Raw genomic sequence first — 71,280 nt, forward strand, 5'->3', positions numbered from 1 at the left:
CTGTAATCAGATGAAAGGTGTATCGCTGATTGAGAAAGGGGCTTTAATTATGAATAATTGATGTGAGAAAAAGATTCAAATGCCTGCCCTCGGGCTAAAGACATTCCCGTAAGTGAAACCAAGCAAGGGGTCCAATCGTTCATAGGCTGCTATTTCCAGGAATGAAATAGCCGTGTTTTTACAGCCCCGAGATATGAATTGTGGTCAGTATTATGGCGGGACGCTGTGATATGCCTTTTAATTGAATTTTGCATTTTAACATCTGAGCGCACGTAGCCCAAATATTGGCATGCAGCGGGTTTTGCGGTGAATAGGGAAATAATGGCAGCGATAGCGCGTTACACATCGCCGTCGTCTATATGGCAATCAAGAGCAATTTTTCAGACATTCATTTGTGATTGCAATGTGTAATTATGTTAAAGATATCTCAGCGAGTTGACACATCAACGCTGCACTATTGGAGGGGTTCCCAGACCCCTGCACATCTTTCAGGACCAATACACCGGCGGCTCCTGCCAGTTTGTGGGACAACTGTCATAATAGCATCCCCATCTCTCTGCGGCCATGCAGACTGGTGTCTGTGTGCAGTCATATTGGGCTGTACAATTCTTCTCCAAACTTAACTTCCACAATGCACGGGACTGACAGGCTTTGCATCAATTTCCATACAATTCCCACAGTATTTTCTTGCCTAGACTAAGTCATAGCAAGTAAAATAATGCCATATAGGAGAGCTTGACTGAATTTCAAGACTTTTTTTATGGTCCTGCATTGAAATTGATGGCCTATTCCATGTACTAGGTCTAAATTCGATCGGAGTCCAATAAAGCCAACAAAGTAATTGTTGTGTTGGCTTTTGTTAAAAGCTTGTTCTGCATTTACTTAAATATACACCCTTATGTATAGTGTTGTATACAGTATCTTGAATTTCTATGTTTGGATGGGACGATGGTCCAGGAGTGAGCGCATGTGTTATGGACCCAGCACCTGAGATTGATTCCGGGCCACGGCTAACATTAGTGGTGAGAATGGAACCAGTCCTGCCACCAAAACCATTCCCACCTTACTTCACCAACCAGCTCTGATCAGCAATGTGAAGTATGGTCAGTCAAACAAATCCTCAAGACCGGAATATGGTAGGGAGGCTTTCATCAACTCGCGGATTGACAAGGAGGCCGCAATGATGATTTGATTCATTTCTAAAAGTTGGCCGTGTGGCTCGGTTGGTGGAGGTGAACTGGAGGTGGGAGCGTTTGGGGTGGTGAGTGGATTCGGGGGGGGGGGGGGGGGCACGTTCTCCCCACCCGTGTCTCGTGTCTGCGCCGAGGCTGCCCAGCGCACGCGTTCTCACTTATCTCCCGTGCCCGCCCATCTCCGCTGCTGGCTGTCTGCAAAGTTGCGATGCAAATTGAGTGTAAGAGGGGAGAAAATCTGCATTACAAAAAGCCACGATTTAAATGACATTTCCGGACATGTTATCGGCACTCTCTTTTCTGTACATCTCTCCACTAATGAATGCACCCGTCCTCGGCACGGTGATATATATTTAATATTCTTTAAAAAAATATTCATATTATTTCCACATTTGGGATTTACATGGGAATTAAAAAAAATACAATCTGTAAAAGGTCATGCTTCTGCGTGACCTATGTTATGCCAGACAGGTCTAAAAACGTTCGCAAGGTGGCTCATAGTTTTTATTTTACAACATATACTTAATGTGAGTATACATAATTTACTGTAATTGCATAATACGGCCTTGTGTAAAGCTTCGTTTAATTTAGGTGCATAGTGCATGCTACAATCGATGCAATTTGAGATGCCGTTTCTTCACTTGCAATATGGCTCATCCCACTAAATTGACCGTGGACCCTGCAGCAGTGGTAAAGTAGCCCCATGCTAAGTCTATATATGCATATAAAACAAGCGATACGGTATATACACTACAGTATACACGTAATTTATTATGATTACTCCGTAAACGGACAGTGCTTTTGTCTATGCAACTCGACGTTGAACTAAACAATGTAACGTCATTCCTTAATTTCAATTTAAACAACAAATGAACACTCAGAAACATGGAAATGGTCAAACGTAAAAAGCAGGGCTCTCCGGAATTAAGTCTTGAGGCTCAGTGAGCCTTTTCTGTATACATCGATGACATTATTACAATCAGCATATAGTGCATACCCAATCGAGTGGAGCGGTGAAGCAGCGGTTCGTGATCAGCGCTATGAACCCGGCGACCTGGTGGTCGATTCCCGGCCACGAATACCACCAGTGGTGAGCGATGTCTGATCTGCTCCTTCACAAACCTCCACTGTACTGACCCGCGTGGTGAGGTACATTCGCAAAACCCTCGCGACTCACAACAGCCGTGGGGGATCCTTTTATCCAGCGGTTGGGTTAACAAAGGGCTGTAAATGACCATTATTGCACACCACGTTGATTCATAGCGTCTATTCCAGTCTCGTGCCTATTGCAGACAATGCATTGATGCAACAGACCCAGGTTAAATCTGTGAGGCATTACACTTTCAAGAAATTGTGGTCTCGTAGAGCCTATCTGGGTACCTCGATATGATGAAACTTCTTTGCGTTCAGTTCGCAACGTTCGAGAGACACCGCCCAATTAGTTACGCGCGGCGTAAACGCATGGCTTCACACGTGAATGACCGTGGCCACCGTTTAAGTTTGACACCTGTTTGATGGCAGTCCGCGAGGCTGCAATTTAAACAATATCAGCCCGTGAAATGTACCGCCGGAATGGATTATGCGCCAAATGCGCACGTGCGTTTGTCGGACCATCGTGTCGCATCCTGCTTCAATCTCAACTTTTATTTCTTCCAATATAAACAACTTACAAACATGTGCGGATGATCCAGGTCTGCTGTTTAGCAGACGGTGCCAAAAAGAGAACAAAGGATAAGATATATATGTACATGTAAAGACTATCACACACTAGTGGTCGTAGACTGTAAGGGTGCTATGTTATGTTATTTGTATGTAATCTGAATATTGCAAAGTTACTGCTTTGGAATTAGCAGAGTCTACGGTGAATTTCCGAAACTGCCTAATATCGGAAAAAAGCGATAGTTTATGATCGCTTAAACTGAATGCTGCCCATGTACCTAGCGACATATGCTCGAATGCTTTACGGAAGGTATCGTCAATAAAGTTGATATACTTATCAACATATAGCATATTCTTTGGGTTTTTCGGTCGTGGTTTTTGTTTATTTTATTTTTATCGAAACGTCGTGGTGTTTGTTTATTTTACTTTTATTAATTTGAACCTATCCACGTGACTTTACCGAAAGACCCGAGGAATATGAATTCCTGCAGTCACGAAAGCTTTAAGTCAACGTATGGCATCGCTATACTGCGAGGGGTGGTGAATGCTTGTATCCAGCAGTGGATAACTACGGCTGCTGATGACGATGACATTGTATTTCCACTCCTGCTATGAAAGCCTCCCCCAAGCCGGCGCCGTATCTCAGGGTAACAATCCACCTAGCATGTAAACACGAGCTGTTTTCATCGTTCCATCTCCGTAGCAGATGTCTTCTCGTGAGGCGCCCACTCCGTGATTATTCACGACCGCCATTGCAATCATTCTCTCTAGCAAAGTGCCCTACACAACTAGTCCAGTGGCTTTTCTTAAGAGTAAAAACAGGGTATATATCCTGCGTATATTTTCTAATCCACGTGTTCCTCTTTCTGTCTATCAGTGTAAATTCAAGCATGCACCTCTCCATGTATTATATTATTATTAAAACGTAAAAAAAGTGTATTCATCCAAGACTTCGTCTTTCTCACTGGGCACTAAATGTGAGTAGGTTTCCAAAAACACAGCCAATATTGTTTAAATCAGATTGATTAAACCTTTTTTAATACGATAAGTACATTATTATTAATCTATTAGTCAGCATGTACACATCCATCGCTGCCAACACATTCCAGAAAAAAAAATCCGACGTCTGTTGACCTCCGAGCAGCAGCTTGAGATTTAGCTTGGCAACTCAAATTGTGAACTTTCACACCTTGCATTCTACCCCCTCCCTCCCTTCCTCCCTTCCTCCCCCTCCTCGCCCGCGTGCATTCTCCTTCGGGAACTCTCTTGGAGAGGCGTGTTCACCTTCCAGGTATGTGACGGTTCAGCAAACCCGTTGATTTTCGAGATGAAAAGGTTGCAAGCGCGGGATTGTGGAGAGAGAGACAGAGCCCCTAGAGTTGTGGCCGGCCAGGGTCTGGCGCGTGAATTCATCTCGGCTTGTGGGATAGCCCCCTCCCTCCCCCGCTTTAAAGCGCGCTCTGCACGATTATGTTATATGCCGGCTGTTAATGTCACCATTATCAATGGAACTATTTATAAGGCGCATAATTTATCGTCTCAAAATGCTGCACGGGGAGGCGCAGATAAAACAGTTAATGAATAAAATATAAGATCGACTGTAAATCGTTCCCGGATCACATTATTTCATTCACGGGCAGCACATTTAATTTTTATCCGATATGCACATCATTCAAATTTTTTATGACTTAATTTTTTTTGGTGTGTGTGTGTGTGCGGGCGCGCGCACGCCGGGCTCGCCGTTTCGGAAGAAAGGCGGCGGAGCTCCGAGCGGCCAGAAATTGAACATTCATGAGACGCTCCAAATCAGGAGCAGCGGCGCTCCGGGGGAATGGGTGCCGGCATAATAATGGCTCTTTAATCAATAATAAAGGCTTCCAGTTGTAAATTACATAATAGGGCTCTGGAGCTAACTGTCTCTCCAAGACAGATAGTTAAATGGCACGCGCAGCCGTCATAATTTCCACATCCAGAATCTTCCTTCTACATCTTACTCTTGTGCATTCAACAGTTAATTCTTTTTTGAAAGCCATTGTTTGGGGTTTTTTCTTTCAAATTACTCAAATTGACGTGGCAATTTCGTGAGAATGTTTCTTTTTTTTTGTTTCATGTCGATAACTTTTTTTTTACATTGTGCGTTTTCATATTTTGATTGCTTCACAATGCAGTATAATTTATCGTCTAAATGAAAAGGAAATTGCTCAGGTTATTGTAAAAAAATAAATGATGTGATATCCGCTGTCAACAAAACGTGGGTCGGTCGGATTTAGCCTATAAAATGTATTCAATGCGGGGGAGGGGGGGGGTAACACATTTTAATTGTCGCTATAACTCACAGATGCATGAATGCTACGATGCTTAAACACTGCGCGATGAATAGACAGCTGTTGCAACCCCGCCAATGCTGGGCTTCGATGAACGGATCGCTACCAAACAATTACTGTTTCACCCCAATATTGGTGCTGTAAACAAGCAGTGTTTTTTGTTAACATCATCAGCCATGGTCGACCCAATGCTGGATGAAGGCCTCCCTCTGCAAGCCGATGTAATAATGCGCGTAGCACCTGTACACAGGCTGATTTCATCGCTCCGTCTCCTCGGTAAACAACCCTCTTACTCGCGTTCCAGTCTGTGGCTGCTACCGCTCCATCTTGCAATCATCTTGGACGCATCTATACTACAATACTTTGTACCCGTCGTAACTGATACAGCCCGCAGCCGAAGACCACACATTCCCATGCACACGTACATCTGCATTTGAATAGAAATCAAGGTTATTTGCAAGAGTGCGAAATAAATAAAAACAATGTAATCGGTACTGTGTGGTGGAGCGGTGGTGTAGTGATTAGAACGGTTGGCTACGTACGGTGCAAAATAAGTTAAACATACATTATAGCACTCTAGTATGAACAGCGTAACCCGAGTTTGATTCCTGTTCACGGCTAATATCAGTGGCGAGTGATATCTGAAACAGTCCTTGGGCCTTCCCCCAACCTTTATCAACCTCTCATTGACCAACGTGGTGAAGTATGGTCAAACAGGCCCCCAAGAACGACACGGCGTGGGTGGAAGACCATCATCCAGCAGTGGATTGACAAAAGGCGATACATTATTGTTGTTAATATAGTCGAGTACTATGAATAAAACAAACTCGGACCCCATTATTTTACTTTCCAATGCAAGGAGCGAGATACTCGTCCCCGCCAATGTAACGTTCCCACTTTAATGCTAAACAGGCACCCAACCAATGTCTTAATCTCTGTTCCAGGAGAGGACCCCTGTTGCAGGAATACAGAAATTGAGCGGAGAGTGAGCATCTACTGCCACCCCGCGGTGATAATTTTAAATCACACGAAACGAGTCCAATGGTCCATAATACAGTTTTTTTGGGGTTAGATCGCGTATATGTGTCGTTAAACCCGCCACCACCCGACACAGACAACTAGTAAGGGTTGTCACGTAAACAGAATATGCCAATTCGTCACTAGTACAGCACACCGGTGTGTTGGAGAGCCAAGCCACACCATTTACAATCTGAGTACGACGTTTCGCCACTAATTACAACTAGCTTCATCAGGAGACAGCCATATTTGTTGAGAAGTCCATCTGTTTCGTTCCTTATATCGAGGCGTAGATGTGTTGATAACACTTGTGCGTGTTTCTTGCGCTAAGTGGGTGGGGGGGGGGGATTAATGAATCAACGTACATAATGCATGCACATTATGTGAGCCCATTGATCTCGTACTTCCTGTGCATTGTGTGTTTTAAAATAGCCGTACCAACGGTAATCCCTATTGCAGTGTACGGTAGCCTGTATAGGCATGCATTTAAACAATGTATTATTCGATTATTCGCTTCCAAGCAGCACTAAGTCTAGCTATACGAACGGTTAACATTGTTTCGTATCATCATTAGACCTCCTCTGCCAGTACCAAAATATAAGAATAGGGGTTTTCCCCTTTTTTCTGGCAACAAAACTGAAACCTTTTTACAAGGATTCTTATATTTTGGTACTGGCAAAGGAGGTCTAATGATGTAGATGCTCACCCCGAGCCCTCATTACTTTGATAGTGCATTGTCTTTGAGCTGTACGCCTTTTGGCGTCATCTGGTCGAGCACCAATTGGGTCGAGGCTCAAAAGAAAGCCGTCCCTTGGTGTGGACCAATCAGTTTCAAGGACAATGCATATATTATCATAGTATGTTTTTTGTTTGCATTTTGACTGCAGGTATTGTGGTTAATGCAGACATGAATCCTTGTAAAAAGGTTTCAGTTTTGTTGCCAGAAAAAAGGGGAAAAAACCTATTCTTATTATTTTTATCATCAAATAATAATATGTTGGGCAAACAGGACGAATGATCAGCACGAGACTAAAAGAACACCAAAGAAATATTAAATACTCCCAAATACAACTGTCAGCAGTAGCAGAACACTCGTTCCAACAAGGACACTCAATAAATTTTGATAATGTTGAAGTTCTGTGCAAAACTAGTTACTACATACCAAGACTAATTGGAGAATCTATCGAAATTGAGAGAAATTAAAATAATTGTAACCGTTGGGATAGCTACAGACTTAGTGCTGATTGGAAGCGAATAATCTAATAATACATTGTTTAAATGAATGCCTATACAAGCCACCATACCTCAATAGGGAGTACCGTTGGTACGGCTATTTTAGTACACACAATGGACAGGGAGTACAAGATCAATGGGCTCACATAACGCGCATGCATAATGTACGTTGATTCATTAATCTCTTTCCCCCACTTCGCGTAAGAAGAGCGAACAAGTGTTGTCATCACATTTACGCCTCTATATAAGGAACGAAACAGGAGGACTTCTCAACAAATCTGGCTGTCGCCCGATGAAGCTAGTTGTAATTACTGGCGAAACGTCGTACTCAGATTGTAAATGTTGTTGCTTGGCTCTCCAACACACCGGTGTGCTGTACTAGTGACAAATTGGCATGTTCTGTTTACGTGACAACCCTTACTAATTGGCTGTGTCGGGTGGTGGCGGGTTTAACGGCACATTTATATATTTATTACGCGATCTAACCCCCCCAAAAAACCTGTATTATGGATGAGTTTGGTCGCGAAAGCCTACGTGTCAAAGGGAGTCCAATGGTGTTTTCTTTTCAACGGGCTAAGGTAAAAATGTACAGGCGCAGCCCTGCAATTACTTTCTCAAGAGGTTCATGGGCCTTCATTTTCACGCTTTAACCAATGTAAAGCGTTTTGACGTATGGGGGGGGGGGGGGGTCAAAAATTGGAGGCTCCAGGCTACAGCCACTAACCCCCCCCCTCCCCTGCGTTAATCCGGCCCTGCCTATGTATTGTACCGCAGTGGCACTTAGTAGCCCAAAGGGTGCAAGCTGAGGAGGCAATAAAGTCGTTCTCGGGGGTTTCTACTCCCAGGTGATAACGCGTGCAGGTGGAATCATTGATAGTTGCAAAACAAGGAAGGCAACGTGTGGTGGGGGATAATGGCGATGATCCACCAGTGCTGGGCTCTCAGGTGACCAGTTCTCCTGGGACGCTGCTTGGGCTGTGTGCGTCCATCTGGTGCTAATAATGAAGTCACCGCCAGTGCATTCCAGTCTCTCAGTGGGTCTATGTGAGCTCATTGGTCTTTGTGTTGAGCTTATTATATGTACTGTATGTTGAACTTCTTTCGCAAAGTCGGCAGCCACCCGTGCTAATCGGAGGTGCGGGGGAAGGATAACAGTTCTGACATCACCTCGGTTAATTTATCGCGTAGGTGTTTGTAGCTATGGTAAGATCCATAGTATGGATACAAAGATAAAGCCTTGATGATTAAGTCATTGCCAGCACATTTATCTTTCTCGGCGAGTCCACCTGTAATTGGAAAACTAGAGGCCGATTGTTTGCCTACTCACCCTGGAGCCACGGAATGCCACTGCTGCACTGTGTATGGTCGGCTGCTGTGTTTTGACAGCTGCACGTTAAGTGATCCAGAAAGGTGGCACAATTGGCAACTTTCCCGAATCGCAATCTGAAGGTTGTGAGGTTCAAATCCCAGTCAGTCGACTCAGTCCATCGTACCTCCAGGATGGATAGAAATGCAATGTCACTTTGTGAGAACTCACTCGTGTTTAACAGAGAGCCGTGTTGCCTGCCGTGTGGGTGTGCAATTTGTACCATTGGTCAGAACAGCCATAACGGATATGTACCCTTCCTTCGGGCTTGGATACTCGTTGACTTTTTACGCCACCAAATAACATTTCCCCAGTGCCGTCTTTTGTGCGTGTGAGTACTGTATAGCATACTTGTTGACTGTCCCTAGCCCTGTTCAAGTCCAGGCTCAAGACCTTCCTCGTTTCCTCTGCCCGTCAACGACTCTTTTCCCCACTTGTTTCTTCACATTGGGGAAATGTTTCTTCGCAGTTTTTGAGATGCAGTCGCACGCAGATGCTATGTTAATCCACATTGAATTTTTATGACAGATGTGGAAGTGTGTGGATATTGCGTACTGTGTAGATTGTGAGGAATGCAGTAAGTAACTGCCGCTGTATGGTCTGTTCGTGTGTCACAAGGATTCCGAATCAGAATATGCATTTATACTGGAGGAATCCGATGAGCTATGAAGCTCTTTTTCACGTCGAAGGAAATTCAAACCTCTGAGGAAAGTATGGACTTGGGTAGGACATGCCACGATAGGGGATGGATGGCCGATGGTTAAAATTAGTGACAGGCTGGCAGCAAAATAAAAATAGAACGCCGTTCCTGCAGGACATTAGCTGAGAAGGGGGAGTGATGTACTCAGCTCGTGTGCAGTTGCCTGGTAGATTCTAGCATTGCAGGATCGCCGAAGATGCCGGAAGCTTGGGGAGGGCCATAATACAGCGGTGGATTGATCATGAATCACGATAATGGTATGCAGTATGGTGCATGTTATTAAATCCCACAATGGGAAGCAACGTCGCTGTTTTTATTTTTAAAGTACATTTTTATTTTGTTCATTTTAAACACATCACAGAAAAACAACACAACAATTGTGTTATTAAAATAACACAAACTAACATATTTGAAACACCAAATATTGTCTTCTATGTAAATCGCTATCTTGTAGTAGGCCTACCATCCAGATGTAATCATCATCTCATCAATGCTTTTGTTTGTAGATTATTAAAATATGATAATCTAAATGAAGCACTATAGAAATGTAAAACAGATTAATGTTCTTTACATCAATATATCAGTTGATAGAAGCATATGTATCCACAAACATCTTGGAATATATCAATTTAATAACACATCCATTCTACTAAATACTCTGGTGCCTTGTTGCAAATGCATTATATATCTCATTCTTCCACTTTCCATTGCAAAGTACAGTTAGCGGCGGTCACTAATCAGCTCAAATTCCTGTGAAATTGGCATAATCTTCAAATTTTCACACTTCTTAAAAAAATTCCAATCTTGGCAACAATTTTTTTTTTTCAAAAAAAACATCTTTGCGCTAATTCACCAGAGCTTCGTTCACGAGCTACACAGTTGGAAACACAACTTAACGCTACTGCAGCGTGCTCACGACGCTAGTTGGTGTACATCATGGACTCAAACTCATCGATGCGCTGACGGGTATTGCCCTTGCGGATGTTCCGGTAGGAGACGGTGTTGTACATGTTGTACGAGCACTTGGCCACGTCTCTCCGTCGAGCCTCGACTGGAAACCCAATGGATGGGCTGCGGGGCTTTGCTGTAGGCGACACCGCATCTGGCGCAGAGTCGGCGCCGTTGGCATCGCTGGGAGAATCGCACTGCGGTTGCATCTCCTCCTCCTCTGCTTGCGCGGAGTCTGATTGATCTGAACTGGGGCTCTCTTCTGCCTCAGTGGTCTCCCCTTCACCTGTTTCCACAGCAACCGCCTGATCTGCTAGGTGACCACAGTAAATGTTATGACTTGCATTATTGAACACAATCACTCACCTCTGCTAAACTATACCAAAAACCCATACATGTCAATCCCATGCTGCGAGAGGGCCTCCCCACACCATGCAGGCCATGGGGGGTCACTTGCCTTCAACTTCACTTCCCTCGCCAGTGCGGGTTGATGAAGGTGGGGAGCACGCAATCACAGTACAAACGATGGATTTGTATGCACTCCCCCCCTCTGCTGTCCACCACTATCACAACCTCGCAGCTGCCTATGAGAGCCTGGCATCCATATCCAAATAACTAGCCAGGCTGAACCCTGCATAGCTGGCCATTTTATAAGATCCGGTGCATTTTGGGGATGTTTTCATAGCTTGTGACCGAGTTGCTGATGCAAATTCTAATAATGATCTGTAATGGCAGGAAAATTTATATTTGGCATAAATATAGTTGAGTCAATGTTTAAATTTGGGCCCCCACAAATTACAGCCCAAGAGGTTGGTTTCACTTGTGGGGCAGTGTCAGCCAAAGTTTATTAGTTTCCAATGCAAAACACTATAAATATGATCAAATCAGTGAACCAAGTAATTTGCCTCGCGTGCAGAGCATTGCTAAAGCTAATAGTGGATGATGTTCGAATATTATAGAGCAATGCTGTGACAATGTGAAGGGTCTTGGAATAACATATATGTCCTGTATGAACTGGTTGGGGATTGTCACTGTCAGTGACTGTGCATTATCAGAGGTTGCAATTCGGATCACAGACATAAAGCCAAGGACAAAAGGGTCAACATCACAAATGGAAGATGGATTTTGAGTTGTTCTGTTCGAAAACGGATTACCTTCCTCTGAAAGAGAGTGTACACGCGAGGTTGTTTAATGAAAAACATGATAATGAACACCCCTTTGTAAATCCACTGCTGGATGAAGGCCCCCTCTCTTTCGTGGGAATTGTTTGATTGTGCATCACCATGCTGGTCAGGGCGTGTTAGTGAAGTGGGTGCCCCGGACCAAGTCAGATATTAGTCAGCGTTGATATTAGCCGTGGCCGGGAATTGAACTCATGTAACCGGGTTCATTGTGTGACACGTTAAGTACTGCATCATCACTCCACCATGGATTAATATTTACGTTTATGCATTAATTATAAACAAAATTTAGTGATACCATATCGATGAAAAAATATGTATATGGGGTTATTGAGCCTTTGCTCACGCTGACACTTTTCATTTGGAAATATTATCCAAAAATGTATTTCGAACTCGATATTCATGTAATTTTCATCAGAATGTTTTAAAACCAGACAATATTTTCTGATGATAATTGTATGCCATCGTTCACATGGAGTCGCAGGTGATGGTAATTGATCTAAACTCAGATAAAGATTCTAGCTCTTTTAATTACATGATATATCAAGGAACGGCAACTAAAACAAACAGAAATCTGACACAGTATGCGTCAAAGCATATGTGTGTGTGAAGCATGGAGCATAACATGTCATTTTCAGTAAAATCATTAAGTTGCCCCCTGGATATATGACAGGAATTTGCGGTATGTTGGGAATTGAGTCTTATATACATAGACAAATATAATATAACCAGTCCTCCAGCATACATCAGTTGAATGCTGTACAAATCTTATCGGACAAGTGTCATTTATGGTGTGTGTATTGTGACAAATCAACAAAATTGTAAATCTAATAAGTTTCAGATACTGCATGACTTTAATCAAAACATTGTTTGTTTCTTTTGAAAAAAAAACGATCTGTTTATTTATTAAAGTTTTGGGTAATTGGGTCACATTGCTTACGCATAGAGAAAGTTAAACGCCTTACCTGCTTGTTCGGACAGAGGCGGAATGCTTGCCGTCTCGTCTGCATGCGTTTTCTCGCCGTCAGGTTCACGTTTGTCTCCCTGCCGAGCTTCCTCCGTCTGACTGACACCATTCTCCGGAGTGTAGCTGTCGAGCTGCGATGACTCCTCACATACATCCTCTCGCGTCTCTTCTCTCGCCTCCATCAGTGATCCTTTGTCGTCCTTTGAGCTGCCATTGGTGGAGGTGATTACCGCGTCTGCATCTTGCTTCTCTGCTGCATTCTCGGCCATGTCCCTGTGATTAACATACAGACGTAGACATACGACTCAGAGTAACAAGTAACCTACCTTGCCACAGTAGTAAAAACAGAGCAGGAATATTCACTTTGTTTTGCTCTTATTGACTTACTCTTTCGATGCACTTCGTCCTGGGCGCTGAGATGGTCCCTTATCAAGGAGTATGACCCAGGGGGGTTGGTGGGGAGGGGGTTTGCTTTTTGAACAATTTTTTTTTAAAATTTATCTAGCGTTGAACTTGATCGGCTATTGAAGCATTGCAGCAGTAATTGTCCGGCTGTTTGGCATTCGGAGTGTCCACTCAAGGGGCCTCGTGTGCCTAAATCAGATGCAAAGATTAGAGCTCAGAGTAATGCGGAAAGCACTTTTTTCTCTCCTGATCACTCTGGCATGGCGCTCTTGAAAATTCATTGAAACGAATCAACGAAATCTCTGGCACTTCAACCCGCGGCTTAGTAATTGAATGCCGTGCTTTGTGGTTGGTGCTTACCGGGGGACACTGGAAAAAAAACTGCCTCATATGACTCCTAAGCCTTCTTAAAGGGGTTTGCTACTGTGTAGCTAAGGAACTTGTACCTCATGCACTGCATTGCAATCATTTATACACACACACACATTCCTCTTGTTAAATACATCAAAAACAAAGCCATAGACACATTCATAAATAATGTATTAATTTCATCTACCACACTCATGTAAGACTGTCACGGTCAATAATAGTATTAATAATAATGACAACAATGCAAACCTTTTTATTAACAGTTGAGATTGCACATCGTTTTGACAGAATATTGAAATGTGCTGTAAAAATATATTACGTGGAAAATGTCACTTGCACTTATTGTGGTTACGGTTATGTTTTGGGAAATCAGCAAAAAGCATGCCTACACTTTGTTAAAAACCCGTATCACCATGGTAATATAATAGGCTTAGTTCATTAAACCTGTCTCTATGGATTGAGCTGCAAGCCTCCATTTTATTAAAGTGTGTAACACTTAACTTATGATTGAATCTGCACTACCCTTGTTTTTATGATTACCTGTTTAAGAAAACCTATTGTTTTTAAAATACATTTTTTTTTGGAAGTCATCAGTTGCGCATTATAAATCGCGCTCCTCTTTTGAACAAGGGCGTTCTCCAGTTCCAATGGCGTAAAAGATTACTTAATAAATTTTCCCTGTTGCTGTGCAAAGCACTCAGTGCTGAATAGGATTTCCGTGTTCAGTTCCAATGATTTAACTCGCAATTACAGCAACAGGGGCATTACAAGGGCACAGTCACCCCTGTGCAGTCAATAGCTACGCTTTTTGCGATAGGAGTAATTTTTGTGTATTGTGTTTCACTCTACATATATATGATACGTATTTTCTATAAATTTAAGGTGTGTATGTAAGTCAGGTGAGTAGCTTCGTGTTTGCATATTTGGCTTAATAGTGTAATCGTAAGCTCAGTTTCCACTGAGCTAGTTTATGCCCGTGTTTGATGGTTTGAATCCAGGCAGTGCCTAGCAATGCCATAACGCATTTATCTCGAGGGAAGATCAGTGACTCCGTGGTACCACGAGCAAGTTCATGGTCATCGTGTTAAATGCCTATTCCTTGTATAGTATATGCAACCACACTTATGATTGTTAAAATAATATAAACGTTTACATTGTGTTAAATTTGCTTGATAAAATAAAGATAACAAAAACATATGGCCAAAATGTCAATTAAATTAACCCTCAATCCAACACTCAATTTCCCTGGAAGGAAAGGAAAATCCTTCAAGATGATAATACAATGTAAACTTATGGCAGTCGAACCTAAGCAGCTGCTATGTAAAGCTAATTATTTTTAGGTCTTACGCTGGTCATGGTGCACAAGCACAAATAACAAAAAAAACCCTCAACATTTGCATTATTAACACTGTCTAAAAAGGAAAATGTATATGATAGGCGACATATTAGCCAATAACACTTATCCAAAGCACATGAAGAAGGACCATTACCCAAAAATTCACCTGCATTTTATACAATTTTACCCATTTTAAAGCAGTGTCATTGTCGAACATGTTGAGTTTCATCTATTATATAATCTAGAAATATTCCTTGAGATAAAATAATGCTACCACAAGAGGGCAGTATTTGCTCAGTGGGCAGTGCCGATCATTGCTATATAAAAGTTCAGCATTTTTTCTGCGCATGCAGTCCTCGACTTACGAACATACCGACTTACGAACATACCGACTTACGAACACCCGCACTTACGAACCCGTTTCCTTGTTTTTTTTTACATCGACTTAAAATGCGAAATCACACTAGAAAACTGAATTGCGGAACTATTTTGTCCAGCGGAGCGATCCTCTGCGAAATGTATTGAGTCAACCTCGTGCAGGGAGTGAGTGTTTGTGTGTGCACACACGTGTATGCCTTGTGTGTGTGTGTGCACGTGCTCCGTGTGTGTTACCGCAATTGTGGGTGACTCTTTTGCACCCCTTCCAACAAGCAAGCCAGCCAGCATCAGGGCTCAAGGTAAGTGAAAAAAACCAACAGATTTTCTTCTATTCATGTTATTTGATTTCATGTTTGATTTACTATGTAGTATTTATAACAGTTTTTACATGCAAATGTACATTATTATTATTATTATTTTATCGCTAGGGATTGTTCGAGGGCGCCTGCGGCACCCCTCACACGAACGACGCGTTCACGCAAGCACCCGATGCTCCGTTTTGAAGTTTTTTTTTTAAATTAAACATCTTTGAATTGTATTATCTTTTGAATTAGATAATTATATTTCTTCATTAAAAGCTGATATCATTTTACATCCGGAAGACTTCATTGAGAAGGACGCTTCGTGTGAATGTTCTCTCGTCGTTAATTAGATGACCTTGCTTGGGGAGGAGGGGAGGGTTCGGTTCGATGCGGACTTTCACCTGTTTGTGATTGCGGGATCGAGATCAGGCGACACGGAGCTGCTGGCCGTGCGAGAAGACCGCCGTCTGCAGATCGATACCAACGTGATCGAACGTCTGTCCGTGCGCCTCCGTCGTTCATGCAGGGGGCACGTGGAGGTCTGCAGCGCCCCCTGCATGAAAACGACTGAAAGTGCAGCGTTCGTCACAGATAGATAAAGTTGTGCGCTTATATAATAGTATTTATTATTATTCATAAGTTTAACAATGCTTCCCTTTTCTGTTCAACCCGAACATATTTCATAGCACTGGCCGTTATGGGCATTTAAATACAGTATATTTTTGTGTTCTAACTTACGAACCGTTCGACTTACGAACGGGTCTCAGGAACAAAACATGTTCGTAAGTAGCGGACGTCTCTTAATTCTATAACGTCAAGAGAACAGGGGGTGGGGGGGGGGGGTTAATTTAATTCGACTGTATTACAATTAGGGTTGGGGTACAAGCCTAACACGTAGGGTTCCGGCATAGGCTCGAACAAATAATTGAACAAATAAGTAATCCATGTGTGAACAGTTTTAACACGCGATCACATAAATGTTATCAGGAGAAAACAAACGTTGCTTTATTTGTATTTTTGCCGAACCAGCAAAACACTGCCACAAATTTCACGGTTCGGTTCATTCGCCCATGAAGGAAAACGCTCCATTTTAAAGAACTGCATTAATGCGCATATATATATCTCTCCAGCCACGCTCTATCCACTGCTGAATGAAGGTCTTGCCCAAGTCAGTCATAGCCATCCATTATGGTCCCGTGATTTCTCATGAAAACGAGTTGATATCATTGGTGGGCATTCCTTATACATTATTACAATATATGTTTCATTACGACTTCCAGTCAAGGGGTTCCTAACGACTCTAATGAGCAGTGGGGTGGGGTGGGTCCCTCAACAGCCATTAGGCAGTGGTGGAAATTCCAGACCCCCTTGACCAATGTATCCGTGAGGTGACGACTGTGGAAGCTTCCCACAGAGTGGTACTTAATCATCTCTGGAGGTATGATGGTCGAGGTGACCCTCCATCGATGATTGATGACTCAAATGTCCGATTCTCGAATACGAAGGAGGCATCACAGCCATAAACTCCCGCTACCACTGACGCGATTATCTGCTCAACAACCTCAACGTGAAATTATAGTTGTTGCTCAACATCAACATGAGCCATACGAAAACTGGATTGTTGACCTGCGAGTGCATACCTCTACCAACAGCGCCATCTAGCCAACATGAGTTATAACTGATCTTAACGTTTTTACTCTCCCCTCACGATTTTGTTCATATATATAAAAAAGGGCGCAGCTGGGTTATCTTGCTGCGTAAATGTTAGCATTGGAGTGTCCATAAAATGTAAACAACGTTGGCTGTGGAGCTCTGGGCTGATAACAGATGGTAGGATCAGAGTCGGGACCCGAGTCAGCTGTGCCAAAATACAAACCTTGTTGTGGACAAGCATGGCTGCACTGACAGCAGGAGAGGACAAACGCCTTCTCGGTCGTGTACAGCTGCCATAGCTCGCCACATCGGCCGGCATTGTAAAAGACGAGCAACGAGCCATGCTCTGAATGCGCACGGTCACCTTATTGGTGTCACACTGGCGTGTGCGTGTGTCAAGTTGATCACTCGTGCTGCTCGACTGCAGTGGAAAAATGTGTCGACACAGATCTCGATCTGAAATGAGGACATAACGGCGGGAATCGTCTTTCCGGTGGTGTGTGGTGGATGCGCCTTCGTCTGCTCCCAAATGTGTTTTTTGTTGTTGTTAAAACTCAGTTTTGCGTTGTTGTCGTGGAGCATTATGGGTGATACTATACCAGTAGACCTCCGTTCTGTCTCCCAGTACAAATACTGTACCATGTTTGAGTTATTTTACATATTGGATTTCCAGACCAATATTATCCAGCAGCATTTGTTTACGCAACTAAACTGGACCAGTTTTGACACTGTGGGTCTCATCACCAAAGTTGATCAGTTAAGAAGGCAGGGTTGGTTTTAGGTGAAGAATATTAAATTAACATTAGTAATTTATAGACCTTTGAAGTATATGTCTAGATGAAGGCCTCTCTGCTGTGTGAGTTTGACCATACTTCACCATGCTAGTCAGTGCAGGTTTGTGAAGGGCGGTAGAACCGTTGAGATATTACTCTCTACCGATGTTAGCCGTAGCTAGGAATTGACCTCGGCTTGCCAGACTCATAGTGAAGTGTGATAACCACTGTGCTACTGCTCACCAAAATCATATTTAATGACCATCATTTTGTTAATTAAATTAGATAAACATATCGAATGAAAAAGCTAAATTGGTAGAGAATGCAGTTGGCTGGCACAATGGATGAGCTGTTAGTACAATGGACTCTGAACTTTGTGACCTATTGAGCTCGAATTCTGGCCACAGCTAACATCAGTAGCGAGTGATATCTGAATCAGTCTGAACCCATTCACAAACCTGTACTGACCAGCATCATAAATGCGCATTGACCAGCGTAGTGAAGTATGGTCAAATAAACCCTCTGGCCGAGATGGCATGGGGAGGCTTTCATCCAGTAGTAGGAATAACAAAGGGCTGTACTTTATTATGAGAGTTCTAAAAAACAATTATTTAATTAATGAAGTACACAGTGAACATGAGAGGGCATTATTCTGGTGGCTTATAAGTGAAATACAATAAAAAAAAACCTGACATTAAAAACACGCAATTTGAGATGACACACTTCCAACGAGTAGAGATGAGCATATATGTTAAAAAAGAATGACTTTGGTAATTATAAATAATTTGTGGTGTTTTATGGTAAAATAATAATTTTCTGTGCTAAACGGAGGTGCTGAGGTCACAGCCTGGCACTGTAAAACTTGTTCACACGTTCCACGTGCTCAATCAAGCAGGAAGTAGGAACTATTGCGGCTCAAAATGTACTACTTCAGTACAGTACTTCGGAGTCATCAAATACATCTCAGGAAATACTTGGTAAATAAATAAGTAAATAAGGGAGGTTCGTGCGCAACCAAACGTGAGCCAGATGCCACAGTCCCACACGGTTTCATGTATTCATGAAAAATATCACTGGCAACATGAAAATGCCACGTTTGTGTTCACCCACTGGGGACACAGAACTGTGAAATGCGCGGCCCTCATGCATTTCACAAAGCGTGAACTTTTCCCAACGGAACACGGCCTCGCTTTTACAGTGCGCGTGTTTGTGTTTAGCTTGCACAAGCGGGTGTGGGGATGTGGTTCTGCTTCACTGTGTTGCTCCAATGCACCCCACCCAATGTCAGCACAATACACCGCTTTTGCCAAGTTTTTCCTGTAATTTTGTGTGTGTGTGTGGGGGACGGGTGTGGGATGTGCAGTCGGATGGGGGGGGGAGGGATTGGGATTGGAGTGGGTGGGGGCACGTCTCTAACTCAACTGCCTCTTTGTTAGGGTCTGGCATGTGTGTACCATATGCAAAAACTATTTCAAATTACTGTACGGTGCAGCACAATGCGTGGTCAGTTCGACGAAATATGCATTGGCAATACAACTTTACCATAATGCGACTTGGAAGTACAGAATTTATTACATAGGCTCGCACCAAATCAAATCCGACCCCCAAATAAAGGATTCAAGAAATAGAATACAAATCCCTTGAAAATAAGCGTGTGTTCGTGGCGCTATTTGAATAAAGAGAGTCAGCAGGGCGAACGTCAAAGTGGAAGTGAATTCCGCAGGGGGGTAGGGGGTGGGCACACGAAAAAAGGCCCGGTCACCCATCGTCCAGAGGCGTGACCTCGGCACGCACAACAGCCAAGACTGAAGTACCCTTGCTGGAGCATATGGGCGAAGGAGGTCCTGTATATCCAAACTAAACTATTTTTTTTACCTTATCGTTCAGAAAGCAACCTGGCCACAAATGATAGCCCATTAAAGTGGATTACCATGTGTAAATGTAAAGCAGCCAAATACTCTAAACGCACGCTTTTAAGTTCGGAGGGAAATACCGAAAGACCCGGAAAAAGATCCACGTGACCACAGGGAGAACCTGCAAACTCCAAATATATAGGCGTCAGGGTTGGGATCGAACCGACCAACTCCTGTATACCACGAGAGGTAGTTAACATCTCGCTACCACGAGATGCAATGAAGGGGCAGCATGATTGACAGCATTAACTGAATATGCTGCAATGTTAACTTTTGTATGAAAAAAACACAACTTTGATTTTAAGTATTTTTTTCTGTAGTTCCACTTAAAAAAAGTCAGGAGGCCTTTGTCATGAACAAGGGAACAAATGTAACACCCCTTCATTTAAAGCATCAGGATGGGACCTATTGACACGTTTCAAAAGGTAAAATGCAAAAAGTAGCCAGTAACTCGAACGTCTTGATCCCCCCTAGATTGCACATTCTGTCTCTAATGATGACGACAGCTAAGGAAGTCGAGCGGCTTGATTTATGCCACTTAGTTTAACTCTCGACTAAACCTTAGTGCTGAAATTCTGATCCTTGTATTCAGCTTGCATTTTTGCCAAGTGTACCTTATATTGCAAATATATATCTGAAGTTCTGTGTGGTATACCCTAAGTGGAGTAAATACATATGCATCTGAATACATTATTTTAAATAAGCAATGTTTCTGAATATGGCCTTTAAAAGAGCACCGTTCCTTTTCAGCTTACACTGTGAATTTCGCGAATTTATTTAATGAACATTTTTACTTTTTGATGTTGTTTTATCAGCAGCCAATAAGATTAATAAATTAAATATGTTCAGTGTGCATAGTGGCAATATTTGTGCTGAAATTAGCAGTTAAAGTATTGTCATACTCCAAACAAAATAACCACACAAATGTCAGGAATTACCAACCAAAACCATACCAGGTCAATGGGAATAAGGTTTTTCTCAGAAAAAAAAAAATTGTAGTCGTACTCTAGCATTTGACTCATAAGGGGAAATTAGCAAGAAACGCTAATCTGCTTCTATATGGTGGCACACACACACACTGTTCTTATCAAGGAGAAAACTTGCAGACACGGGGTTGTCGCTCACATTTTAATGGCACTGTACGCACATAAGGCACCAGGGTAACAGCACCTGTTCAATGTAACGATAAAAGCGCACGTAAAAGTCTTAATATAAAAAATTTGGGCACGCAAATTGTACGTTTATAAATGTAAGTACTTTAATCAACGTTAATAATATAGGCATAAGAAAATAGTTTTCTATTTCGTAAAAAAAAAAAAACCACCCATGGCGTAAAAAAATGTGCCAAACATTTTAAGGCAAAGGCATTTTTCATTTAAGGAAAGTTTTCCTGAAACAGTAATATCCTTTATATTTAAAGACTGTCCATTGACCATGGGCCCTGGTGCAAGACGTAAAAAATAGGGCCCCCTGTTCAATTTCCCCTCCTCTTCATAGCCTGGTGCCTGGTCCCCTCCGGCCCATGGGCCCGAGTCCAGTTGCACCAGCTTACACACTTCACAGGTATGCCATAGCCAGTGACCTTCAAAAGGGAGTTTGTTCCTCCTCCAGAGTCTTATTGAGTCCTGGGATGAAGCGGCGGAGGCTCCTACGGAGGGAAGACTTCTTGCCTTTGCGTGGGAGTGTGCTCATGCTGCCGGCCAGGCTTTGGCTCTGCACCTGCTGGAGGTCCATTTCACTGCGGCACATGCGCAGATTGTGACTGCCCTGGTCCAGGAAGCTCAACCCTGCTATTGCCGCGGCTGCCCCTGCACCATCCTTGCCGGCGCCGCCGTCCTGGAGGCCGCCGTACAAGCACGTGGTGTAGACGGCCTCGTCCGAGTCCTCGGCGATCACGGCCCAATTGCTGGGCAGGCTGCTCATACTGGAGAGCAGGGGGCCAGCGCGCTTGCTTCTGCAGAGCGGCGGGTTGAGGCTGTACAATGTGCTCAGCGTCTCGAACATGCTGTCGTCCTCCGCCACGAGGCCTGTGTGGCAAACAACCGGGAAGTGAGCTGAAGGTAGAAAGTGTAACGGTGCAGCCCTGACAAGTGCTTGCTGACACCACTGCTCGTGAAAAAAGCCTCCACGAGAGGAAGCACGAGAGAACCTCGTGCCTACACTGCCAAGCTGGTCCGTCATCTCGGAAGAATATCCACACTTGAACTAACCGCATACGACCTACCAATCGACTTATTACCATGGTGCACCCATTTTTACTGCTGGGTGGCAGGGGGATTTAAGAAACTTGCACCATTGCTTCAACTGGATGCCAGGAGATTGAACCGGCAACCCCGGGATTACAAGTCCAGTGTGCTAACCATGACACCACAGCAGCATCCGAGAAATGAACTGCGAGCTCCCGAACAATATGAACCAGATGCTGCAAAGCGACCATGGCATCAGTGTTAAAAAAAAGTTCTGACTCAATTATCATAGAAAAGCCTTAAAAGTATATGGGCCATTTTAGCTGAACATTCAGTGAAAAGAGATAGTTTTATAAGTGAATTCGAGTACGGTATACGATATTGCCGTCCTTATTCATCCGTCAAAAGGTACAGGTGTAATTTTGGATCAAAGCGATTGAAGCAGTCCCTATGTTTAATTATGAAAGCTGAGATCCCACTTATTTGAATAATGCGATCCTCATTACCTCGTGTGTCATCAAACAGCCCATATTATGTAGACCACTTTCTGTCGCTATATATGTAAATTCACACAGTAATTACTAATCCGAAGACAACAGATTATATTCTCATTAATCGCGTGCCAGTGTTTGTAGCCGGTTTGTGAGTAGTTTGAAACAGCTGCCTCTATGCACAAACATCTATATGTAACAGTATTCCCATTGAATATACATGCTATAAACTACAGAGGACACCCTAATGCCCGTAATAAAACACCAACCACTGTCCACATTCGTAGAGTGTGGGTGTTCATATCCATGGTTGATAAAATTGAGTACCACTTTGTGGGGAAGTCAACAGTGGTTGTCCTATGGTTTAGACTTGCCCCCACTAAAGGTATGTGGAAATCCGCTTCTGGCTCGATTCTGCAAACGGGAGAATGAGCATCACCTGAATGCTAATTTTAGCAAGAAATTGAATTAATATTTCAGAATAATAAATCATTTATTTCCCGCCTCTGATTAGCACAGTTGGCTACGTACAGTGCGAAAGAAGTTCAACATACGTACAATATAATACACATAATTTTCGTGAATTTAATATATATTATATGCTGCATAACTTATTCTGGTGGTTTTAACAGACTGGTGTTTTAATTCATATAAAATACATTATATGCTACACGGTGCATGTAATATATTGTGCACTCCCAAAATAGTCGTCGAGTGTATTGACACTGTACATTGAACATGGTGCTCACTGCACTGATAATGTCGCAGTGTACGTATGTTGAACTTATTTTGTACCGTATGTCGCCAACCGTGCTAATCAATGATGCAGAAAGTCGAGTGTTCCGCAAACCCATGTGCGTCTTGCACCATTATCAGGCACTGGCTGCGCACACTCAGCTAGCGACTCGGTCTAGGAACCTTCCAGAACCGAACTGAGTTTGGAGCTACTGCCTGAGTGCTGTACAGTGTCTTGGTCGGGTCTTGGATTGTTGTTATTGCTGTTTTGTTGCCTTGTCCAAGTTTACATTTTAATCTTGCAAACCTGCAAAAATGTAGATACTTGTGCAATTTGTACATCCATGCTATATATCTATATTTACTATTGATTTGCTTCACTTTGATCTTACTTCCTCCTGTAACCTTGTATTGCTTTTAATGCAACTGGCTGACCCACCCCTACTGGAAATCAGATGCCTCCAGTATAAATGCAGATTCTGATTCTGCATGTCTCTGCGATGTGTTTTTGGGATGTACCGCGTATTGTTCAGCATTGAGACTTTTAGAGAGATAATTTATCGAGACAGGTAAGGCCTGTGGGAGGTAAACAGCTATTTTTCAAGGGTGACCTGGCATGTTGGACATTATGCCAAATGGCACACGGTACAACCCTGAAAACTATTCATTTAAATCTGTCCTATTCAATAATATTCAACTTTTTACCATGGATGTTTTTTTTGTTTGTTACCTTGTTGGTATGGCATATCATCAGTTTTTTCAATAGTTTTACTTCACTTGATTCCTCTGTTTGTCGTGGTCAAGTCTTGTAATCCGAATTTCGTCCACTTCCCGTTGTCCAATCAATTCCACATTTTGCACAACGTACTCAGATCCGGTGACAATGCATGCATGTATCATAATCGGTATACATTTAAAATTAATTTGCTACTTTAAGGCAATTTACATTTTCTATGGACGCCTTTTTATTTATATATATTTGCGTCGGTCAAAACGCCACGGTCCCTAAACTGTTGAATCGGCTCGCACAAAAAGCAGGCGCCGCGTGTCTCAGGCGACATTGACGTACTTCTCGACTGTGACTTAAACGAAGTTGTTAATAATTAAACCGTTGTTTATTTCCTATGGACACCGGACCATAGTGGTACATACAGGCCCACTTTACCCACGGAAGCGTTCTTACCGTGGACCAGTCGTTGCTCCTGCTGGAGGAGTGACCGTAACTCCTTACACTTTTCATGCATTGTTTGCTGTTGCATAAAATAGAAAATAACACAATTGTCAAAACCAGCACAAGTGATACTGACCATGAATCAACTCCAACTGGTTTATGCATAAGGTATACACATTCGTTCGTATACCTTGAGGTACTGAAGGCGCGTTTGCAGCTCCATTCTTCTGGCCATTGTTCCAAACTCAACTTCAATCCTTTGAAAAAAATGTCATAATTACATTTTAGTCGTTTGTACAACATTTCGTGTGCAGCAATCGTGCAGTGCTTATTGCATTATCTTTATTTGATGGCCATTACCAGTGGGTAATATCTGAAATGGATTACGAAGCAAAAACAAAAGTTGCTCTGTTTCTTCACGGCAAGTACAAAATGTATTTCACTTCATTGGCTGACTAGTCCTGGTTACTTTCAACTGCTTCATTTACCCACAACTGACCATCATGGTGAAGTATAGTCAAACAAACCCCCATTAACAGAATGCGGTAAGGAGTCCATCCAGAGTTGAACTGACAAAGGATTGTAAATTTCATATATATAGATTCATTATATTGCTTTTTAGTGTTTTGTATCTTGATCCAATATGCAATTGCACAGATTATATGCAAGTGTTCATACCTTAAACAATTCCCAGCTTCTCGGATGATGTCTACAATTTGCTTATGAGGAATTCCTTCCACGTTTGAGTCATTGATGGTGATGAGGATGTCACCTAAGTCACAGCATACCAACACGAGTTACTAGACACACAGGCTTGGGACACTTTAGGGTACCATCGTGAGAGTTTCAGTTCAGTCTGAACACTCCAGATTGCTGTTCCAAGTCTTATTTTAGCACACCACATCCATTTCACTTGATTTTTTATCTAATAAAAAATACATGTTCATACGATTACAGGAATACAGGCGACAATAACATAGGACTATTACAGATAAGTTTACCATGTACTGTGATAATACCATGTACTAGTGATAATGCGTTATAACCGATAATGTCTACTCCAAGTCAGCCTAGCAGCCTTCTGGAAAATGTCGAGTGAGAAATCAAGCCCTGACTATAGTCATAAACGTGTTGCACATGTGGAGTGCCATGTAGAGAGTGAAGCACCTGCTTTCATGCCAGCGCGCTCTGCAGGGCCCTCTTCCTTCACCTTGAAGACATAGGTGCACATCTCCAGCTCACTGACCACTCGGTTGCGCAGCCCGTAAGTCTGCACGCAGAGGAAATGACACCAGGAAATTGTAGGTGGCCAGTGACCAGTAAATGTCACAGCACAAGCGCTCATTGCACCATTGAGTGAACTGCCAGAATATCAGAACTTGACCGTGAGCAACAATGGTTTGTCTATGTAAGATTTTGGCATTGGCTCCCCAAAAATGTAACGTCTGCCAAAATGTATGGAGCAGTGATTTTAATAAACTCCAGCCTTCTAAAGCTAATAATAATAACATTTATGTGGTCATGAAAGTCTCACTGAATGTTTTACTTTTTCATGACATGTTTGGCCAATTCCTTTTTTGATGAGTGTTTCACATTTGGGAGAAAAACTCAAAAATTAACACTAACGTAGGTTCACAAATCAACTCTCTCTACTGCCAGATTGTGGCCATCTCACAGCCAAGAGGGTTTGGGAGTCACAAATCTGCGCGATTCACAAACCCTTGCCTCCTCCTAAGCTCTGGCTTACAGGTATGTGCATCATCACGCCTGTCTGGACTTGACCAGGAAACGTCCTGCTGTCCATACATGCCAGTTAAACAGATACGTGTGACTTGCTCTACCAGCCTACCGATGCCGGTGTCAAGGAGGCTCGCTTAAGTGGCCAATTTCTGGACTGTGGGAGCTTAATTTGTGGTAAGAGACACCAAATCTAATGGAGCGTGGGCAGTGTGGGTAGCTGTGCCTCTAGAGCATGTGGGATTTATTCAATTGTCCTCTCGGCGAGTCCAAAGTGGAATCGGCTAATCTCGAGCAAACCCGTCTGAAGAGCGAAATGCGGGCAATTAGGAAGGCACAGACCTGCAGCTCGAATCCGTATGATTCGTCATCCTCCTTCTCGATGGTGATTGTACGCCTGAAATTCAATAAAAGAAGAAGATATATTGGCCAAGTTTTAAACAAGTTAGGCTGCGGGTAAACTAATACACCATGCGATCATGTCTGCAAACATGTTCTTTCGACACAAATATAATGCTTTAAATACCTTACTTTAACATAACAAAATATGCATTTTCTTACACTTTATTTGAATTATAATTCTATACAAATGCTATGAAAATAATAGCAGTGGTTAATTAACACACGGCACCATGAGCCTGCCGATCTGCGTTTCATTCCCGGCCATAGCTAACATTAGTGGCGAGTGACATCTCAATCAGGCATGGTCCACTTTACACCAACCCAAAATTGACCTGCACAGTGAAAGTGTGGTCAAAAACCCCCCATGACTGACATGGCGTGGGGAGGCCTTCCTCTAGCAGTGGCATTGACAATGGACTGTCGTTTATTGTTAATAAAATAAACTGTACCTTGTAGATTCTGCTAATCCATGGTATGTGTTTTTCCAACGGGTGATCACACTCTGTGAAGAACACACAGGCACAAGTAAGTCACGCCACGCCGCTTGCTGCGATTACATAAACCACAATAGTGCCTTCACTACGTGTGATGTGAATGTGTATAAGCTAGCTTGTAAAAAAACAACAAAACATCAGAATACACGAACGCAATTAATCACCCTTGTCCCATGTCTGGCTGTCACTAATTAGCGTCCAAATATGACATACATACAGTCGCCTGGAAAATATGTCGCACATCGAAAGAAAATATGAACATTCATTACTTTCAGGCAGCTAGGGAATAACTTCTTGAATTTTTCAGTCAGTGGCTTTTCAGAATTCTCAGGCTGTCCGCAAGACATGTTCACGCAGTCTCCCATGAATTTCTAGGCTGACTTCCTCAATGTTGGCCTCTCCATAACAGCCTGAAGCATTTCAGGCTATTTCGCTGTAATTGCCTGAAATTTCGCAGAAATCGCTGTGGAGTGTGTTACATTTTACGGATCACGACGTGTGTATTATTGTTTTAAGCGCTGTTTAATATAAATAAATATATCATTCACATTCATTGATGTGACAATGCAGGACTTCGAGAGATAATGAAGGCGGGGAGGAGGCCTTCATCCAACAGTCACTTTCCATGGCGCACGATAACAATGCGTGTAAATTAACCTCTAAAATAATCCTTTTGAAATTAAAGACTGACTTCTACCGGAGAGCCGAGCGAGCTTGTCAGTTGATGTCCCGTTGTCTCCGAACAATGACGAAGCATCCCGCGCGTCCACTGCCGAACACGTTCATTTGAGACCACCCAGGGCATGCGCATTATACAGTACACACAATGCCCTGCGACCCATTCGAGATAAATAATCAGGCGTACTTTCGCAAACCCAGAAATTTTCGCCCGCTTGCGAGACGCGTGCCACGGCGCATTGCCTTCACCGCGCTCCTCCGTGAGATGCACAGAGGCAACCTTGAAATGCAGCGATCGGCTCGGCGTGAATGTAATCTACACACCGATGGCCACGGCCACCGAACGCGCGCAATTCTGCAGTCCCGAAGCGCCGGATGAATTCGCCACGCACCTTGGTTTTATGATTGCGCGGCAGCGTGGCCACTGTGTACGCCAAGTTGTGGAGCCTCTTGACGTCCTCATCGCCCTCGTCCTTCTCATCCTCCGGGGCCACCTGCAAGACGCTGACCTCGGGCAAAGTTCCGAGCGGCTCGCAGTCGGCGCTCCATGCCCGGGCGAGCTCCTTGCTCATTGCTCAAGCGGCAGGGGGTGGGTAGGGGTGGGGGGAGCGAGTTTGAGAGAGCGGCTGCCCCGGCCGTGAACCGTCCAGCATCACACGCGGTGCTTCGCGCTGCCCGACTCTATTCTTCGTCCCAACAGAGAACTTACTGCAGCGCCGTGGACTGCGATCAAAATGCGCGACCGCTCCTGGGTAAATTATGGAAGACGCAGGTGCCGCTGTCTATTTAGTGATCAAAATCTGCCGGCTCTCTGTTCCACCACGCGCCAGCTCCCCACGGCTCCCCCCATCCGTTTGGCGGCCAAAATACTCCCCGACAAGAGGGGGGGGGGAGAGAGAAAAAATTTGCGCAACAACTTTTTAGCAGTTGGTCTGTTGGAATTTTGGCCCAGATGACCGAAAGGGGTTGAGTTTGCGCGCGTGTGTGTTTGTGTGGGCCAAGTCTCCCGAAACAAACTGCCTCTCTCTTTCCACGTCGAAGCACACAGCGCGCATGCCGGGCCCGTCACAGAGCAGTGGCGACAGCAGTCTCACTTCGTGTGAAGCTCACGCACCCCTTGCCACCACTGTTCCACAGGATGTGTGTGTGTGTGCGTTTCCTGAGGGTGCAGCTATCGTCTGCGACGGCTGCCGTTTCCGCTTCCTACACAGAGCACGGGGCTTTCCGTGGCTTCTGCTCTGGGGTTTTAAACGGCATGCGACGTGCGTAATAAAAGGCGCCGGTGTGGGCACTTGTTTGCGGCACACACGTATTTTTTTGGACGACACTGTCAGAATGTCCGTGCCACCTGACCATAACGCGAGTTATCCGTCTCATTTCAGCTCCCTGTACAGAGAGAACACCAGTGGCGTTCTTTTGCGGGGCAATCAATTTACCGTGTCAAAGAATGACTCAAAGCAACAAGCCAGCCGATAACGAAAATGTGGCCAAATAAAAAACCTGCCCACGTCTGTGTAACCGAATACATCGAAATACTTTTTAATCACTCATTTTATTTGTTTACGCCGGTAGGAAACATTCAGCCTGAAGCCTGAAGCTATTTTACAAGATTGGCCCAGGGAGGATCTTCAAAATCAGAATATTTATGCTGGAGGAATCCGATAAGCTATAAAGCTCCTTTTCCACAGATGTCCAGTAAGTGCACGGGCAGGGCCGGATTAAGATTTTGTCAGCCCCTGGGCTACAGGTACTGTGAGGCCCCTGGGCTACAGGTACTGTGAGGCCCCTGGGCTACAGGTACTGTGGGGCCCCTGGGCTACAGGTACTGTGAGGCCCCTGGGCTACAGCTACTGTGAGGCCCCTGGGCTACAGGTACTGTGAGGCCCCTGGGCTACAGGTACTGTGAGGCCCCTGGGCTACAGGTACTGTGAGGCCCCTGGGCTACAGGTTCTGAGGCCCCTGGGATACAGGTACTGTGAGGCCCCTGGGCTACAGGTACTGTGAGAACCCTGGGCTACAGGTTCTGTGAGGCCCCTGGGATACAGGTACTGTGAGGCCCCTGGGCTACAGGTACTGTGGGGCCCCTGGGCTACAGGTACTGTGAGGCCCCTGGGCTACAGCTACTGTGAGGCCCCTGGGCTACAGGTACTGTGAGGCCCCTGGGCTACAGGTACTGTGAGGCCCCTGGGCTACAGGTTCTGAGGCCCCTGGGATACAGGTACTGTGAGGCCCCTGGGCTACAGGTACTGTGAGAACCCTGGGCTACAGGTACTGTGAGGCCCCTGGGCTACAGGTACTGTGAGGCCCCTGGGCTACTGGTACTGTGAGGCCCCTGGGCTACAGGTTCTGTGAGGCCCCTGGGATACAGGTACTGTGAGGCCCCTGGGCTACAGGTACTGTGAGGACCCTGGGCTACAGGTACTGTGAGGCCCCTGGGCTACAGGTTCTGTGAGGCCCCTGGGCTACAGGTACTGTGAGGCCCCTGGGCTGCAGGTACTGAGGCCCCTGGGCTACAGGTACCGTGAGGCCCCTGGGCTACAGGTACTGTGAGGCCCCCAGTAATATTTTCTAAAGGAAAACAAAGTTAAAGAAAAATTAACAACAAATAAAATTCATCATTCACAAATGAAATAACGTTTCACTTAATCTCTGGAAGCCCTCCAGCTGGCGGAGGCCCCTGGGCTGCAACCCCTCAAGTCCCGTGCCTTAATCCGACCCTGCGCACGGGGTATTGAAAGAATGTTGCATTGTTGTACAGTATTGAATTTGCAAGAAGTACGAGTCATCGGGCGATTTCCGTGCAGGAGTGTCTTTTCTGTTTCAACACAGCCTACATCCGCTCTGAGTGTGGTGAGTTACGTGAAGACCCGTTTAGTAATCGCGCACACGCTCAACAGCCTGTGTGCTCACACGTCACTCGTAAACTCTGCCCTGTAGTGGACGGAAACGGTTGTTTTTCACGCTCTCTGCTGGTCGCCTTGCGAAAGCTCCATTTATTTGCGGCTTGTTGACCCTTGCCAACAGCACCGCATTATCAATTTATGGGGCTCTCCACCAAAGGGTCAAACATCTTGAGTGTTACAGGCATAAAAGGCGGACAAGTCACCGAGGCAATATGTGATTTTCTGATATGATTGGGGTGGATTGTGGGGTGGAGATTCGTGGGCTTTGGGTTCACGGACTTCTCTTAGAATACAAATACATTGGCTTACATCTTTAGCGTGCCAATGTGCTGTTCGCCCCATGTAATTCGTTTGAACAGGGACCACGTCGTGAACTTAAGCTGCTGAAGTACAACATTATATTTTCCTCTCTCCAGAAGCCAGAAGATAACCGCCGAACTGAATTGCACGAGACGTCAACCAAACACTCCGACTCTGAAACATCCCCTGCTTTATTCCAAGAGCACGATGAAAATGCTGATCCGCAACCAAGATTGCATCCAAACAGCACAGCGATTATATTCACTCAGCACAATGCGATGAAGACAAGAACCAGCCATGATCAATCCACTGCTGGATGAAGTCCTCCCTAAGCCGTTGTCATCTCTCACGATGTAATAATACACCTAGCACCTGCTTGCTGATTGTGTTGCTCCCTCTACACGGTGGACGGCCACTTGCATTCGTTCCATACCTTGGCTGTCGTTCGGTTACAGCTCTTGACCAGCGACTTGTCCTGCCAATGGACACCTTAAGTGATCACGACACTGGGGTTCTAATCGGATGGATACGAGGCATTTATTATTCGAATGATAACGTATATAGAGTATAAACATGTATTCATTATTTTCCAATACTTCTTGATCATTAACGTCCTCTAGTGGCGACGTGTGTTGTAATTATTGTATTGTTTCTGATTTTAACTGTATTTGAATGGAATCTGTCACGTGTAACTGAATTCAACTAAACAACTGTATACACAACGATGTTTTTTTATTCGAGCGGTTAACAGATAAAAAAAAATAGACGAGAGAGAACACGAAATAAAACTGTACGATTTTAAACAAATCGGAAGATCTTTAACAAATGGAAATGTTTTACACAGTACAGTAATACATATAGGTAGGGGGGGGGGTTGGAAGATTGGTGTTGTGATTTGCGCGCTGTGCTATGGATAACGTCCCCAGGAATCCGTTTGATTTCTGGCCATGGCTACCATTATTGGCCAGTGATATCTGAGCCGGTTCTGGTCGCCTCTTCACCAACCCACACCGACGACCGTAAAGCATGGTCAAACAATTGCCATGACCGACGCATTATCGTTAACTTCGATTTTTCAAAGCATAGTAAACCGACGTGACGTACAAATGTTTTAACATCCCATTCTTTATTAACACAAAATATTAATTTGGAACGACATGCACATCAATATCCTAGCACCACCTTTTATTGCAGCGGAAGGCACTTATTCTAGAAAAAATAAAACGTGAATCGGAAACCCTGTAAAGATGCAGTGAGATAAGAGGGCTGCGGTTTTGCGTGAAGGTGTTGCAATGATTAAAAAAAACCCCACTTCTCATTGCATGGTGGACGGCGCCACGCAGGGCGACTTTTGCACGTGCGCTCGAGCCTGATTCCGGCTGCTGTGCTTGAACGCAAGGAAGAGAAGGATTGGCACCACGTTTTACAAAGTGGCGTTTTTACAACAGCGCCATTGACCCCCCAAAGCGTGGGGAATTGAAACGCCCCGTTGCAGACGACTCTCTTCAATGAGCCAACGTCGAGATGACGAAGCCAACACCGCGCGGCGATATACGACCGGAGCTTGGATCGTTGGGTCGATTTGGCCATAGGGTTTCTCAATGATGGAATAATATACCCGTCACAGCTGTCACAAGATGAAGCTTTCATGGCCAAACTAAGCAACATCAATGACGTTAACTCCCTAAAACCTCCAGGAATGCGTTTGTGGATGTTACGCTTAATTCACCGGACTTTGAAGTTCCGCTATTCATCAGTATAGTATAAACATTCTGCGTGCCACATAATAGAAATGGTTTCTATTCCCCCATCTGGCAAATGTACAGTAGAATATATTGTACCACACAATGTCAAGCGTTGAAATTAGTGTACGCTCACTGTACCAACACAAATTATGCATTTTTAAAACTAAGATAACATTGAAACATGGAAAATGTTGTGTAGGCTGTGCTCAATATTTGTACGATTGTTGTCTGCTGATATGTTTGTCTGATATATTTGTACCAAAACAATCCAGATCCCACTTACATGGGCGCGTTTTGTCTGAATGAGCTCTCACCAAAGCATCTGCCTGCTGTAGCTACCTCATGTGGTGCAAGTTTGGTAGATACGGGTCAGTCTCTAGTGGTCAGAGGCCACACTCCACGGTGCAAACCCGCATTTAGTTGGGTGTGTCGCGCCGATAACAGCGGCGTTGCATCACCAGCCCTAAGCGGATTTCGCAGCCAGCGACGGAATGAAATAGGATACCCCGCGGCTCGTCCATCGGAGGGCGCTCGCTGGTGCATGGATTTGTGAATGGGTTGGAGAGAGTTATACTCTTTTTACATCCACAGTCTGCATAGCATGTGGTTGCCTATGCAAATTAAGTGCTGGAACGGGCTCGGTGGTTCACGTAACCCTTGAATGTGAAAACCAATAACTATTTTTTTTTAATTCTATTACTCAAATGTTATTTGGGCGGCAGGGTGGCACAGTGGAAGAACTTGTGCCTCAGAGCAAGAAAAATGTTCTCCCCCTATTTTGCACGGACTTCCTCCGGGTGTTTCGGTTTCCTCCCATAGCGAAAACAAACAATGTAACTGGTATTGGTCAAACATCACAATAATTATAAAATACCTGTGGATTATTCAATTGGGATCGCACAAAACATTCAGGCTTTCCTTGGTAGAGAGGTGTAATACTAATGATGATACAATAGTGTTTACATTTATAATTCACCTGTGGTATTGTCAAAACAATTTCGACCAATATAATGGTAAACATGCGTGGATAGAGAAAAGCAGCCTCGTTTATTTATTTATTACATATTCCTACACCAAGCATTTGAGACCCGAGGCAAAAATATCATAAAAGTAACCGTTTAACGAGTGCAATAAAGTGCACATTCAATTACAATTGACTAATTTTCATGGTCCAGCACACAACGCATTATGAGCAGGGGTGAATCATTTGATGGGTGCTTCTGTACAAAATTAAGTCCCTGTGCGGAGCTGGAAAGGAAGGTCAGTTTCCAATTCAATCTGCCTTGGGCAACGCTGTAATTGGCAATATACAGACAAATGAAAAAGTGAATGCAATGGAAGTGCAACACAGCTGTGCCAAAGTCTTTTTCCATTAGATCTAAACAAAGCGCGTTATAGCAGAGGCGGAGGGTGAATTAATGGCATCGCAATAAAATCAATGCAAACTGACCAATGTTGTTTTTAGATCCGGTTCAGTTGCCTGTTTCTTCGATCCCTGCTTTTGAAACAGAAGTTCGTTTCGTTTAATAGATCTTATTTTTTTCAGTCATAGTCTCCAATACAAATGTGCTTTTCGAGGAAGTGAAAATTTAGACCAATACCAAATTTACGTTGCCCATCTAAAAATCGATTATGAATCACGATATTTAGTATTTCTGTATCTAAGATGGGGATAGAGTTCAGTGAACCGGTAAACAGGTCCATCTATCAGGAGGTGCGGGGCCCAGAGCAAATCCTACTGTGCCCCCCGACACGCCTTTAAACTAAACCGGAAGTATTACATCTGATACTGTGACGTCGAAGCGCACTCCACAACCCCGAAAACGCAGGGCCAGCGGCGGTTGCCACGATTTGCCGTATCCTCGCAACGTCTCTGCTGGCAAATGATAATCACGCAAACAGTAGCAGCGCTGTATTTGCACCAGGCGCATTACACATTTTTGTTTTGTATTATCGGTAGCCGGTTTGCCGCACGCATCGCCAGGTTGAGCAATGGACAAATTTGTTTTAACTGAGAAGCAAGTGGTTACCACACTGGACTCACAATCCAGAAGCCGCCGTAGCAGTGGAAGCAATGGGCACATTTCTTGAATACCACCCTCCTTTTACCAGCAATACGCATGTTTACATTGCAGAAATAATCTCTTGGCAGGTCGTGTGTGTGTGGTCGGTTTGTGGGTACTCCCACCTCTTCACAACAATGTCTGCTCAGCGTGGAAAATTTGACCAAATATGCTCTAGAGCTCTCTCCAGCGGAAGCCGTGGCGTCAATGCAGGGTTTCACTGCTCACGCCGTGACTTAAACCACCGTGCCGTTTGTACTTTTGGGCGTACCTACCATTCATTACCAACATTCCACTGGAATAGATTCCGAATCGTTAATTATGCTGGTTATAGGAATAGGTTTTACCCTTTTAACTGGCACAAAAACTGACACCTTTATTCAAGGCATCATGTTTGCAATAACCACAACACAAGCAGTCAAAATGCAAACGAAAAAGACAACTCTGATAATAATATGCACCGTCCTTGAATTTGATTGGTCCACACCCGAGACAGCCTCTCCCAGAGCCCAGTCTCCACTGGTGTTAGACCAGAAGACGCCTTTTGACGCCTTTTGGCGTCTTCTGGTCTAACACCAGTGGAGACTGGGCTCTGGGAGAGGCTGTCTCGGGTGTGGACCAATCAAATTCAAGGACGGTGCATATTATCAGGGTTGTCTTTTTCGTTTGCATTTTGACTGCTTGTGTTGTGGTTATTGCAAACATGATGCCTTGAATAAAGGTGTCAGTTTTTGTGCCAGTTAAACGGGTAAAACCTATTCCTATATCTTGTTTCTGGCAAAGGAGGTCTCATAATATGCTGGTTATATTCTTTAAAAAACACTCCAAACATCGGTTCTGAAAACGATTAACGGGTTAGATTCTCGTTTAAACCTAATTTAAACATCTACCACAGTACTGCATTCCCACACGAAACCCAAAACACACCAGGCTGTCTCGCGTTGTCCAACGCGCATTATGCGCCGTCGTTAATGAAGGAAAATACTTTTAATCAACCTTCAGCTGCACGGCTGACGAGATGATTTTTTGTGAACTTAGGCACAAACACTTGGCTAAATAGGACGATGACCAGGGACTAGAATTACGACAGAGTGGCAGCCAAAGGAAAACATGCCGAGTGGATGTTCACCGCGTAGCAACGACTTCAACTACAACCTTTTTCGGCTTGACCAAGGATCTAAAGGAGGTGGAATTGCCATCTATGTTCGTAATACTATTGCATGTTCACTAGCTCACTCCTTGTTTAAAAAATGTTGCTTTGAAGGTCTGGCTCTCAAAATAACTCTCCCAAATAATCAACAGATATTGGTAGTGTGCTGCTATCGACCGCCTAGTGGGAAGGATGTTGAAGCTGCATCTGCACTGAGAGAGCTTTTTGGGGGCCTCCCTAAAGTTGAAATAGTTTTAGTGAGTGATCTAAATTGGAATTGGCTAAACCTGCCGGGTCCTCCTCTACTAACTTTTGGTCACCTAATATACAAACCTATAGCCCATATTTTCAACCTGTCCATCAAAGAAGCATCAGTTCCTCTAGAATGGAAACATTCATATGTCCGTCCACTTCACAAAGGGAGCCCTAAAGATGATCCAAATAACTACCGACCTATCTCAATTTTGTCCCCATTGATGAAAATGTTTGAAAAAATATTGACCTACCAAATTAGCAGTTTCCTGTCCACCAACAATCTACTACATCTAAAACAATCTGGGTTCCGAAAAAAATACAGCACCACATCTGCTGCATTAGACTCTCTGAATCACATTTACAGTAGCCTTGATAATAAGCAGTACTGTGCCTGTTTTTTTCTAGACCTGTTCAAAGCTTTTAATACAGTAGACCACGACACCCTGCTTAGTAAACTAAGTTGCCTCGGTTTTTCCGAAAACGCAGTAAAATGGTTACAAAATTACCTCTTTTCTCGCACCCAAACTGTATTCACAGATGGTTGGAGGTCAAACAGTGTTAAGATAAAAAAAGCGGTTCGACAGGGTTCCATCCTCAGCCCCCTTTTGTTCTCTCTCAATGACTTGGGCACTGACCTGGATCATTCCAGGGTAAATCTTTTTGCAGATGACACGATACTGATTACTGCTGGCCGCTCTCCAGATGACGTGATTGCTAAGCTACAGGGTGATTTCAACAAACTACAACATCAGCTAGTTGCTCTTAAAATAGTCCTGAATACCTCCAAAACCAAGGTGCTATGCTTCTCACCAGGACTAAAGCAGGAAGTTATTTTCCCCAATTACATTCCTTAAATAATTATCAAATAGAGCAAGTCAAGATCTAAAAGTATTTTGGGGTCATCCTGGATTCATAACTGAATTTTGAAGATCACATTGATTATATTGGTAAAAAGACAAAAATAAAAATTGGTTTTCTGTATCGACACAAGCACTGCTTCCCCCCAATGTTCTGTTTGGAAGTGATAAAAGCTACCATACTGCCTCTACTTGACTACTGTGACATCGTGTATAAATCAGCCCCAAGTACTGTACTGAAGAAGCTTGATTCCATCTTTCACTCGGCCTTAAGATTTACATTGAACTGCCCATATAGGACTCACCACTGTGAACTCTACATCGGGTCAAACTTAACATCTCTTAATGCTCGACGGCTTGTGCACCAGATCTTATTTATTCACGATTTACTTACAAAAAAATCCGCAGACTACCTGCTGGATCTCCTCTCTGTTTCAAACAAATTTGCCCTCAGGTTTTCGCTCATTTACCAGCTTCACATTCCCTATTGTCGTACAAAAACTGGAGGAAGGTCCTTTGCTATTGATGCCCCGAGTGTCTGGAATGCTATTGCCAATAAACTGCAACTTTAATCGCTACCAATGAGATCTTCTCTCAAAACTGCTCTAGAGGAGTTGTACACCCCTAGTTGCCACTGCTATTCATTGGCGTAAAATAAAATAACATTTTCCCTCCGGATGATGCTGCAAAGTATTATCTGTATTTTGATTTAGCGTGCTGATCTTAAAGGTTTATTGAAAAATTTGATACTCCGACTGATGCTTCTGTTGTTGTGGAGTAATTCATGCAGCCAGCTATGGCTCTAGGATTAGGTGTTACATGTTATTTATGTAGTTTATTGTAAAAATTTGGTCACAGTCCCTGTGATCACTGTTACGTTGAAATTATGGCTTTATTATTTGATGATTTCGAAAAGTTTTTTGTTTGGAGATGTTTGTTTTGTTGTAGTAAGGAGTTAGACTGATGGCCTTAATCTAAGTTTTCTTGTGGTTGTTGACTTGCATCCCACTAGAATTTTTTGCACACAGCGTTGGTGTGCGGTGCTTTTTTTCAGGAATATTTTGCTGTTTTTTTTTCATGGATTTTGTTTGCAGTCACATAGTCACTTTAAGATGTTTTCTTGTTCGTGTTTTTGTTTGTTGTGGTTGCACCCGATTCAAGATCCGAATGGCTCACAGGGCTATACCAAAATAAATAAACTAAAACTCTGGAGGTGCTCTAGAAGATGAAATGCTTTTGGGACGCCTTCATTCAAGTACTGTAGTAGAGAGGTCACAGCTGATTATTCGTCTCTATGTTCGTCTACGCCATTTGTTGTTCCACATTTATTTAACCCCAAGCCTACCCTTGAATAAGCAACTCTTTTTACACAATTCTGTGACATTGTGCGTTGACAGTGGTGCGTGCACTGGCACACGCAACCAAAAACGCAACAAGTTTGTCAATAACAGTGTCTGAAAACGAAATAAAAGCAACGTTTTGGGAAATGGCCCTACTTGTATATACATGAGTTCTAACCATACGCGGTCAACCCGCTTCAGAATATTTATACTGGACGAATCCGATGAGCTATAAAGCTCTTTTCCACAAACGTCAAGTAGTTTTCACCACGTGCGCTGAACATAATAGAATGAATCCGCGACGTAATGATAAATTATGTTCATGCAGAAGAAAGCCAATCAGTGTCAAGGGGCGACCTCATATGGGCTTTTTCAACCTACAATCTCTTTCGATCTTTAGATCCCGAAATCACGTGACAGGAATCACTTTTAACGATTAAAAAAATCCGTATTCAAAATATCACAGCTTGATGCTCGATCACATTAACTAACAATACTAAAAATGTAACAGCTCGAACGCTGCTTGATCAGTGCTGGACTCGGTGCTCGATGTCGTTCAAAATCATAACGGATCCAAATGCTCCGTGACAACCGCCACGTGGCCGAGCGAGAGGCGCCGTCACGATTGGACCAACGCGACTCCGCGTCACGTGACCGACCTTCGCCGCGTGACGTCATCACACGTGCGTGCCGCAACGGCCGCCATCTTGGGTGAGGGGATAATTCCCCAACAACGGCAGCCGCCGTCGCGGCGACATCACGACGGCGTCTCTGTGCCAGGCTAGGTGCACTTCGAGGCCATGTGAAGGAGGTCACGGGACAGACCCGGGTGCCCATGGGTTGACTGAGGTGGATGGCAGATGCACCAGGTGTGCCCCTCCCCGCTTTGTGCATTTAAACCGCCCGTCGCTCCGCTCGTTGTTGTGAGCATCCCTCCCCTGTCCCTCTCCCGCGTCGTTGGATGGCGACTGCCTCCCAACTACACGCAGGAGCGCTTCATCGCGAGTCTCCTCCACATTGAGACATCGCGCTGGTGCCGGTCCTCGGGCAAGCCCACTCAGCTGCTCCACGTCCCTCCCGTACCGCGTCAGTCAGTCACCCGTTTCCTTCTTCTTCTGCAGTCCTCGTCGTGCCCGTTTAGCCCCCCATACGGTCTCTTGGTAACCCCCTCTCCCCTACGTAATGTGGCGGCACCGAGGGGAGACGAGAGAGTGAGAGGGGCTCCTCCTTCAGCTCCCCTGCCCGCGTGGCGTAGCCGAGCACGTGGCGCGGTGGGAGGAGACGCGGCCAGGCGGGCAACTCGCGTCAGTGGCGGCCGGGTCGCGGTGAAGTCTCTTGTCGCGGTGAAGTCTCTTGTCGCGGTGAAGTCTCTTGTCTCGCGGTGAAGTCTCTTGCGGGAACTCTCCGCCAACACCACCACCACCACCACTCCCCTCCCCCTACCATCCAACCACCCGCCGCTCTCCGTCCTTTCGCGTTGTCCCCGCTGCGTCGTCGAGAGCCCTCGATGCGCCGCAGTGAGTCGCCGTGGTCCGTGCGCCCGCCGAATCCCCGCTGCTGTAGAACTTTCCACCGTCCGCAAACTCTCTCGCACAGCCGGGAGACTTTTGATTAATCAATAAATTACTGTATACGAAAGAAGGCAAAGTGCCCGGCCTTAACACGAGTTTTGGTGGCTTTCCCGTTCGCGATGTAAGTGGCGTCTAAAGTTACAAATAGCGATGTCACCAAATTTCGAATTGAAAACAAACCAATTTACAGACATTTGTAGAGACATTGCCGGATTATGTCGTCCTCCCAAGCTGGGTGAGTTTGTTGGGTTGTTATTTTTTTGTAAAGATATTTGACGCTGGTCAGTGCGGCTATGCGCTGATGTGGTTTCAGGTGACCACCGACTGCGATCGGGGTAGGTGTGAAGGGATAAGGGTGTTTGTTTTTCTCACTCATTCATTCATACCTGAAGACGGTTGCTTGTGTTGCAATCGAAACGTCGTATTCTATATTTTTTCTACGTGGCTTTACCGAAAGAACCAAAGAGGGATAAGGGTGGTTATGTATGTATGGGTTACAATAGATTCAGATGTAGCTCTCCGCTGATGTCCCCTTGACAGGGAATCACACTCGGGTCACCTGCTATGATATACTGTACCCGTATAGTATTTAAAGAGCACGCTATTAACATCGAGACGATGTAATGACCCCCCCCCCCCACGCCAGAGAGAACGCTTGTGTATATATTGTACAATGTTCGTAATTTAAATTCTAATTTAATCAAGGACGCTCAGTGTCTCGCAAGCCCGGGGCTCACGACCCAGGTGCATAGCTACCACAACCTAGGGTCAATCACAATTGTAACTGCCTTCTATCTTAATGAATTGCAATGGCAATGTAATTGTGAATCCAGCTGACAATGCTGCAGTGATTATAATTGAAGTGAACCGCTGTAGTCGTTTTCGGAATCGTCATTATCACGATCACATGGCCCCCGTAGGTATCAACTGTTTTATACCATCGAATCTTTTAAGTTAAATTTTTATTTAAAGCTTTCGTGACTGCAGGGATTCATATTCTTGGTTCTTTCGGTAAAGTCACCACGTAGAAGGGAAACAATAAAATAATAAAAATATAAAACAAATTCTCAACGACGTTTCGACTGCAACACAAGCAATCATCATCAGGTGTGAAAACCACACAAGCAATCATCAGGTGTGAAAACCACACCTGATGATGATTGCTTGTGTTGCAGTCGAAACGTCGTTGAGAATTTTATTGTTTTACACCACACCTGATGATGATGATTGCTTGTGTTGCAGTCGAAACGTCGTTGAGAATTTTATTGTTTTATATTTTTGTTATTTTATTGTTTCCCTTCTACGTGACTTTACCGAAAGAACCAAGAATATATATCTTTTAAGTTGTGATGCAGTACAAGAAAGTTGTATTGGTATTATGGCTATTTGTTTGAAAATGTAATTGCTATTTCGTAAATGTCAGTAAATCAGACGTTTAAACAAATACAACGAGCAAGGAAATTTTCCAAAATGCACTGATTATTGTGAACATTTACGATGTCTCGTAGTATATCACTCATTCGCTTTAACCCAAATATGAAGTTAATACATGAGTGAGGAGATCCTAGGGAGACCAAGCTTTTCAGGCCCTGGAGTTGTCGGGGGTATGCATCAATACTAAGATGTACTGTTGACCGACAGTGGTGCAGATTAAGAGATTAGTTTTATCCGCGGTTGAACTTGTAAATACCGCGCAAATAGCCACGTTTATTTAGGTTATTCAGGCGTGATAATAAAAAAAGCCTTTTTGCAAACGTTTTTAACCTTTCAAACGCTGTCATAATTTCCACCATCCCCCCCTCCCTCTTCTTACAGATCAACTACTGTACTTCAAGTTTACGTCCGTGATCAATGACTTTATGTTTACGTACACCATCCAAGGAAGCTTGATAGAGGAGTGCAGGCAGGCAAACACTTTGCCGCAACTAATTCATATCCCATGGGCTTAGCGTGCGTGACGCTTGCCGAACGAACCACTTGCCTTAAATCCTCAAAAAATATACAACTCAGCCAGGCACTTGTACAACTTGACGGTCTGATCTGCTGCGTTTCAAATAAGATATGGGTGAAGCTATATCCTGTTGTTGAGATTTAGTTTGCTGAACATAGCTGCATGCAGCCAGCAAGGTAACAATCCGGAGATGGTACAGATTTGAGGTCAATTTTGGCTCAGAATATTTTTTTACGAATTTAAAGCTCTTTAGACGGATGCTTAAGACTGAAGTGGAATTCATCATCTACATTTGTGAAAACGAACAGAGACTGAATGGGAACATGTGCCCCCATGACCTCGAGTGGTGTGTGGAAGACTTCATCACGTGTGGATTTTTCAAAAATCCTCTTTTATGTTAGCCTGCATTTTGCCCTTGGAGCTTGGCACATTTGTGTAATATATACATTATTGACGAGAAGCACATAAGTGAATACTTTTTTTTTAAACATAAACAGTCATGATATTATCTTCATATTCTACACAAGACATTGTGTCAGCCGTGGCCACCTTTAGTACCATCGCATTTTTTCTCACCGGAATGTAAGTCATTCATTCACAACACGTATTTTACAAAAAAAACTAAAAGCTTTGTCATTTGTATGGCTGCAACACTGTTCGCATCGTCGTTTGCATTGTTTAAAAAATATATCATCCATAACAGAGGTTTTTTGGGTTAAGTCGCGTAAATATATAAATGCGTCGTTAAACCTGCCACCACCCGACACAGCCGATTCGTAAGGTTTGTCACGTAAACAGATTGGCATGTTCTATTTTCGTGACAAACCTTACGAATTGGCTGTGTCGGGTGGTGGTGGGTTTAACGACACATTAGTTTACACGATCTAACCCAAAAATAAAACCTGTATTATGAATGATATTGGTCGCGAGAGCCTACGTGTTACACTTTAAATATATAATTGGTAAAAAAAAGATTGTTTAACAACATTTTTACAGTTCAAGCAAATCTTGTTTTTTGTCTGCCCCGCAGTGATATTTGTTTGAAAATTAAAAGGAAGGGGAACACTAATGGATTATCAATGTTTCCTTTTGTCGCATGCACTGTCTGGTAAGCCGCATTTGATGCCTTGATGACTTTCAGATGAATTTTTTTTCAATTCGACGTCATAACCAAAACATTGTTGCAAATGTTTTATTCCAAATGTTTGGTGATTCACAATAATACATCATGCACTCATTGTCATTCAGTTCAGTGCTGTGGTTGAGGTATGGATTACTGAAGACAGACATGACATTAATATACGTCAATGCTGCTGGGGCTTTTATAGAGTTCCTGTACGTCCTTTACTTCTATACTCACGCTGACGAAAAGGTATGGCACAGTATCGTATGCACTTTTTTACATTTAACCGTTACAAACACCATTTGTTGTTGCGTGTTGTTGTGCATTCATGAACGTGACGTGTCGAGTTTTTTTAATTCGGCATACCTGTGTTGCTAGAAACCACTTCACAGGATGTTGTTAGGGGCCACGTGCATCGTTTTCGCGACGCTTGTTTACATAAACTACTTGGCGGAAGATGTGGAAACTGCAAAGTATCACCTGGGTCTGCTCTGCACTTTCGGTGCAGTTATAAATTTTGGCGCGCCCCTTGCTTCCATTGTAAGTCAGCAAACACATTACAGCTGTTGAAATCTACACAGTTTTCAGAATTTTAAAATGTGATAACATTGGTTCAACAAACATAGTTTCGTATGCTTAATTTGCAATGTGTTGCTGTGGTGTGAATATGTTTGAAATAAAACACTTTCATAACTTGCTTTAGTGTTTGGCCAGGAATAAGACGCTGTATGAATAAAAATAAGATTTTAAAAACGGTAAATATAGGAAATGTAGATTGTGGTCTGGTTTTGATTACATTTTGCTCAAAATAATCTGGCTTGTGTAGGGTGTTGGACTTTGTTGGAATAATCACTAGGTGGCAGTCATTCCACATAAACATCATGGCTGTTGACATGGAAGTACTTAAAATGAAAACCATTTATTTTCTAAGCCATAAAATACCATCCAAAACACATCTGCCTATTAGCATGCTCAGTGCCATAACTACACTGATGTGAACCAGCATGGTTTTTGGAAAGTTAACTGTTGGCAGGCATACGTGTTTCTTTCCTCTAAACTGATGTATGATCCACATGGGCCCAATACAATTTGATCAATTTCACATTTAATAAGGCCATAGTCTGAACAGGACAACATTTCACAACTTTTTTTTTCATTGGCACCATTAAGGGTGTAATGTTAATGTCATGTTTATAATTACAAGTGGACAAGTTTGTGTAGATTTATTTTTGGGGAGGCTGCCAATGTAGAAATTGGCTGGCAAGTGTCACCAAGAAAAATAAGACATGGATGGTGTTCTACACAGTAATGGACATTTAGCTTCTGAATAGCGAATGCGGGAATAAAACGTGTGCCGTTTGTGTTGATACAAAAATAGGGCTGTGTGTGCCGCAGGCTGAAGTGTTTCGGACCAAGAGCACGGAGTGTCTGGCTCTCCCTTTGTGCCTCGCTAATTTTGTCGTGGCTCTGGAGTGGTTCATATATGGAGTCATCATTCATGATAGCTTCGTTAAGGTTTGTTTTTGCAAAATAATTACGATTTTTAGAAACCCTGTCAATTCACTGCTGGATAGAGGGTTACTTAGTGTAGGAGGTTTAAGGAAAAATGTATAATATGCATGCTGGTAAGTGATTTCTTAAATATCAACGTGGTGCTGAATTATAGCAGAATAAAAATTCAGCAGCTTGTTATTCTTGTTTAATAATATAGGTCACAATACCATAGTTTAATGTAAAGTTGGTGTAAATGTATTTAAAACGGTTTTGTAAAATTGGCTTATATATGGGTATGTACATTTGATCAGGAACATTACATTTTTTTATCTTAACGAAAGTGAAGAATTAGACTTTAAAAAATCATACGAACCTACCTTGGTCTAGATGAATACAGTGAATATCTAGGGAGAAATTAGAAAATCACATTGAAGAATATAATTTAAAATTGTAGTTTAGCTGGTTATCGTCACATATGGAATGCAGCAGTACCATTGTGTTCTAGGCGTAATAATAAATAGTTACATTCTGAAGTCAATATACGTTTTTCCGCAATTTCCCTGTTAATTTGGTTTGAAGTACACAAAAAATACCCTGATTTGGCTGTCATGCAGATTCTTGATAAGTGAAATAGATTCTACGTTGCAGATAAAACTGCTTCTCTATTTGAAAATGTTTCACAAGGTGAAGCATTTATTCAGGTAATAATTTAACAGTATACATTGTAAAGTTTGTACATTCCCATTTATGCATATTTAATGTTTGTTTTTGCCTCTTAGGTGATATGGCTTATTAAATATTGATATAAATACAATTAATACATTTCTAAATATACAGTTTTAGCTGCCTGTAAGTGAAACTACATCGGTCATCTTTAGAATGTTTATGCTTAATTATTAAAAGTGTGTCTTAATGCATCTATAATGCACAAGTGGCATTCGTATACACATCAATGAAAGCTGAAGTGCTGGTGGTCACAGTTTGTCAGTATTGATATTTATGACAATTTAATGCAGCAGTGTGTGGGACCTTTGTGCAGATTGATGTCTGTGTTGGTAGAATTCCACATAGACCATTCTTTATTGAGGCATTTTGCAGTGAATGATAAAATATGCCCATTTAGATTTCATTGCATGATAATATCTATCAAGATTATGTATAGAGGACGAGAACTGTCCTAGAACTTTGTGAGCCTCCAGCAGCAACCAATGTCAGTGGATCAAGCCATGTATTATTGCTTGTATTATTGCTTCAGAGAATACTCTGTGCACAAATGAAATATTGGTGAGATAACTGCCTATTAATTCACCCCTTCACCTCATTTGGATGCCCCCCATGGCAACGGGGACCCCTACTGTTTTATGTTCTGCTGGCATGTAACAGAAATTCGCATGACATTGGATAATGAGGGGTTTACCTTGGAGACAGTTGTGTGTATATTTATTCTGAATGCTTTCAACCTTTTTTAAATTGGACTAAATCACAACGTGGCAATTTCACAATGGAGCCATTGTTTTCCTCTTTCAAAAATATGCAGCAATAATGGTCAAATAGTGAGTTAAGCAGGAGGGTCATTACATTATGCATTATAATTTTGCACAGGTTATGTTACAAGTGCCATACCTTAATTATTCTATCCATTGTTATATTGCAAATGAGATCACATAACATTTGTAGTGGTCCAGTCCAATACTATCAGATTCACCTATGTTATCTGTCCATGGCTGTATTGTGGCCATTGCAAAACGATCTAAAAATGGTTTTACATTACATAGTACTCCATATGCATGACAGTGGCCATGCGGGCCCTTTGTAATCAGGCTTTGAGGTCAAGGTTTGATAAAATAATTTATTTGATGGCAGATTAATGCAAAGTTGCAAAGCATAACATTGTAAAATAAACAAAAATATGACAATTCTATTCATTTCAGGGTATCCCTTTTTGTTCCTAATTGCTTCTAGGCTATTGTACACAAAGACATTGATGGCATGTTCTAATTAATAAATAGTAAATTGATAAATTATTGGTGTCACAGAAAAGTGTTACTGTATGTGCAATATACTGCAGATAAAATGTAAAAGAGTGATGAAATATCCACTTGGGCATGTAATTCTGAAACATCACTGCTTATCTGCCTCTCGGCTGGTGTACCAGAAGTAATGTATCGCTTTTTACGGAATAAGTGTGCCCTGCATGAGCATAAGAGGCATTCCCATCAGGGGCATCCTCCCCAGAATTGACATCAGCCGTGAAATGGAGTTTTGAGATATTCGACCAATTTCCAGTTATGCAAAGGATTGTTTTTCTTCGGCTTCAACCACGATTATGTTAACAATGAGAAAGACAATGCAAAAATATATTTAAACATTACTGTATAATTACAATAAAACTAGACAACGACATTTAACTACTATGTGGTATCCTTAATTATTAATGTGTGGCTACGAACGCCACATGTCTGAATGCTCTAATAACAGGCTACGGAGAGAACAACAAAACAGCGTTTTATTTTGTATTTTCTTCTCCAATACAGATTCCAAATGTGCTGGGGTCGATGCTGGGAGTGGCACAGCTGGCGCTCTTTGTTATGTATCCAAGGGCTGACAACCCACCACGATATGATATGTCGTCACCCACGCTGAAAGCTCCATAAGTGCATACGTATCGGTGTTTTCGACATTGAATTACACAACATCTGTTTTGTACTGTCAGCATTATGCAAAGTGGTTGGAATTTAAAACAAAAATGGATGAAACTTTGTCAATGTGTTATGGGTGTTTTTTTTACCTTGACAAGTAAAATTGTGGGTTTAGAAACCTTGTAACAAAACGAAGACAACAGGAAATGTCAGTGTTTTAGAAGTCTCATTCTTTTTCACCTTAGCTGCCTTAGGCTTTAAATAATTTCTTATGAAAGTATGTTTACAAATGCGAACTACATATTCAGACCTGAATGGGATTGTTGCATTTACACACCGTCGTGCATCATGATGATATATATTGCTACATGCGTGTTAAAGAACTCCACAGTTCCATTTGATATATTTAATAGCGTAGCCAAAACACATTCTGCTTGCATTGTTTTCTGGGTTGGTGGAATGTAGAGTTGACTTGACCATTGCACAATTGTGCCCTTTCGATGCAAGTGAACAAATCACTCGGTGGCCACATCACATCCGCATTTGGATGCACTTATTATCTCGGCATGCTTATTTGAGGCGTGATATATCGATTTATTTACGTGCCGAATTTCTTTCGCACCGTACATAGCCAACCGTATTATTCGGAGGTGTGGGGGGAGGTCAACAAACTAAACACAAAAAGGCCTTCTAAGGAAATGAGCTTGCAATCGATTTAAAAGCAGCTTCCTAATATCAGAAGGAAGAGCATTCCAGACGGTCACAGATGAGCATCTGAAAGCGCGTGATGCAGTTACCGTCTTTGTTCGATAGCCAATGCCAGGATGACTGTAGGTCACGTGATGGTTCATGCTCTTTGAGGGGATCACAAAGGTATTGTGGTTCGTTTGTTGCAAGCACCTTGTGTGTAATGTTAATGCTAAATTACAGTCCTTTTTCAATCCACTACTGGATGAATACCTTCCGAGACCTTTTCGGTTATTGGGGGTTTACCCATACTTCCCCAACGCTGGTCAGTGTATATTGATGTAAAGGGGGTCCAGGACTTTTGTTAACATTTATTCACTGTGAAAAGGGATGGGATGCTACGTTAGAGTAGTGCAATAAACATTGCTGCAACGCTCCACACATACCTTTGTTAAGTGTTTGCTTTTTTGATGAATTTGCCCCAAGGCCTGTTTGTGTTTCAAATGAATTATAAAAAAACGTAATTGGACTGATATGCTTGCATGAGTTTTTGTGCGCGAAAGAACACTAGATTTTGATTTAAAGCTGTCGTGACTGCAGGGATTCATATTATTGGTTCTATTGGTAAAGTCACGTAGAAAGGAAACAATAAAATAAAAAAGTAAAAATTCTCACGACGTTTCGACTGCAACACAAGCAATCATCAGGTGTGAAAAGCACAGCAAGAAAATTTGAAAATAATGGCGTTTTTTTAACGTTAGCACCACGGAGAGCGATTTGGCAGTTATTCAGATGGACGAGTCCATCTATGTTCGGAAAAGAGGAGGGGGGAGATGAAAATAATGGATGCGGTCTGAAAGCCACCGTAAGCGTGAACAATCAAGACCCGAAATGGTTTATCAAATCCTTCCAATGATTGCTAAGCCAGAATCCATCTTCTCGGTTGAAATTGTCTCTGTATATGTGGATAGCCTCATGAACGAATCTCTCATGGTAGCCAGATGGCTTGCAAATAACCTCTGTCTTGGAGAAGTCAATGTCATGTGAGCCTACTGAATTTTAACAGTGATCTGCCACGGCCGAGGTGTTGGTCCTACCGTGTTTTAGGTCTGTTTTGTGTTCACGAATGCGGTCCGAGACATGTTGTTTGGTTTCTCCAATGTAACTACTACCACAGAGGCAACTTAGTTTGTAGACGCCAGGGTACTATATGTCCGGAATCACATCTTTTACAGATGGAACCAAATCACAGATTTTATGTAATGTGTTGAATCGGACCTGGATCTTGTGTTTATTCAAGATTTTGGAGATCTTATTTGTGATCCCCGCAATGTAGGGTAGAGTGATGGTTTTGAAAGGCTCCTCAAGAGGGTCCTTCTTCATGGTTGGAGTGATAGCTTTGTGGATTGTGTAGTCGGAGTAACCATTAGCCTTAAGAGCTTGGTGTACGTGCTTGAGTTCACTGGCTATGTGTTCCTGGTCGAATATGCATTGGGCTCTATGGTGCAGAGTCTTGATGAGGGAATTCTTCTGTGATGGATGGTGGTGGGAATCCGGTTTCAGGTAAGCATCCGTATGGGTATCTTTCCTGTAGACAGTGGCTCATTGAACCATCAGGTCTCTTTTTTATTAGGACATCCAAAAAAGGTAGTATTGCCATCTTTTTCGACTTCCATGGTAAATCTGATGGCTGGGTGTATGCAATGATGTGGTCGAGGAATGTGTCTAGAGCAGGCAGGCCATGTGGCCAGATGACAAAAGTGTCATCCACGTACCTCTTCCATAAGGTTGGGCGCAGAGTGGCAGTCTGGATGGCGTCAGTCTCAAATTTCTCTACGAAAATGTTGGCTACAACTGAGGGCCCATTGGGGGTGCCCTCAGTTTGTAGAAAGTTCCATTCCAAGTGAAGTATGTATTGTTTAAGCAGTGTCTCACCAGGGGGGGTACCTCAGTGTTTAGTCCTTGATGAACCAAGTCTTCAATGATGAGCGTTTTGAATTATATAAATTAAAAAGAGGTATGATATTGTCATCCTCTCTGCCGACAAGGGCAATGCCACTGTCATGGATAAAATAGAATATAACAAAATTAAAGAATTACTCAACGATGGCAGCTATACAAAAATAAAAAGATCCCATGAACAGCCTCGTCATACAAACCAACAAAATCATTTCTGATTCAACCGCATTAATTGATCAAATCAAACAGTTATCGTTGAAACCGTCTGCTGCCGGGCCACCAAGATTATACGACTTACCAAAAATACATTAATTAGATACACCCCTTCGTCCCATCGTCTCTACTATCAACACCCTCACCTACAAACTGGCTCGTTTTCTGTCTGAAATCCTGTGGCCTTTCACTGGAAAAACCACTTCTGCGGTACAAAATTCTACTCACCTGGTATCGACAATCACGGGTGTCCTAATAAAAAAAGAGACCTGATAGTTCAATGAGCCACTCTGTCTACAGGAAAGCTACCCATACGGATGCTTACCTGAAACCGGATTCCCACCACCATCCCAGAAGAATTCCCTCATCAAGACTCTGCACCATAGAGCACAATGCATATCCGACCAGGAACACATAGCCAGTGAACTCAAGCATATACACCAAGCTCTTAAAGCTAATGGTTACTCCGACTACACAATCCGCAAAGCTATCACTCCAACCATGAAGAAGGACCCTCTTGAGGAGCCTTTCAAAACCATCACTTTACCCTACATTGCAGGGATCACAAAAAAATATCTCCAAAATCTTGAATAAACACAAGATCCAAGTCCGATTCAACACATTACGTAAAATTCGTGATCTTGTTCCGTCTGTAAAATATGTGATTCCGGCCATACAGTACCCTGGCGTCTACAAACTCAGTGGTAGTAGTTACATTGGAGAAACTAAACGACATGTCTCGGACCGCATTCGTGAACACAAAGCAGACCTAAAACACGGTAGGACCAACACCTCGGCCGTGGCAGATCACTGTTAAAATTCAGTGGGCTCACATGACATTGACGTCTCCAAGACAGAGGTTCTCTGCAAGCCATCTGGCTACCATGAGAGATTCGTTCGTGAGGCTATCCGCATATACAAACAGAGACAATTTCAACCGAGAAAATTGATTCTGGCTTAGCAATCATTGGAAGGATTTGATAAACCATTTCGGGTCTTAATTGATTGTTCACGCTTATGGTGGCATTCAGACCGCATCCATTATTTTCGTCTCCCCCTCTTTTCCGAACATAGATGGACTCGTCCATCTGAATAACTGCCAAATCGCTCTCCGTGGTGCTTACGTTAAAAAGAAACCGCCATTTTTTTTCAAATTTTCTTGCTGTGGTTTTCACACCTGATGATAATTGCTTGTGTTGCAGTCGAAACGTCGTGAGAATTTTATCGTTTCATATTTTTATTTTATTGTTTCCCTTCTACGTGACTTTACCGAAAGAAGCAAGAATATGAACACTACATTGATCAATCTGCACTGACTGTGCAGCATTATATTCAGCCGCAAGTTCCATCCTCTGGATTGCCATTTGCCTAGGAATGCATTTTACAGTCTAAATGTACACGATTCCCTTTATTATACTTTCAATTGAAAGCTTTCAGTTGAATGAACCCAGCTGTTGAAGACTCCATTGGTGAGTAGGGGTTTTTTTCCCCAATGCAATATCGAAACAAATTGCAAGATAAAAAAATGTGCAGATACGTTTTATTCTCGTAAGGAAATGACATTGTTTTTTTTAAACGAACAAACAGCACATGGTTTACAATGTTAATGTAATCGCCTCTACTGTATGTGTATGCAGTTTTGCATTTATCTCTTACCGTTAAGAGACTCGTTGGTCACAGGAATGAGTTCTGACCAATACATAGGATACAATCGGTAATGGGAAATACCTTCGAAGCAATTTGCAGATCAATAGCTTGGCAAAGTAAATTCAGTTTGGAAAATATATTTGCTCGGTGTGTATTAACACGAGGCAATTTAAAAGTCGCCTTGTAGTTGATCCCAATGGACTGTTGAGTTGGCAGTAACGCTGTATAATCTCACCGTGACCTTGAACATTTCAACAGTGACTTTAGTCCTTGGGCTTCTGCAATGTTAAGTGTCTAGGTCCTTTCATGCCCCAGTGTGCCTATAAGATGTCCAAATTAGATTACATTATAAGCACATCTGCAGCTCAATAATACACACGTTCATACTTGTCTTTTCGAATTGTATTCTCTTTAGTGTCTTTACAATACGAACAATATAAACGCGTGTGTGCGGACATTCTACCTTATTGTAATGTGTTGATTGGACGCTGTCCAAATCTGCTTAACAAGGCATCATTCAATCCGTATTTGCATCCAAATATGATTTTGCGCCAAAACACCAAAAAACATACTTAGTGCTTAAGCAAATGCAATGTCCATTTTTTTCTCCGATGCGTGTCTCTTTGAACAGATGAAAACAAAAGCCAACAAATTAACGCCTCCGCTTTCCATTCTCCGCGAACACAGCATGATAATTGGCGTCGCTCTTAGTGTAGTGCTATTTTAGCACCGCTGCCTTCATGTAAATTCCGTGGAAGGGGCGATTGCGCAACTGGCGTCGGGACTTGCACAGAAAGCACCCAGCATAAAGGTGTTTTTGTTGCTGTTAACATTTAACCCCGCCACCTCAATAGCCCCCTTATTACTAAATCGGCCGCAATGCAGCGCCCGATCCCGTCAGATCTCGCAAGCCAAGCAAGGTGGAACCCCGGATGGAGTGCTTCGACGGGGGACCACGGCGCATTAAAACAGGCTGCTGCGGGGTTGCGTTAGGGGCCATCCATTTAGTGCGTACGCATGGAGGGGAGATGGGGGGTTAACCCAAATGCATACGCTTGCGTATGGGGGGGGGGGGGTTTACTGACAATGTACGTACGTATAGGAAATGGGGTGGGGGGGTGAAGCCTCGATAATTTGTTTACATTGGGCTTCAAATGAATTAGATAGTCTGGCGGTGGACTCTGCTTAAACGCGTTAATATTATTAATCCTTGATCGTTTCTGCATGGATTAAATATCGGCCGTTCTATAGGATTCGGGGGGGGGGGTGCGTCAAGCGTATGTACGCATGTAAGGGGGGGGTGTAAAAAGTACGCGTGCGTACAGGGAGGGGGGGTAGGGGTCAAGTTGACAGATTTTTGCGTACCTTCTCAATGGATGGTCCCTTATTGACAACAGGGCAATGCAGCAATTCCGTTATTGTACAATAATATGCCCCCCCCCCCCCCCCCGTTGATGCTCCTCCCGCCTTCATCAAACCAGGCACCGAGCAACCTCGAATCAAGGCCAAACAACTCGCACGGCCCGCACGGCGTCGAGAGGTCCACATCCAGCAGTGTATTTATTGTGCGTGTGTATTGTATACCTCTATTCCTCTGCATCCACGTGTTACGCATTCGCGGTGGTCCGTTGAGCGTTTTAGCAGTGGTTTGAAAACGTTCAAGGTGGGGGTGGTTGCAGCTTGCACACCCAGGGCTCAATTTCGGTCGGAGCTGCTCTGGGCTGAACTGGGGGGAAACAATAATTCCCTTGCCACCTCTGTCTACCCCCCCCACCTCCATATGGCAGGCGAGTGGGCACAGGGTGTGGGTGGCCTGGACCGTTGGAAAATATTCCATGAGAAATGAAGCCCTCCCTCCCTCTGCGCGCACACTTGGGGAGTTTTCAAGTGCGAGCGCGGTTGGCGCAAACAAACCAAAAAAAGGGGGGGGGGACATTGATGCCAAAAATAGCCATCGTTTAAATGTTAATGAGCGAGGCGATTGGAGTTCGTGTTGTTCGTGTTTGAGATTTGGAGCCGCGCGAGATGCGCGCCCAACTGCGCGCGTTGCGACTAACGCGCACACGAGACACGCTCATAAAGCCGAGATGATCCCATTATCTTTATAGGCTTGTTGGGGCAAGTGCCGTCAAGATATACAGGACTCCATAGTAGGCACCCATTTACGATCGAAAACAGCACGCGAGGGGATGGCGGTTTGGCCAGTAGCACACCACGCCTGACCGCCTTTGTCTCCCCATTTGCTGCCGTTTACATAACGCACCAGACACGATACAGTGCCCATTTGAGGCTGAGTCGATCTAGAAGAGGTCCAGAATGGAGTGAGATACAATTTGCGATTGATTGTATCTTTTTGCCGGATAATTGAACTCGGTTCGTATATCTTCCGGTGTAGTGAAGCACTGCGCCACCGATTTTCACACAGGCGCATGAATTCGCACGTGTGGGCTATCCACCAATGGCGTCGCGTATTTGGCATAGGTCCTGGTGCAAGGAATGAATTGCACCCCCCCCCCTCACCCCCCTGATCTAATGTCCCCCGTCTTCGTAACCCTGCGCTTGGGCCCCGGTGCAGTTGCACCGCCTGCACACCCCGATGTTTTAACGCCACTGTCCTCCGCGCTGTTAGTGGCAGTGAATGTAACGATCCACATTGGCTTATCAATTAATGTTAATTCTCCAAGCCCACCATATGTTACGCTTCATGGATTTACACTACTTTATCGGTTCATAAATCTTAATATGACCCTCTAAAGCCGCTGGAAGCCGCTCTCCAAAGTTACCTTGTTTTCAAAAATAATCGAACTTAACTCGCGACGATTCATGGCATCTCGACGGATGTGGCGGGGGTGTAATCGTTACACTCTAAATCATGAGTGGGGAAGCAGTGTCCAGAGGCAGCCCGCGACTTCAATATCAAACTGCCTGTGGCCACATTGCGGCCTAGCACTTTCAAACGGTGCGGAAACGACACTATTTATCCGTCACTCTTAGCATCTTAGCCGCACTTGATCAGGTACTAGAGGAGAATATTATGGACCTGGCTAATGCTGTTTAGACTTTAAATGCAGTCAAGTTACTTATATTACACTGCAAGGAGCCCATGCAGTGTGACAGACGCGACTGCTGAAGCGTTTGTTCATTGTGTCTTATTGGGCCCTCAGTGAAGAAAAGGTTCAGTACCGTGACCTAAAAGGAACCCAGGACTCAGTTGAAACGTGGCTTTTCGGGGTTAGGGCAGGCGAGACTTCTTTGTGAGGAAACCTTTTGTCAGGGAGACCTGGAGAGAAAAAAAAGATGTATGGACGATTATGTGTGGGATTATGTGGCGCATGCAAATGTGTAGTCTGAAAATGTTTTTTTCTAAAATGTGCCGTGAAACCGTTACGCCTATTTTTTTATCGTAACGCTTTTTTGTATGTATATATGTACGATATAATGGTATATTATCGGTATGCTAATAAAACAAACTCAATCGACTGTTCGATGAAGGTCGTGTCTTGCCATAACATAGGGCATTTAACGTTAGCAAACTTGACCATACTGGTGAATGCAGGTTGGTGAATCGTGTCAGGGAGGTGAGGGGTTGGTCAGGACCCGTTTATATGATCTTCTCGCCACTGATGTTAGCCGTGGTCAGGAATACAACTTGACAATATTTGGTCCCTCGGGTACGAGAATTAAAACATGTCCTGACACGTACAGTTCGTCAATACTCGTGTGCATAACCTCGTATCATTATAAGCCAACGTTTGAGTTCAATAGGGGAAATGTTCACGCCTTTTCCAGCGAAGGTTTAAATCGTTAATGGATTAGCTCTGCCCATCTGACTTCAGCGCGTGGTCGTAATAACGATCGTTGACGTGAAACAACACAAATAAATTTTGATTACAAAGTTGCATTGCTATTGCGTTCAGGAACCCACACAAATGCATTGTTTTTATTTCATGTTAACTTATCGTACCATGATTTACCGTATGTGTCTGACTGACCAGGTCTGCAACAACTGGGTATGCAAGGGAAACGCCACTTGAAAGGGTACAAAATGTTCTTACCAAATACCTACGGGTCATTTTGTGAGAACATCTACACTCGCAAATAGCGTATCAATATAACCAAGTGCTTGGAATTAAGTCTCTCTTCATTAATCAAAAGTCAACCCACTTCAATGTAGGCCATGCGTTTAATAGAAAAACTCGCGTGACTCCAGACAGCGAAGAAGAAGCTCTCCATCTATCTCAGCCTCGCCAATTAACAGTCATCAGTGGCGTGGCCAGGCGGCTGTGTGGAGGGATGAGGTCCCTCAATTGACGCTGACGTCCGCCCGCCTCTCCAGCGCGATCGATGAAAGTGAGCCTTCACTACGGTCTCGCGTGTGGACCAGCAAAGCGATGAAATTAAATGATGGTAGTGCCTTACAGACTCCACTGCCCACACCTTACCCGGCTGGTGACACGCTTCAGTCCATTATCACAGTAAAAGTGGTGATTTTTTTTCGTGTGATACTGTGTTTGCAGTGGTGCACAAGCACAAATCACAAAAACTCAACACATTCGTCGATAACGCTGCTCCCTAAAAGGGGAAAATGGCAACGATCTCAGGCATTGAGACCCTTCTTCACAAAAGAGAGATTTCGAAAGCAGCCTTCTCTATCTATCTGCTATAAAAAGGATCATTTCCCGAAACGTAAAAAAATCCCTTTAGGGCAGTGAATAATTACGAATGTGGTGGAGAACACGCGTTAAGACGACGTCAGCGTGCCGCCATTACGTTAAACATGCAGTTGTATTGCAACACATTTGTTGGCAATTTGCTGCGGGTAAAGCTTGTGGTGATTGGAATAAGAGGTTTCATCGCCCGGGTTCCTTAATTGCACGCGGTATTTGTGTACGTACGTTTGTGTGTGTGTTGAACTTCTTTCGCATCGTACGTAGCAAAGGACAACAAACAGCACAAAAAGGCAGTTCTGAAGAAATGAGTTTTCAATCCAGATTTAAATGCGCATAGCTCGAGTCGCTTCAAAATATCGGAAGGAAGAGCGTTCCAGACGGCCGCAGAAGCGCACCTGAAAGCGCGCCTGAAAGCGCGCGATGCACTGACCGTCTTTGTTCGATGGTTCGCCAAAAGCCGATGCGAGGATGACCATTTAGTTGGAACGCAAGCAAAGGTGACCGCGGTTCTGTTTCCCCATGACACAATAGAATGACGGAGCTTCATGATGCCGCGATAAACAGTGGCATCATCAACCCCCTCGTGAGCACTCCGCTGGCGGGGCTTGAATGACGCCAATTAGACCGTTGTAAAGGTAATGGCACAGCCCTGCAATGTATTGCGCAGATCGCTGCTGGCGGAAAAGGCTACAACGATAATGACAAGAGGATGCTCTTCAGAGCCTCCTCTAGGCCATATGTCTTGGAAGAGTTGGCAGTACCCACACCCTACCCCACCACACGCCACCTGATCATCGATTAACTGTGGCGCATACATTTGTCCTGCTCCGTGGACAGAGGCGTGGGCATTTAAGAAACGTGCCCATTTTTGTTCCAACTGCCGCTCCGGGGAATCGCACTGGTGACCTGGATTACAAGTCCAACGTGCTAGGAATTACGCCACAGAATTACGCACCCTTGCTACGGCACTATACGAGGGGAAAATACAATTAACGCATGCGTGCAGACACAGTAATGCAAAACATACACGCGTTGGGCACGAAACCCACGGTCAATTGTCGTTCGTGCAATCCGGGCGTGAACAGCATGGCTCATCTCTTACCACAGTTCCCGCCTGCGCACAGCACACACACCGGCATCTGGGGAAAAAAAAGAACAAGATAACTAGCCATTAGCACTAGCCAGCCCACCCACTGACCCTAACCGTGTCCAAAATAGCCAACTTGCCTCAGGCATTAACCCTCCCATCGACCCTTGCCCTATACAACCAGCTAACCAGTCAACCAGCCACTCGTACTAACCCTCCCCCTATCCATAACCCTATTCAACTAACTCGCCAACCAGCCATCAGTATGAATCCTCGCACTGACAATAACCCTATACAACGCCAACCAAACACTGGTTCTGGCCCTCCCCCTGACCATAACCCTATATAACTAACGAGCCAGCCACTAGGAATGGCCCTCCCACTGATCGTAATCAGCAAACTCTGACCTTAACGCACATTCCGTTCCCTTTTCAGTTTTGGTGCTCACAACGTTGCCGTGACCGTGCGAAATGACATTTCCAAATTGCATGAATCATGTATCCAACCCTTATCATTCACGTGCCATGTCGGCGCATGGCCGAACACCTGCCTATCGTTTCTGGCACTTGCTTGCTTATTTCTGAGACTCGAAATGAACGGGAGGCGCAGCAGATCAAGGAACATGGACATACAGCCAAGCCAAGACCGTCAAATGATCCTGATCCAATTATAAGAGCCGCTGTCCCCAGGTAGAATATGGCACTTATGTGGGCGAGAGGCTGGAGTGACAGCTGATGAAAACAAATGGTGACAGAATGACAGAGAGAATACTCCAGGGGCCATCAACGTGCACATTGAGCGACATCAGAGAGCGTTGGATCATATTGACTTCAGTTGCATACGACTTGAAAAGCAGAGGCGCCAGCACGATTAATTCTTTATGCTACCGTCAATAGAATGCACGACTGACGGCGATAATGATGATGACGATGATAATTACTCACTAATGATACTCTATAATGCACCTATACACGCTAACTATTAATCTTGCCAAATAGAACATCTGTACAAAGCTTGTTCACGCACGCCATGTATACAAACACGTGTGCATAACCTTTTGCTGGAATATCGCGTTATCAATGTATCAGGAACAAATACTGACGCTTGCATTTTGATGTGGGTGTATAGATTTTTGCACCACAACAACGCCGCATACTAAAACATTCATTATTTTTAACTCTCATCAAAACAGTGTGCATTTGTTCATTCAGGCAAAATACCAAACACGAAATACCCTGTAATCGCTGCAATGCGAAGCAAAAAAAATGTCAAAAATATCTCTGCATTCGCGGTCACGAACGATGTCGCGTGCCAGCCGGTTGACGTGGGTCCCGCAGAAGTTTCTCGCGATGGGGAACACGAAGGTTCGTGTCACGGTTCGATCCCTCGCCGTGCAGTGCACACCGAACAGGAGGCGCGCACGCCACGCACAGCTCGATTCCACCGCAAAACGCTGCACACAGCAATCATTGGTTCCGGCTGTTTCCATCGCAAATCCCCCTTTTTTTGTACGCAACACCCTTTTTCCTTTTCGAGATTTTTTTGGGAATAATACCGTGAAAATTACGGGTAAAAAAATTATACACAAAACAGGATGATTTTTTCAAAAGAAGAACCCCCCACAGAACCCACGACGCAAAAAGTCCAGTTGTATACCCATAGCAACCCGGAATTTATGAACAGAATATGGGGGGGGGGGGGGGGTGTGTAGGTGCTTCGGAGGAGGAGCGGGGCAATGGGGAGGAGGAGGAGGGAGCGCTCACTTGCCGTAGCTTGTTAAGGACTCCGAGGCGAGAAGGGAGGGAGGGAGGGAGTGAGAGAGGAGGGGGCTCTGCTGGAGCCCGCATCAGCGCCCGTATTGTTTGAGGGACCGAGCCGTCAAGTCGTGCGCGACCACTATTTTTTTCTACTCACAGTGCCGAGCTGCTGCGTGGCCGAGGCACCGCGCGACGTTTCGCGGACGACGGAGCGCGCGGCTGCTCAATCGCGATCGTCTCTGCTGCGTAACCGGAGACGAGCGGGATTGCGACGTGCGATGCTTTTCACTTTCGCGTCGTTAAGGTATCGCCATGCCGCGACTAGAACGCCAGGGACGGGGGATAGCGCTCATATGGAACGTCGCGTAATGCGCAACTCCAATTAATGAGACGAGGTCCGTGGCTGCCCTTGCTTTTTCACATGCAAAGAAGAAGCGAACCTGTTTCAGCGCGCAACGCAGCTCGATTTAATTCGACTGAGACGCAACGTTCGCGCGAGGAATGTCGGCTCTCCGTCGAAAATTTGGTGAAGAATACCAGGTGGTGAGCACCAGCGGCGTCGGCGCTGCCACTGGCGACTCCGAGAGGGATTCTAAGAGGAAGCGACAGCGCTTCGTGGAGAAGAACGGCCACTGCAACGTGCAGAACGGCAGCATTGGTAGCGACACGAGCCGCTACCTGTCCGACCTCTTCACCACGCTGGTGGACCTCAAGTGGCGCTGGAATATGTTCATCTTCGTGCTCACCTACACCGTGGCCTGGCTCTTCATGGCCTCCATGTGGTGGTTCATCGCCTACTCACGTGGAGACCTGGACAAGACACACGATGGCAACTACACGCCGTGTGTCACCAACGTGCACAGCTTCCCGTCGGCCTTCCTCTTCTTCATCGAGACCGAGGCCACGATCGGGTACGGATACCGCTACATCACGGACAAGTGCCCCGAGAGCATCATCCTATTTCTCTTCCAGTCCATCCTGGGTTCCATCGTGGACGCCTTCCTCATCGGCTGCATGTTCATCAAGATGTCGCAGCCCAAGAAGCGCGCAGAGACACTCATGTTCAGCCAGAGCGCAGTCATCTCCCGGCGGGACGGCCAGCTCTGCCTCATGTTCCGCATCGGGAACCTGCGCAACAGCCACATGGTGTCGGCGCAGATCCGCTGCAAGCTCATCAAGGTAACTCGCGACCCCCCGCGGTCATCACCGCCCCAATTACTCGTGAGTGCTTTCAGGCACGTGCGGTGCCTCGAGCTCAGGTGGGTGGTAGCGAGCTCCAGCCCGAGTGTTTTTTTTGATTGCAGGTGGTATGAGCAGGTGGTTCATCAATTGATTAGAGCACAACAGGAAATCGGTGCGCAAAGTGTGGTGCACCGTAGTGGGTGCTGCTGCTGAGCTGTCGCCAGATCGTGTTCTTCCGCGAAGCTGCACCGTTTTCCTGATGGGAAAATCCCAGAGGGAACAATACTGCTCACTTGTACTGGGACCACGGCCACTCTCTCTGGGTAAACTTGGTCATCGCCGCAACCGAATGTCGAGGTTCACGCATTACAATGAGACGTGAAATTGCACGGTTGCGCATTACGTAATTGTGTTGTTTGCGCGTTGAAAGAGTTTAAAAAAAAAAACCCGCTCCTGATTATCAACACTCGCGCAGCGCGAGCGCGTGGAGACGCGCACGCTGGTGTCGCACGATTAGAGGATGGAGGTTTGCAAATAATGATTTCGCAGATTTGAAGAAAAAAAGAATTGTCAATATACCAGTGATCTATTGATGCTCGAATTTTGTAATGACTACGTTTAAGAAAATATGCATTAGAGCATATATCGAAATGTTGTGGACGACTACGCACGTGTATTGTACACCACCACAAAGAACATTTCATGCTGCGGTGGCTGCGAGTTTATCAAAACCCCTGCGAGTACTTAGAGAAGTTTTGGATTGCAAACGTAGCTGTGCCATGTAAACGCGCGCTGCAGCATGCAGCACGCAGGTCAAGTGATCTCGGTGACCTGCACGCAATTTGAGCAGCTCTCTGTAGTGCTGCTTGGTCCGCAGTCGCGCACCGAAGCGCAAGGGATTATTTCCAGAACGTGCCGCGACGCACACACGCATGAGCCGTTGTCCACACGGGGGAGGTGTTTGAATATCTATCCGTAGCATTTACTCTGACATACGTGTTTTTTTTGTCTCTCTCGCTCTCTGCGTAACTGAACCGTTATGGCCTCAACATCATGAGAACAGGCATGGGTTTGTTACCATTCGCTCCAGAAATAGTCTATTCACATGCCCAGTAATTCACTGCGGCAGTTTGGTCCGGAGCTAATTACAATACCGTAGGAAGCAGGTGCCCCACAGGTGACACACATGGGAATTTATAAACTCGGTTCCATCTTCCCATATTGTAGAGATTGTTGGTAAAATAATTAAATAGACAAGCCGGCCTCGTATTAAAGCTTTCGTGACTGCATACAATGACTCATTGTTTTTTTCGGTAAAGTCACGTATGTAGAAATACAATAAAATTATATTAAAACATAATTTATTGTATTTCTACATACGTGACTTTACCCGAAAACCAATGAGTAAGCCGGCCTCGGCTTACGAACTCTCGACTTATGAACACCCTTACTTACAAACCAGCTTCCGTGAAATTTTTAAAAAACAACGTTGACTTAAAACGCGAACTCGCAATTGAAAACTGAACCAGGTAACTAATTTGTTCAGAGGAGCGATCTTCCGCGAGGTGTAAATAAGTCTGCCTCGCGCTGTGTGTGTAGTGTAGCGGTATTGGTAGTGTAGTGGTTTGCGCGTTGCGCTACGAACCTGGCAACCTGGGTTAGATTCGCGCTCACGGCCAACACCGGTAACGATTACCTGAACCGGTCTTGGGCCTCCCCTAGGTCGACTCTGCCTCAAATGAGTACCTGGTGCGGTGTGAAAACATCGCCACTAGGGAGACAAAGGCGGCCGGGCGTGGTGCTGGCCACCCACCCCCTCGTGTGCCGTGCTGGCCTTCATAGGTGCTCGCTAACAGCACTTGCCCCAACAGTCTGTTCAGGCTATACTGGGGAACTTTGCCTTTTTTTGGTTGTGTAACGGTTAACGCACTGCGCTACGAACCCGGTGACCAAAGTTCAATACCCGCTTACGATCAACATCAATGACAATTATCTGAATGGGACGTGGGCCTCCCCAAGGTCGACTCGGCCTCAAATTAGTACCTGGAGCGGTGTGTAAACATCGCCACTGGGGAGACAAAGGCGGCCGGACGTGGTGCTGGCCACCCACCCCCTCTTGTGCCGTTCCGGTCTTCATAGGTGCTCGCTAACAGCACTTGCCCCAACAGTCTACTAAGGCTTTACGGGGGGTCTTTGTCTCGTGTGTGTGCACGCGTGCCCTGTGTGTGTGCAATTGTGGTGACGAATTGCCCCCCTTCCGACCACAAGCTAGCATTAGGACTCAAGTCAAAATAAAAGCTTTTTATCAATTTATGTTTCTTTATTTCATGTTTAATTTACTAGACAACTATTTTTTATAGCGTTACATAGAAATGTCCAATAATTCTTCTTAATTTTGAGTTCAACAATGCTTTCCTTTTTTACCGTAACACATTTCATAACACTGACCGTATGGACATTTAAATAAAGTGCATTAATGTATTCCGACTTACGAACCGTTCGACTTACGAACGGGTCTCAGGAACGAACTAGGTTCGTAACCCGAGGACTGCCCGTACACACCAAGTACAGTGAGGGAAAAAAGTATTTGATCCCCTGGTGATTTTGTACGTTTGCCCACTGACAAAGAAATGATCAGTTTATACTTTTAATGGTAGGTTTATTTGAACAGTGAGAGACAGAATAACAACAAAAAAATCAAGAAAAACGCATGTCAAATATGTTATAAATTGATTTGCATTTTAATGAGGGAAATAAGTATTTGACCCCCTCTCAATCAGAAAGATTTGTGGCTCCCAGGTGTCTTTTATACAGGTAACGAGCTGAGATTAGGAGCACACTCTTAAAGGGAGTGCTCCTAATCTCAGCTTGTTACCTGTATAAAAGACACCTGTCCACTGAAGCAATCAGATTCAAAACTATCTACCATGGCCAAGACCAAAGAGCTCTCCAAGGATGTCAGGGACAAGATTGTAGACGTACACAAGGCTGGAATGGGCTGCAAGACCATTGCCAAGCAGCTTGGTGAGAAGGTGACAACAGTTGGTGTGATTATTCACAAATGAAGAAACACAAAAGAACTGTCAATCTCCCTCGGCCTGGGGCTCCACGCAAGATCTCACCTCGTGGAGTTGCAATGAACATGAGAACGGTGGGGAATCAGCCCAGAACTACACGGGAGGGTCTTGTCAATGATCTCAAGGCAGCTGGGACCACAGTCACCAAGAAAACATTTGGTAACACTACGCCGTGAAGGACTGAAATCCTGCAGCGCCTGCAAGGTCCCTCTGCTCAAGAAAGCACATATACATGCCCGTCTGAAGTTTGCCGATGAACATCTGAATGATTCAGAGGACAACTGGGTGAAAGTGTTGTGGTCAGATGAGACCAAAATGGAGCTCTTTGGCATCAACTCAACTCGCCGTGTTTGGAAGAGGAGGAATGCTGCCTATGACCCCAAGAACACCATCCCCACCGTCAAACATGGAGGTGGAAACATGTTTTGGGGGTGTTTTTCTGCTAAAGGGACAGGACAACTTCACCGCATCAAAGGGACGATGGACGGGGCCATGTACCGTCAAATCTTGGGTGAGAACCTTCTTCCCTTAGCCAGGGCATTGAAAATGGGTCGTGGATGGGTATTCCAGCATGACAATGACCCAAAACACACGGCCAAGGCAACAAAGGAGTGGCTCAAGAAGAAACACATTAAGGTTCTGGAGTGGCCTCGCCAGTCTCCAGACCTTAATCCCATAGAAAATCTGTGGAGGGATCTGAAGGTTCGAGTTGCCAAACGTCAGCCTCGAAACCCTAATGACTTGGAGAAGATCTGCAAAGTGGAGTGGGACAAAATCCCTCCTGAGATGTGTGCAAACCTGGTGGCCAACTACAAGAAACGTCTGACCTCTGTGATTGCCAACAAGGGTTTTGCCACCACGTACTAAGTCATGTTTTGCAGAGGGGTCAAATACCGATTTCCCTCATTAAATGCAAATACATTTATAACATTTTTGCCATGCGTTTTTCTGGATTTTTGTTGTTGTTATTCTGTCTCTCACTGTTCAAATAAACCTCACATTAAAATTATAGACTGATCATTTCTTTACCAGTGGGCAAACGTACAAAATCAGCAGGGGATCAAATACTTTTTTCCCTCACTGTATATAATACACACCAAGTATGTAATACATGCCGTGATAACGTACCTCTTGCTCAATGTCCCACGGGCATTCAATAAAGCGGTATTAATTTAGAATCACAAGACTTTAATTTGAGATTGCCACAGAGCAACGGGACTCGGCCATCAAAGGCTGCTTGAAATAATGTCTTATTTTAATTGTAGGTGACACATCTTAGGTCATATCTCGCACAACATCCTACAGCAACAATCTCCAGAGCTACAACCGACATCCCATTGAAAATGAAATGTTCATTTTCAGGTCAGAAACGGTTGTTTAGAATAAGTAGATCATACTCGTTCTGGTTAAGGTAACATCATATGCCTTCCGTTTATTGTATGCAATGGATGATCATAAAAAAAACACAAGGATGCTCACGATAAATTGAGCTCCTCCGTGGATTTGCCTGAAGGGATGTGGGAAAATCACATGCAGATTTACACCGAATTGTACATGACAACGTGGTGGCATGTACACACACTATCAGCTTTAACCGCGATGCTCCTTGTCTCATAAAATTCAACTGGGACATCAGATAGGTGCGATGTTTCTAGCTGCACCTCTCAACAGCTTGCGGCCAAAAATGTAATGGGTCGTTGAAAAAATGACATTCTTCACGTGCTGTTAGGTTGGCTGTTTTAAGAGCTCTTTATGTTACTAAAACATTGGAATACATAAAGGGAACTTTACGTTGGAGAATCCATAAACTGCTAATCGTGAGTGCATGGAGCATGTCTATAGTCCACTTTAGACCCTCAGCTGCAATCAATGTGGTAATTATAATATTTAGAATTTCATTTTGACGGAGATGTATGTAAGGATAATGGTCAGTTTTTATTGTGCTGTATTTAACAAGCATAGAAGGGATGATATATTTATTTTAATACCACCAACATTGGAATCTTCTATGCCAATGCGCTGTGAAGTCTCAAATGGCACAAATACTTCATTTTTTCACCTCTAATTTCCGCTCTGAAAAGAAAATGCTGACATCTGGAAAGCATCAATGCACCGAGCGATATGACATGGTTGTATTTACAGCAAAAAATATATCATCGTCAGCCTCATTGTGAAGAATATAAGTAACCAAATACATAGGCAAACAATGCTTTTTCCCATTTCTGTTCCCCTTTTATAAAGCATAAAAAAATGCGCATCCCATCACATGGCCCTTCTGTGAGGTTTTTTTCTCTCCCACAAACATTGTTTTAACACAAGCAAACTCCGCACCGGCTTTTGACGGTCAGTGTCTCAGCAGTGGAGTCAGGTTTGCTTAAACGAATGCTGGTGCACTGCCAGATGTTTAAATGCAGATGTTTATTGGCAAGGACTCTTTCGAAAGAGGTGTATTTGCCTGTAAATATTTGACACATGGCCAGCATTGTTTTCAGCAAACCTAGCTATGTTAATGGCCACTGATTATGAAAACTGGTCCAGTGATTGCTTTTTATTACACCATTGCGGCAAAAAAACTGTCAGAAGGCCATGTGACATGTGAACGAAAATAATTGTATATATATAGGTAGTGTTTCTATCTCGATTTGAAGCTGTCGTGACTGCAGGAATCCATACTCTTTGGTTCTTTCGGTAAAGTGACGTAGGTATGAAATACAATTGTATTTTCTTTTTACCGAAAGAACCAAAGAGACTATGTTGTTTCTATGTTTGTGGCATGAAGGATATTAGTGGTGCATGCTTTTATAGAAGCACGACATGCACACTTATTTAAAAGCTCTTCACATTGTCCATTGTCACGAAAATTCTATTTTGGATAGAATCCAATAATTTTTATAATTTAAATTGAGCCCCGAATTCCAGAATAACTTGCCATTAATAGTATGAACGGCAGGTCTCCTTTGAAAATATTAATACAAAATGCTGATTTGAAAGAGACTGAACTATGGAAATAAACATACATGTAAACATATATACTTGTAAATCTATCGCCATGTGATTAAGCATCTCACCTTTGGATCAAAGCTAAAGGTGTCGACATTCGAGAGTACTCGGTAACTGCCCAGTAATTTTGGCGGAGATTTTTCCGAAGCACATATCTGCTGTAAAAACGTGAATCAAAGTGCAAGGGCAGCCTATTGTCAGCATCAAAGCTCAACACCCACACGTTCGTCGACCTCCTAATAACTTAGCAATAGAGGTAATGAATCTCAGGTAATGAATATCATTACCTCTTTGAGATCATTTAAAATGTATAGACTGTGCAATAGAATTGGCCAAACATCACCCTGTAAGGCCCTTTTGAGAGAATAATCAAACTCAACGTAGGTAAAGGGCTTTTATTATTAAGAGGTGTGCGGTTCTGAGTGCGCATGTGCATGCGGGGAGCCGTGGGACAGTGGTACGCCCACTCCGTGACAAAGCTGGCAATTCCTGCCCATAGCAAACATCTTTTCCAAGTGATGGATGAACCAGTCCTGGGTCTACCCTATGGGGTTCCTGACACCACCGCACATGTGCCATGCCACCCTTAATAGGTGTTCGCTCACAGCACTTTACCTGCCAGTCGATACAAAAGTCTATATACGTGGGAGGATTTTTTGTCATTTTTGGCCACAGTCTCGACAGACGCGGGAAGGCGAGTTCCTGCCACTCGACCAGCTGGAGTTGGACGTGGGCTTCAGCACAGGGGCCGATCAGCTCTTCCTCGTCTCGCCACTCACCATCTGCCACGTCATCGACGACAGGAGCCCCTTCTATGAGCTGTCACAGCGGGCGCTTCAGACGGAGCAGTTTGAGGTGGTGGTGATCCTGGAGGGCATAGTCGAGACCACGGGTATGGAGCACATATTTCCAGCTGCTGTAGCCTTTGGACAATCCAACATAATGGCTTTTAATCCAGTTAGTGTATCACACACAGATTTGTGGTACTCCCCAAAACCGCTAGGCTCCTAGTTGGCCAGGCGACGGTGGTACGGCATGTGGGCTTGTGAGCCCATCTGTGAAGTTACCATTCGTTATCCTCTCACATACATCGTTGGTTTTTCTGGGTATTCCAGTTTCCCCTTACATGCCAAACACTCGATTGAAATTGCCAAAATTCCCAATGCAGGATTCTCTTGAAAAAATTGTCTTGAGATGATTTGTCCAATGTATGATATTAACACTGTTATTATGCAGTCCTAATATACAATTGATTGTGATTTAGTTGAAAGGCTATTTGCATGAGGAATATTTTCGCCAAAATTTCCAATAAAGATAATAAAATATCATGCCGAGCAAACGCTATAATTAATAAGTTAAAATAAAATTAAAAGTACTGTATCTCAAATTTAAAAAAGACATTGTTGAAGATGGCATCATCGGTTATATAATGTTTTATGAACAGTCTTTGAATGTTATTTGTTGTTGGTCGAGTGGACATTTTCTAAACGCCAAACCCATTTGTCATCATACGAATGTTATGTCACTTTGAACTCAATTACAAGCTATCTATAGCCATACTCTTAGTATCAATAATAATGTTAAAGCATATGTAACTGTCTTTTTAAGTAGGGATAGCATCTGTTGTGCATTTGCATGAAAGCATGTGGGACAATGAGGGTTCATTAAAATTATGTTGGACCGTGCATGTGCACATCGTTTGGTTGGTGGTGACAGGTAATTATCAGGTAGTGGGATTCTCGGTCCGTCTGGGAATCGAAGATAGAGTACTTCAGATAGAGTAATCCAGCTATCATGAACGCTCCTGAACCACTATAAGGAAATAAAAATGCATGCCCCAACAACAAAAAGCCTTGAAGATGTAGAAGTAGATGAAACATAAGAAGGAATTCACTTCTAAATGAGGGCAAAATACACTTAAATACATACAAAGTTAAACGTGTGCAGAGATGAGAGAATGATTGGTAAATGCTTCATATGGGTGAGGAATGAGAGGAGAATGTCCATTAGAGTTTTCAGCCAGTAGGAACACGAAGGCAATGATCAATTTAAAAAAAGGAATATATAGAATGGAAATGGAGGAGCGAAATGGAGCAATTACAAATCGACTTGACGTGATTAAGTTGTGCCAAAGCTGAGTTGTGTCTATCAACAAATTTAACACAGGAAGTGATCACATGCCGATTAAAATTAAAGCTAATCTTCGACACTGCTAAAAATAGGCAACAAAAATATCATTCATGAGGCAGGTGAATTTATTTTTATTCAAATAAAAATTACAAAGGGCTTTAATCACTTTCAATCATGTCATAATAACACTGTGATGCACACCGTACACTAAACGTGTGGGGAAGTGAAAACATCTGACAGAAGAGGTAATCTGACACCACCAAAGCATGTTGGAGAAAATCAGAGATATGAAAATGGATGGACATTTCCAACAAAATAAATAATAAAAAATACTCGGAAATACAATTAGAAAAATGAAAAAGAAAACAGCACAAACATTACGGAGCATGACTGAGCAAAAAGGATGCTGATGATTGGTAAGTCATTATTAGCAGAGCCCTTCTCGGGCAAGCTAGAACCATGATGCGTGATGTTGACAAAATCGTATACAAGTTCTCGAAGCAACAACAAAACACCGCATTGTTTGAAGAACATGAGTTTAAAAGCATTTATACAGAGGCAATTATATAAGGCTGAACAGGATTACATTTATGAAAAATAATAATAGGATTAACCCATTCTGCCAATAAACCAGGTGTTAAGATATTCTAACACCAAATATATGCCTTTTTCAAGGAGTCAAGTCTGCGTTAAGCACACATACTTGCGGTGGTACATGTGTCAGAGCATTCTAGCTTGGGATGAGCAGCTACAAATGCTCTGATAGTGGCATTGTCTTTATTACTGTTCAGCTTTTGACGTTGTTCTCTGCTCTGACACTGGCGAGACTAGGCCCTAAAGAAGGCTGTCTCTGCTGCAGGCCAATCAGTTTCAAAGACAATGCCAGATGTTATCAGAGCATGTTTCTTTGCATGTTCACCACAAGTACCGTGTGTGGTTAGTGCGAACTTGATTCCTTGCTGAAGGTTTCTATTTGCTGTTTGAACATCTTAACACCTCCTGTTTTATTGCCATGCAGAGTAAACCTATTCATATTTGTCATACTTCGATACTGACATAAAGGTCTCGGGATAAAATTTGTTAAATTAATAGAAAAGGCTGGACATGTTGGAGTGCGTTTTAAAATTTTAATATAATTTAAAAAAAGATAACATGGTAATGTGCCGAACTAACAAAAAAGCGCCGAAAAAGTAAATATATAAGCTGGAAGTACGCAGATAAGCACAACGAGATAGATGCTTGAAGCACACTGACCATCAAAGAATAAAGGCAAATTTTAGTCATCGTATTGACTGTGAAGAAACGTTGCCGAATTGGTAGCATACGTCATTTAGAAGGGTTTGATGGTCGTTGGAGGAGAATATCAAAGGAGGGAATACACCCTGGAGGACGACCAACACAGAGATGGAGTGATGATCTTTGCTCATTGCAAGAGTACTTGGATTGTGGCATTGCAAGACCATGAGGGATGGTGACGACTGGAGAGACCTTCTAGCAGTGTTTAGATCATGGCTGATGATTCTATGGCATTGTGGTTCACAAAGATTCTCGTTATCCAGGATCAATTCTGGGGTATCGTCAAATGATATCTGAAATTAGCCTGGGCCTCCCTAAGGTCAGCTCAGCCTAAAATGAGTATACCTAATCCGGTTGTGTCAACAAAGGCACTAGGGAGACAAGGTCAATCGATCAGGTGGTTGCTTTAGCCACACAGCTCCCTCATCTGTCGTTCCAGCCTAAAAGCCGCAACAGTCTCTATTGTCTCTAACGAGTGGGATGGGGCGAGCGCTGTTTGTGTGCCGGGGTGATCTTTTCATCCTTTGTGATGTGACAGGAATGACGTGCCAGGCCAGGACATCTTACACCGAAGACGAGGTGATGTGGGGCCACCGCTTCCTGCCAGTGATCTCACTGGAAGAAGGCTTCTTCCGAGTCGACTACTCACAGTTCCACACCACGTTCGAAGTGCCCACCCCACCGTACAGCGTGCGGGAGCTGGAGGAGGCCCTTAAGCTGCCCTCCAGCCCTCTTTCCAGCCCGCCGTACAACTGCATCACGGGCAGCGTGGCCTCCGGCAGTAACCTGGGCCAGAGCAAGCATTCGATCGAGTGCCTGGACAATTCCGACGACATCTTGAGCACCCTGCCGGCCAAGCTACGCAAGATGAATGCGAGCCGGGAGGACCTGCCCAAGAAGCTGCTGCGCATGAGCTCCATGACAACGGAGAAGACCTGCAGCATGGGCGACCTGCCCCTCAAGCTGCAGCGGATAAGCTCGGTGCCCGGCAGCCACGGTGACCAGCTGGTGGACACGGAGCAGAGGACAACCTTCAAGGCGATTCGATCTGGCGTGGACTCAGCCAAGTCCATTGCGGAGCTGCCACCCAAGCTGCAGAGGATTAACAGCACGTTTGGGACAAGGACGGTGGACAACCTTCCAGCCAAGCTGCGCAAGATGAACTCGGAGAGGAGGATGAATGTATAAGGTGAAGAGGCCATGTCTCGTGGAGCGGATTTCTGTCCTTAATGTGCTGTGAGCGCACATACTAAATTCATTGGAAGTGCCATTAAGGCTGTGTGTGGGCTGGTAGGGCTACGCACGTCCTTCAAGACGTGAACGTGTGGAGTCCATGGACGTATGGATGAATGCAAGAGGCTCTTTTGAAGCTGTGAAATGGGGTGGATGGTTGCTACATTTTTGCTTAAAGCAGGTAATTATATATGTGCCATATACAGACTTTTGGCTGATTCGCAGCGTTATTTTGGTCAAAGTTACACAGATTTTAGCATCTCGTCGCCACTGGCAGGACCACGTTTTAGCTGTGATGAAGTCTTTTGGTTTTACAAAAGTAGTTTTCTGCATATTAGTA

At 44.0% G+C, this 71,280-nt stretch overlaps 4 protein-coding genes and 1 long non-coding RNA gene across 17 annotated transcripts in view; 2 read left to right on the plus strand and 3 right to left on the minus strand.

The window, feature by feature from the left end:
- The first annotated feature begins 4,072 nt into the window (after positions 1-4,072).
- On the plus strand, positions 4,073-48,218 carry LOC116938646 (sugar transporter SWEET1-like). 10 transcript variants are annotated; one of them, XM_076057842.1, is made up of 7 exons: positions 4,073-4,143; positions 41,611-42,328; positions 42,777-42,854; positions 42,995-43,118; positions 43,248-43,409; positions 44,265-44,384; positions 46,898-48,218. In XM_076057842.1, the coding sequence occupies exons 2-7, from the start codon at positions 42,246-42,248 to the stop codon at positions 47,015-47,017; spliced, it is 687 nt and encodes a 228-aa protein (XP_075913957.1). In that variant the 5' UTR covers positions 4,073-4,143; positions 41,611-42,245; the 3' UTR covers positions 47,018-48,218. The 10 variants fall into 10 exon arrangements, with proteins under 10 accessions (XP_075913957.1, XP_075913969.1, XP_075913937.1 ...); XM_076057822.1 differs by lacking the exon at positions 4,073-4,143 and adding an exon at positions 38,924-39,093; XM_076057843.1 differs by lacking the exon at positions 4,073-4,143 and adding an exon at positions 39,182-39,528.
- ERMN (ermin) lies at positions 9,803-13,375 on the minus strand. Of its 2 annotated transcripts, none has more exons than XM_032946062.2 (3): positions 12,976-13,375; positions 12,587-12,861; positions 9,803-10,753 (listed from the first exon to the last, which is right to left on the minus strand). In XM_032946062.2, exons 2-3 carry the CDS (start codon positions 12,855-12,857, stop codon positions 10,413-10,415), a joined length of 612 nt encoding a protein of 203 aa, XP_032801953.2. In that variant the 5' UTR covers positions 12,858-12,861; positions 12,976-13,375; the 3' UTR covers positions 9,803-10,412. The 2 variants fall into 2 exon arrangements, with proteins under 2 accessions (XP_032801953.2, XP_032801954.2); XM_032946063.2 differs by having other exon boundaries at positions 9,803-10,750; positions 12,976-13,368.
- On the minus strand, positions 20,832-29,263 carry CYTIP (cytohesin 1 interacting protein). 3 transcript variants are annotated; one of them, XM_032946058.2, is made up of 9 exons: positions 28,706-29,263; positions 28,004-28,185; positions 26,889-26,941; positions 26,380-26,434; positions 25,468-25,570; positions 24,979-25,072; positions 24,491-24,557; positions 24,313-24,379; positions 20,832-21,744 (listed from the first exon to the last, which is right to left on the minus strand). In XM_032946058.2, the coding sequence occupies exons 2-9, from the start codon at positions 28,181-28,183 to the stop codon at positions 21,302-21,304; spliced, it is 1,062 nt and encodes a 353-aa protein (XP_032801949.1). In that variant the 5' UTR covers positions 28,184-28,185; positions 28,706-29,263; the 3' UTR covers positions 20,832-21,301. The 3 variants fall into 3 exon arrangements, with proteins under 3 accessions (XP_032801949.1, XP_032801948.1, XP_032801950.1); XM_032946057.2 differs by having other exon boundaries at positions 28,321-29,263; XM_032946059.2 differs by lacking the exons at positions 28,004-28,185; positions 28,706-29,263 and adding an exon at positions 27,625-27,988.
- A 5,818-nt stretch (positions 48,219-54,036) lies between the features above and the next one.
- LOC142907917 (uncharacterized) lies at positions 54,037-58,966 on the minus strand. The gene is made up of 3 exons (XR_012931393.1): positions 58,500-58,966; positions 57,206-57,317; positions 54,037-54,788 (listed from the first exon to the last, which is right to left on the minus strand). It is a non-coding gene; the product is annotated as an uncharacterized LOC142907917 (long non-coding RNA).
- A 146-nt stretch (positions 58,967-59,112) lies between these two features.
- Positions 59,113-71,280, plus strand: part of LOC116938644 (G protein-activated inward rectifier potassium channel 1) — a 20,071-nt gene continuing 7,903 nt past the window's right edge. Inside the window, exons 1-3 of the mRNA XM_032946056.2 lie at positions 59,113-60,201; positions 66,957-67,173; positions 70,246-71,280. The exon at positions 70,246-71,280 is cut by the window's right edge and continues 7,903 nt beyond it. Coding sequence (XP_032801947.1) covers positions 59,524-60,201; positions 66,957-67,173; positions 70,246-70,895 — 1,545 coding nt within the window. The 5' untranslated portion in view covers positions 59,113-59,523 and the 3' untranslated portion in view covers positions 70,896-71,280. The remainder of the gene's footprint in view (positions 60,202-66,956; positions 67,174-70,245) is intronic.

The sequence above is a fragment of the Petromyzon marinus genome, chromosome 4 (genome assembly GCF_048934315.1).
Source record: "Petromyzon marinus isolate PM22_M1 ecotype Great Lakes invasive population chromosome 4, UKy_Petmar_22M1.pri1.0, whole genome shotgun sequence".
Classification (NCBI taxonomy): Eukaryota; Metazoa; Chordata; class Hyperoartia; order Petromyzontiformes; family Petromyzontidae; genus Petromyzon; species Petromyzon marinus.

What these genes read in the sequence shown, in the direction of transcription:
- CYTIP (XM_032946058.2), bottom strand. Translation starts at nt 28,183, where the DNA reads ATGAGCAAGGAGCTCGCCCGGGCATGGAGCGCCGACTGCGAGCCGCTC. An exon ending in CGCGCCTTCAGTACCTCAAG is followed by an intron (nt 24,380 to 24,490) that starts GTATACGAACGA and finishes TTTATGCAACAG; the next exon opens with CAAACAATGCATGAAAAGTG. An exon ending in GGAGCAACGACTGGTCCACG is followed by an intron (nt 21,745 to 24,312) that starts GTAAGAACGCTT and finishes TTTGCCACACAG; the next exon opens with GCCTCGTGGCGGAGGACGAC.
- LOC116938646 (XM_076057842.1), top strand. Translation starts at nt 42,246, where the DNA reads ATGATATTATCTTCATATTCTACACAAGACATTGTGTCAGCCGTGGCC. An exon ending in TTTGTCGCATGCACTGTCTG is followed by an intron (nt 42,855 to 42,994) that starts GTAAGCCGCATT and finishes ATTGTCATTCAG; the next exon opens with TTCAGTGCTGTGGTTGAGGT. An exon ending in TTCATGATAGCTTCGTTAAG is followed by an intron (nt 44,385 to 46,897) that starts GTTTGTTTTTGC and finishes TCTCCAATACAG; the next exon opens with ATTCCAAATGTGCTGGGGTC.
- ERMN (XM_032946062.2), bottom strand. Translation starts at nt 12,857, where the DNA reads ATGGCCGAGAATGCAGCAGAGAAGCAAGATGCAGACGCGGTAATCACC. An exon ending in GCCTCTGTCCGAACAAGCAG is followed by an intron (nt 10,754 to 12,586) that starts GTAAGGCGTTTA and finishes GTGGTCACCTAG; the next exon opens with CAGATCAGGCGGTTGCTGTG.